The 72,089-nt window shown below is 36.7% G+C and overlaps 1 long non-coding RNA gene across 1 annotated transcript; it reads right to left on the reverse strand.

The window, feature by feature from the left end:
* Positions 1–6,110: 6,110 nt before the first annotated feature.
* LOC137036159 (uncharacterized) lies at positions 6,111–8,299 on the reverse strand. Its single transcript, XR_010897144.1, has 4 exons — positions 8,130–8,299; positions 7,929–7,980; positions 7,785–7,822; positions 6,111–6,926 (listed from the first exon to the last, which is right to left on the reverse strand). It is a non-coding gene; the product is annotated as an uncharacterized lncRNA (long non-coding RNA).
* Between the last annotated feature and the right edge of the window lie 63,790 nt (positions 8,300–72,089).

Consider the following 72,089-nt stretch of genomic DNA (forward strand, 5'->3'; position numbering starts at 1 on the left):
CTCCATTGTTTCATAATGAACCGAAAATTTAAAACATACATAGCCTAAATGGTCTGTAACGTTGTATTTTGCCAACGAACTAAAATCGGAACCGTTATAAGGCTTTGTGCCTTTAAAACAGCAAAATACAGTGATTAAGTATACAATCTGTTTGTGCTGCGTGTTTTACAGAGAAGTGCGCACATTTGCTCGAGATCAACTGGTGATCTGGTGATCAAAATAAAAGCGCAAGGATTTAATTACTATAAAAGTAGGCTATTGTAATTTACCTATACTGTTGTGTAAAGTAACTTTTGTGTAAAATAATTTTTGTGTACTGTTGTGTAAAGTGATGTTTTATTTTTGAATTTAATTTAGAGTGCATAGGCTATGTTACAATATGTGGATATAACTGTCATATGAATAATTATATAGGCCTAAAACACTATTATATTATTTTTTTTTATATTATTGTAATAATTGTTTGGCATCCTAAACCACAATGTAGACTGAGACAATATCACAACTAAAAAGATGTTTGAACCCTCTTTCATGTCCAGGTACAATGCTGTTTCTTTGGTCAGTTTGCATACTGTACATGGGTTGAAGCTCTTAATTTTGAGCTCTCAAAGTGCACCAGATTGATGCATTTAACTAGCCTGACGTGGTCATACTCAATTCTAGTCAGAATATGAGTCTGATACTGCTCCATTGGGCTTTGATTATGGGGGCGTATTTCAACCGATCCAGGAAAGACCTCAATTGGATAGACCTACAACCAATCAGAGCTACAGAGTAAGTGACGTATGTTGAGCTACGCATAGTTGTCAACAGAACTCTTCTTAGCGACCATCGGGGCCAGCTGATAAATCAAACTTTTGCCGAATCCCGTAGGAAGGACGGCAAAGACATCTTTCCCATCGACAAATGCCTTGATCGCGGTCCTCTGTTCCTCTTTTAAAATTAATGCGCTGTCGATATCTTCTATAACTGACGCGATGGCGGAATCTACACATCTCAGTTCTTCAACAGCCATCATTGTTGTAAACTAATTGACCTTTTGCAAAGACTCGTCCCCCTTAGTTACTGTTGCTTTGTCCGACAAGCCGTGGCGCTGTCACGCCACACAGAGTGGAAAATACATCGCGGAGCAGGTTACTTGATATTAAACAAAGTCCCAGCTTTCAAACTGTGTAGTTATTAAAAAAATTCAAACAATAAAAACCGTTTTGTGGCTCTTTAATGTGTTGTGACCATGATCGTGACAGATTGCTGTAGCGCCTCAGCTCAAGAGGCTCGTGAACCGATCATCTCTTCCTACTAGTCCATTTATAGCATCAAATAAACATGAATGAACATGAGAATGAATGTTGTTTCAAACGCGGAAAGACGTCAATATGCACAATTTTTCAAGTTTAACTCCACCGATGTTAATCTTCTAACTCCTGACTGCTTTGTTGGACAAAATGGCGGATGCGGCGTTCTGATTGGTTAGATCGCTTGTCAATCAAACTCCCCAAGCGCTCTTTGAAGACGTGGATGGTTACGTAACTGCAGATAGCCTCTCCATCATCGATTAAAGCCCGCCCTGGCAATTTGATTGGCTCGGCCTTCTGGAAGCCGAGCATAATTACTCCACAATGGATCGAGTCCAGACCGAACTTCCCGTCCAAAAAATGTTGTGGGCGGGGTTCGGGCTGGCACCCAGGCTAGCATTTAACCTTAAAATGTACAAAATTTTCTTCTGGGGGGGCATGCCCCCAGACCCCCCTAGAGGAGGTACACCAAACATAGTTTTACAAATTATTATGGGAAATAATTTTAGGAACTTTACTCAACAATACTACAACAAACCTCCTTTCATTTAAAGCTGTTAACAGAAAATTAAAATGTCATTGGGCAAAATATTTGGGCTAAGCCCCGAATGTTCACAACGTCTGGCTCCGCCCCTGGTTGACTCTATAGCTATGTGATTGCTAAATTAATTTAGTCACGTTAGCCAATAAGGACACGTATTAGAACTATGGATTAGTAGAAAAGTAAGAATTCAAATTAATCCAGTGTTATGAACATACGTCTATGAGAATGTATGGGCTACACAAATTTAACCTCAATAAATGTTAGCCTGGAATGAATGAAAATTTCCATGATAAACCTCTGGGATTTTGGAGCACCAACTTGTAACAGTAGGTCAACATAACTATTGCGTTCTTTATTGAATTATCTGTCTTATTCTGCCCTCTAGTGGCTAACATCGAAAGAGAACATGCTGCTAACCCTACCCAATAAATACTTTTAATGTTATTAAACACTCGTTATTTCCACTTTTAGAACATTATTTTCATTTTTATTGAAAATAAATGCCTTTCTGATATGTCATGGGAAAATAGCGTTACTGCTGCGCCACTGAAAACTTTGAATGATTTGCGACTTTTATTATACTTGATATACAATAACGAGATATTATGTCGTTAACCATTTATTATTTTGAAATAACGACTTAATATTTCGAAATAACAATTTTCGGTTAAATACATTTTCGTTTTTTTTCCCTCCCCACCAAATTTTTTTTCTTTTCTTGTATTGTTATAGAAAGAACAATTAAAAATGCTATCTTTCATAAGTTTGCATACAAGAACTAAATTATTCCGTTGTGCTTTGAAGAGATGTTACATAGCACTTCACACAAGACCAAACTTACCCCATTTTGCATTGAAGAATATAAGCTGTAACTGTTTCTTTGCATTGTATATAAGAACTAACCTATTCCGTTGTACATTGAGGGATAACATTTTATGCTCTGTTTCATTGCAATGCATACATGAACTAACTCATTTTGTTGTGCAATGAAGAGATAACACATTCATGTCAAATGGACTACTATCAAGAACTGTGCATTGTGTACAGTTGTGCATTAAAGCTAAAGTTGAATCGCATACATGATCTAACTTGTGCCTTGCGCATTGAAGACTTAACACATATTTGGGGTTGCATTGCATTTTACACAATCTAAATTAACCCATTATGCATTGAAGAATAGCACTTAAAATTGCATACTAACTTTTTACATTGTACATTGAAGAGATAACGAAATATTGTGTGAAAGCATTGCATTGCATACAAGAACTCATCCCATTGTGCATTGAAGTAACATACAGCTCTGGAAATGAATTAAGAGACCACTGCAAAATTAGCAGTTTTTCTGGCATTATTCCTTACATATGTATCTGTTTTTCAATAGTCCATATTTGACCTACTGAACATATTTCTTACCCAGGTGTACTCAATCATGAACTTTCTATACATACTCACTGCCTCACTCTGATGTTATTTCAAACATACATGAGCCCACATTTGACCTACTGAACATATTTCTGCCAAATCATGAACATTTCATACAAACTCATTGACTCCTTCTGATGAAACGTCAGCAATAGAGTATTGCATATTTGACCTAATGAACATATTTTTGGCCCAAAAGTACTCAAATTTGAACTTTCATACTCATTGATTCACTCTGATCTTATTTCAGTCATATATGAACCCATGTTGACCTACTGAACATATTTCTGCCAAATTAGTCCTCTATGATGAACTTTTTATACTTATTGACTCCTACTGATGATACGTCAGCCATAGAGTATTGCATATTTCACCTAATGAACATATTTCTGGCAAATTAGTACTCAATTTTGAACTTCCAGTACATACTCATTGACTCATTCTGAAGTTACTTCAGCCATATATGAAACCATTTTTGACCTACTGAACAAATTTCTGTCAAATTACTCCTTGATGATGAAATTTCTATACAGACTCATTGACTCCTTCTGGTGTTACATCAGACAGACAGTAGTCCATATTTGACCTAAGGAACATATTTCTGGCCAAAGAGCGCTTGATCTTGAACTTTCTATAGATAGTCATTGACTCCTGATTTTATTTCAGCCATACAAAAGACCATTTTAGATCTACTTAAACATTTTTTTGTCCTCGAATTTTGTATACATACTCTTTGCCTCACTCTGATGTTTCTTCAGCCATACATGAGCCCATGTTTGACCTACATCTCTGGCAAATTAGTCCTTGCTTATACATTTTTTATATCTACTCTTGGACTCATCCGAGTATGTCAGCCATACAGTATTGCATATTTGACCTTATGGACATATTTCTGGCAAAAGAGTCCTTGATCTTGAACTTTTCATACATTACTATTGACTCCTTCTGATGTTAGATAAGCCAGACAGTAGTCCATATTTGACTGACTGAACATATTTCTGGCCAAAGAATATTCAACACTGTTTTTATATACATTTATTGACGCCTTCTGATGTCACATAAGCATACATAATAATGTATTATTAAATGTTGAAATTACATTAAATGACATTAATAAATGACAAGATTAATGAATGGTGTATAATTGCAGTTCATTTTTTTCCTCATTAATGTACACACAGCACCCCATATAGACAGAAAAACACAGAATTGTTGACATTTTTGCAGATTTATTAAAAAAGAAAAACTGAAATATCACATGGTCCTAAGGGTCTATTCAGACCCTTTGCTGTGACACTCATATATTTAACTCAGGTGCTGTCAATTTCTTCTGATCATCCTTGAGATTGTTCTACACCTTCATTTGAGTCCAGCTGTGTTTGATTATACTGATTGGAATTGGACAGCCACACACCTGTCTATATAAGACCTTACAGCTCACAGTGCATGTCAGAGCAAATGAGAAACATGAGGTCAAAGGAACTGCCTGAAGAGCTCAGAGACAGAATTGTGGCAAGGCACAGATCTGGCCAAGGTTACAAAAAAATTCTGCTGCACTTAAGGTTCCTAAGAGCACAGTGCCTCCATAATCCTTAAATGGAAGACTTTGGGATGACCAGAACCCTTCCTAGAGCTGGCCGTCCAGCCAAACTGAGCTATCGGGGGAGAAGAGCATTGGTGAGAGAGGTAAAGAAGAACCCAAAATCACTGTGGCTGAGCTCCAGAGATGCAGTCGGGAGATGGGAGAAAGTTGTAGAAAGTCAACCATCACTGCAGCCCTCCACCAGTCGGGGCTTTATGGCAGAGTGGCCCGATGGAAGCCTCTCCTCAGTGCAAGACACATGAAAGCCTGCATGGAGTTTGCTAAAAAACACTTGAAGGACTCCAAGATGGTGAGAAATAAGATTCTCTGGTCTGATGAGACCAAGATAGACCTTTTTGGCCTTAATTCTAAGCGGTATGTGTGGAGAAAACCAGGCACTGTTCATCACCTGTCCAATACAGTCCCAACAGTGAAGCATGGTGGTGGCAGCATCATGTTGTGGGGGTGTTTTTCTGGTTGCAATCAAGGGAAAGATGAATGCGGCCAAGTACAGGGATATCCTGGACGAAAACCTTCTCCAGAGTGCTTAGGACCTCAGACTGGGTCAAAGGTTTACCTTCCAACAAAACAATGACCCTAAGCACACAGCTAAAATAACGAAGGAGTGGCTTCACAAAAACTCTGTGACTGTTCTTGAATGTCCCAGCCAGAGCCCTGACTTAAACCCAATTGAGCATCTCTGGAGAGACCTAAAAATGGCTGTCCACCAACATTTGCCATCCAACCTGTCAGAACTGGGGAGGATCTGTGAGGAATGGTAGAGGATCCCCACATCCAGGTGTGAAAAACTTGTTGCACCTTTCCCAAAAAGACTCATGGCTGTTTCAGATCAAAAGGGTACTTCTACTTAAAACTGAGCAAAGGGTCTGAATACTTAGGACCATGTGATATTTCAGTTTTTCTTTTTTAATAAATCTGCAAAAATGTCAACAATGTCAACAATTCTGTTTTTCTGCCAATATGGGGTGCTGTGTGTACATTAATGAGGAAAAAAAATAACTTAAATGATTTTTAGCAAATGGCTACAATATAAAAAAAAAAAAAAAAGAGTAAAAAATTTAAGGGGGTCTGAATACTTACTGTACCCACTGTACATGCCTTATATACATGCCTTTATACACAGTCTTTAAATACAACTCTGATGTTACTTCAGACATGAGATAGGACTAACTGCAGAACCACAGAACCATACGTCATGACAGTCTGAGGACGACAGTGCCAGACTAACAGCCTGAGGGCGGAAGTGGGCGGAGCCAATTTATCTCCGTAGGCATCGCTCCATTTGGAGCATTTTAAAGTTTAAAACCATGTTAATGTGAAATATTGTATTAAAACGATCTAACTGAAATTATAGATATAGATTCACATTGTGTTAATAGCTTAATCATATACACAATCACGTTAAGATATATATATATAGCCTATGTGTGTATTAAAATCCCCTTGTAACCTTTTAATATTTTAAAAGTTCATAAATTTGTTTTATGTCTTAAATGATTAACTGAATATAAATTGAACACAACAAAGCTTAAACACTAAAATCGATAAACATTTATTAATTTGTCATAAAATATTTTACTTAAGCATTTCAGAATGAATCATTGTTTTTCATAATATATAATACGCATTACACGGTTGTACACTAGAATGCATGAATTAAACACATTCAGATCCATCAAACCCAAAAACAAAAGATATTTATTTAATTTTAATAAAATGTACTAAAATGTAAGAGCAAAAGCATTATATAGCCACTAGCTGTGCTTTGCTCTAAAAAAATACAAAATCAAACTAAATTGAGTGTAGATTGAACAGCAGGTACATGATGACAAATTAAATCTAAAAAAATAAACTTTTTTTGTAAAATGTCCATATCATCCTTAATTTGAAAGCAAAACACTAAAGGCTCTTTGGCCAGTTGTCTGTCATCATCTGTTTCAGCCTGTGAAAGTTCTTGTTCCTGGTCTTTTTCTTTCAATATCAGAAAGCACAGCTCTTCCACTAAACCCGTAAAGACCTTTGATTGTTGTGCAGCGCAGAAGTCTTCTGTGATCCGTGGTTCCTTCATGAGAGAAGGGTATAAACAAATGGGATGAGATGTTAAAAGTGTATTTAACAACACTTTGTGTTGTAGTCAGGATGCAGCACAGCATGTATAATAAAGTTTTGACATTCTGTTTTTCTCATGTTTATATATTGAAGACTTAAATCATACTCTGTCACCAATGAAATTAATCAGTTATGTTCAGTATAATTTTTTTTTTTTTTTTTTTAAAAGGCAAGCAATTCACATGGCTTTTCACGCTACATTTAACCCCGGGTTATCGTCGTCCTAAACACCACTTTTAACCGTGGGTAAAGTAACGCTCCACATATTGCTTGTATATTTACATGCTTTTGACAGTCACAGAAACACTGTGCATTGTATATAAATAGAAAATTCAGCATTGGAAAGAAAAAAAAAACAAATGCTGACAGAAAATGCAACAATTGCAGAGCAGAAAATACTGTTTAATTCTTTTATAGTCTGAAATGTTCATTCAGGATAAACTTGATCTATATGTAATGAGGAAGTTGACTATATGTAATGAGGATGTGCAATGCCTAAGCATTTATGAAAACATATTGTGTGCTTTGTTCATCCAATCAGTGACACTGACACTGCAAATAAGGATGTTAACCAGGGTTTAGTAATGTACAGTGCATATGAATACTCAGGATTAATTGTTAACCTCAGGTAAATGATGATCAGTGTGAAACGTGAATCAAGATAACCCAGGATTCTGTTTACCTGGGGTTAACAATCACCCAGGGTTAACTATTTAAAGTATGAAAAGCCCTCATATATGTTTTTCATTCTAATGAAAAGAGAAGTTCATACATTTTTAAAAACTTTTAACTTTTCCTTTTTTTTGCTTACCATTAACATGAAGATCCCACACAGCCGGTCAACTGTTTCTAAAACAATAGAATATTATTAAGTTATTCCTGAAAAGATGTGACAGATATAACACACCATCTGTATAAGTAGCTTATGTGTTTATGAAAGTCTTATAAAACTAACCTTGTTTTTGATCAGCTTCTCTTGTTCTGGGGTGATTCTGCTTGTCAATTTACTGCATTGCAAAATCAAAGAAAAACTTAGATATATAACCATAAAAATTGCATAAAAGAAACAAGTTTCATTCTTCTAAAGTCAAAATTACTACTTACTTCATTGCAAAAACAACATTTTAAATTCAGAATACAAAAGAAACGTTCATACCTCCATGAACGACAGTTTTTTTTAAGTGAATTTGAAGCTGTGCATTCAACCTGTGCCGTCTGGTCGGTTTAAGAGCACTGGGCAGTGGAAGTTGTTGCAGCACGTTTTGCATCGCTGTAAATGAAGTAAAGCGGAGCATCTCCCGATACTAATATGCCTCTAAAATCCACAAAAACACTGAAATCTCTCTTTTCATTAGAATGAAAAACATATATGAGGGCTTTTCATACTTTAAATAGTTAACCCTGGGTGATTGTTAACCCCAGGTAAACAGAATCCTGGGTTATCTTGATTCACGTTTCACACTGATCATCATTTACCTGAGGTTAACAATTAATCCTGAGTATTCATATGCACTGTACATTACTAAACCCTGGTTAACATCCTTATTTGCAGTGTCAGTGTCACTGATTGGATGAACAAAGCACACAATATGTTTTCATAAATGCTTAGGCATTGCACATCCTCATTACATAGGCCCACTTCCGCCCTCAGGCTGTTAGTCTGGCGCTGTCGTCCTCAGACTGTCATGACGTATGGTTCTGCGGTTCTGCAGTTGGTTATTATTGTCAGACATAGCGCATATTGCATATTTGCTCTAATTGACATATTTCTGGCAAATTAGTCCTCGATCATGAACTTTCTATAAATACTTATTGACTCCTCATTGATGCCATGGAATATTGCATATTTGAACTAATGGACATATTTCTGGCCAAAGAGCGCTCGATTTTGAACTTGTATTCATTATCATTGATTCCTTCTCAGGTTACTTCACAGATACAGAAGTCCATATTTGACCTACTGAATATATTTCTGCCAAATTAGTCCTTGAAAAAAGTTCATGATCAAAGGTCTCTTTTGCCATATTATTCAGATGTCAGTTTTGGATTACTGTCTAGCTGATGTAACATTAAAATGAGTCAATAAGTGTGTATAGAAATTTAAAGAAAGACCTCTTTTTGGCCATAAATATGTTCATTATGTTCTGTATGTATAAAGGTTTGCAATCTCTTTGGCCAGAAATATGTCCATCAAGTCAAATATGCCGTGCTCTATGGCTGACATAGACATAGAAGCAGTCAATGTGTATGTATAAAAAGTTCATGATTGAGGACTAATTTCCCAGGAATATGTTCAGTAGGTCAGTGGCTCAAACTTTTTCAGCGCGAGGACCCCTTTGAGTAGCATGCGTCCTTTTGGGGCCCCCCAAAGAAAATTCATGACACAAAACTGTTGGGAAAATACACTCTTACCAGAATAATTATGTTTTTTCAGCTTGTGTAAATTTTGTTAAAGATATCAAAAGTTATGAAGCTGTCTCATGTGAATTCTTCCTTTAAGTTCTTTAAGATTACCACTAGGTGGGGCCCTAAGTATATGTTTTGTATTCTGGTTCTTTTACAGAAGAAGAGACGTACATGTTGTTTTGCAGTAAAAAAAAAAACACGCAGTAAAAAGTGATAACAAATAGGCCTAACATTTGCATTGCATTGCATTAACTTAATCCGTTGTGCAGTGAAGATAACTCATGACAGGTGCTTGCTGCACTGCATTGCATAGAACGCTTTCTTTTGTGCACTGAAGTGAAAACAAATCGCATATGCTGTTGGATTGCAATGCATACAGGAAGTGTTTCATTAGTACATAAGTTAATTACATACAAGTAATTAACTTATGCTGTGCATATAAGAAATTAATATAACAAATGTGTTGTTGCATTGCAATGCATACAAACACTAACATGCACTGTTTTAGTAGGTAACATTGTATACAAAAACTAACTTATTCCTTATGCATTGACGATAACACGGCGTTGACATATAACACATAATATACATTACATTGCAGTAAGTTATTCCGTTTTGCAGTGAAGATATAACACGACAGGTGCATGTTGAACTGCGTTGCATATAAGAACTAAAGTATTCCTCATCCATTGAAGGAGATAACACAAAACACTTTGTGTTGTGATGAATGAACAAACTCATCCCTATATATTGAAGAGATTACACAACATTCGCATTGCATTGCAGTAACTTAATCCGTTGCGCAGTGATGAACTAACATATGACAGGTGCTTGTTGCACTTTCTAGGCTTTCGAAAACGAGCTGAAGAGAAATCAAATCGCATATGACAAAACGACAATACAAGAACTGTTTCATTGCATTACATACAATAATTAACTTATGTTGTGCATAGAATAAATTAATTTAACGTATGTGTCGTTGCATTGCCAAATGTAAGTTATGCACAGTTTCCTAGCATTGTATACAATAACCATCGTATTCCTCATGCATTGAAGAGATAACACATAAAATTTGCATTGCATTGCAGTAACTTAATCCGTTGCGCAATGATGAGCTAACATATGACGCTTGTTGCACTGCGTTGTATACAAGAACTAGGCTAACTCTTATGTTTGTACATTGAAGAGAAAACAAATCACATATGCTGTTGCACTGCAATAAATAAATGAACTATCTGTTTCATTGCATTGCATACGAATAATTAAATTATTTTGTTGTGCTTAGAAGAAATTAATATATGTAAAACACGTTGTGTTACAATAAATTAAATAACTCTTCCGTTATGCACTGAAGAGATAACACATAACATGTGCATTGCATTGCAACTTAATCCGTAAGGCAGTGAAGAGATAACATAACAGCTGCTTGTTGCACTGCATTCCTTACAAGAGCGAACACTTTCCTTTGTGCAATGAAGAGAATACGAATCAAATGTGCTGTTGCATTGTAATACATCAATAGTGAACGCATTACGCCTTGCATAGAAGAAATTAATATAACATGTATGATTTTTACTATGTCATAGCATTGTATACAACTAACGTATTCCTCATGCATTGAAAGAGATAACACACAACTCGATATGAATGAACTATCTCATCCGTTTTGCTTTGAGAGATAACACATAACATTGCAGTGTTATTCCGTTTTGCAGAGAGGAGGTAACATGACAGGTGCTTGTAGCACTGAGTTGGATACAAAAACTGTTTTCTTCAACACTATTACGCTGTGCATAGAAGAAATTAATATAACATGTGTGCTGTTTGCATTGCAATATGTTTGTTCTGCACTGTTTCCCTGCATTGTATACAATAACTATCTTATTCCGCATGCCTTTATATGAATATGAAGAAATAACAAACTTCATTGCAGTAACTTAATCCTGTGGAGAGATAACTCCTGACAGCTTGTTGCAGTGTATTGCTTACAAGAACGAACTCTTTCCATTGTGCATTGAAGACAAAACAAAAACATATGCTGTTGCATTTCAAAGCATCAAGAAATAACTTTTTCATTGCATTGCGTACAATAGTTAACTTATTACGCTGTGCATAGAAGAAATTAATGTAACATATGTGCCGTTGCATTGCAATGCATACAAGATAACAGGTGCTTGGTGCACTGCATTCCTCACAAGTACGAACTCATTCCTTTGTGCACTGAACAGAAAACAAATCACATATGCCGTTCCATTGCAATAAATACAAGAACTAACAACGCTATTGAATACAATATTTTACTTGTGTTATGCATAGAAGAAAATGAAAAAAATGAAAATAAAAGAAATGTGCTTGTTGCATTGCAATGCATACAAAAACTAACACGTATGTACTGTTTCCTTGCACTGTATACAAAATTAACTTGTTCCTCATTCATGGAAAAGAAAACAAATTATATATGTTTGTTGCATTGGAACGCATCAAGCACTGTATCAGTGCACTGAATACCGTAGTTATCTTTAATTAAAAAATTTAACTAGTTAATTTCTCTGTGCAGAGAAATTAATATAACATACTTGCTTTTGCATTGCCACAGGTAAGTTATGCATGTAAGTTATGTTTCCTTGCATCGTATTGGTTGCATTGTAACTTAGTCCTCATCCATTGAATAGATAACATAAATCACGTTGCCCTGCGATGAAAGAACTAACTCAACCATTATGCATTGAGGAGATTAACACATAACATGTGCATTGCATTGCAGTTGTTGCATTGTAATACATCAAACAACTGTTTCAATGCATGGCATACAATAGTGAACTTATTACGCAGTGCATAGATGAAAAAATATAACGTGCGATTTGTACTATTTCATCGCATTGTACAAGAACTAACGTATTCCTCATGCACTGAAGAGATAACACACAACTAACTTACTCTGTTTTGCAGATAAGAGATAACACGACAGGTGCTTGTAGTACTGAGTTGGATACAAAAAATAACTCTTTCCTCTGTGCATTCAAGAGAAAACGAATTACATGTGCTGTTGCATTGTAATACAACAAGAACTGTTTAATTGCATTGCTTACAATAATTTAACTTATGATGTGCATACAAGAAATGAATATAACAAAAATGAGCTGTTGCATTGCAATGCATACAAAAACTAACATGTATGCACTGTTTCCTTGCATTGTATAAAAGAACGTATTCCTCATCCATTGAAGAGATAACACAAAACACGTTGAACAAACTCATAAATGCATAAAACCCGTTATGCATTGAAGAGATAACATACAAGCATTGCATTAATTTAGTCCGTTGATGCATTTGAAAAGAGATTACATACGTACATTGCATTTCATACACAATCTAGCCTTAATCCATTATGCGGTAAAGAGATAACACAACATATTCTGTTGCATTGCATTCAAAATGTAACTGTTTTCTTTGTGCATTGAAGAGAAAACAAGTCACATATGCTGTTGCATTGCAATGCATCAACACTATTACGCTGTGCATAGAATAAATTAATATAACATATGTGCTGTTTGCATTGCAACATGTTAGTTATGCACTGTTTCACTGCATTGTAACTTACGCTGTGCATAAGTTAAGTAAACTATTAATGTAACATATGTACCGTTGCATTGCAATGCATACAAAAACAAACATGTTGTGCATTTTATACAAAAACTAAAGTATTCTTCATCTATTGAAGAGATAACATATAACAGGTGCTTTTTGCACTGTATTCCTTACAAGAACGAACTCTTTGTGCACTGAACAGAAAACAAATCACATATGCCGTTGCATTGCAATAAATACAAGAACTAACTTTTTCATTGCATTGTATGCAATGTTTTACTTGTGTTATGCATAGAAGAAATTTAATATAAGAAATGTGCTTGTTGCATTGCAATGAATACAAAAACTAACAAAAACTGAAAGAACTAACTCATCCGTTACGCAGTGAAGAGATTAACACATAACATGCGCATTGCATTGCAGTAACTTAATCCGTTACGCAGTGAAGAGATAACATTAGATAACAAAGCTGCTTGTTGCACTGCATTCCTTACAAGAACGAACACTTTCCTTTGAGCACTGAAGAGAACACAAATCAAACAACTGTTTCCCTGCACTGTATACAAAAAGTAATTTACTCCTTATGCATGGAAACGAAAACACATAAACTTTTTGCATCAAAAACTGTATCAGTGCATTGAATACAATAGTAAATTTTAATTTAAATAGATTAGTTAATTTCGCTGTGTACAGAAGAAATTAATATAACGTGTCGTTGCATTGCTTCATGTAAGTTATACACTGGTTCCTTGCATTGTATACAAGAACTAACATATTCCTCATGCACTGAAAAGATAACACAGGTGCTTGTGGCACTGCAATGCATACAATAACTAATTCTTTCCTTTTGTATCATAAGGAGATAACATGTATCACATATGCTGTTGCATTGTAAATACAATCAAGAACTGTTTCCAATGCATTTCATACAATAGTTATCCTATTGCATAGAAGAAATTAATATAACACATGTGCTGTTGCAATGCCACATGTAAGTTGTTTCCTTGCATTGTATACAAGAACGTATTCTTCATCCATTGAATAAATACCATAAAACACGTTGTGTTACAATAAGTTAAATAACTATTCCGTTATGCATTGAAGAGATAACACATAACATGTGCATTGCATTGCAACTTAATCCGTTAGGCAGTGAAGAGATAAACATAACCGCTGCTTGTTGAACTGCATTCCGTACAAGAACGAACACTTTCCTTTGTGTGCAATGAAGAGAATACGAGTCAAATGTGCTGTTGTTTTGTAATACATCAAATAACTGTTTCAATGCATTGCATACAATAGTGAACTTATTTCGCCTTGTATAGAAGAAATTAATAAAACATGTAAGATTTGCACTATTTCATAGCATTTTATACAACTAACGTATTCCTCATGCACTGAAAGAGATAACACACAACTCGATATGTTGCAATGAATGAACTAACTCATCCGTTTTGCTTTGAGAGATAACACATATAACATGTGTATTACATTGCAGTGTTATTCCGTTTTGCAGAGAAGAAGCAACATGACAGGTGCTTGTAGCACTGAGTTGGATACAAAAACTAACTGTTTTCTTTGTGCATTGAAGAGAAAACAAGTCGCATGCTGTTGCATTGCAATGCATCAACACTATTACGATGTGCATAGAAGAAATTAATATAACATATGTGCTGTTTGCATTGCAACATGTTAGTTATGCACTGTTTCACTGCATTGTAACTTACGCTTTGCGTAAGTTAAGTATTGTAAACTATTAATGTAACATATGTACCGTTGCGTTGCAATGCATACAAAAACAAACATGTTGTGCATTGTATACAAAAACTAACGTATATTCTTCATCTATTGAAGAGATAACATATAACAGGTGCTTTTTGCACTGTATTCCTTACAAGAACGAACTCTTTGTGCACTGAACAGAAAACAAATCACATATGCCGTTGCATTGCAATAAATACAAGAACTAACTTTTTCATTGCATTGTATGCAATGTTTTACTTGTGTTATGCATAGAAGAAATTTAATATAAGAAATGTGCTTGTTGCATTGCAATGAATACAAAAACTAACAAAAGCTGAAAGAACTAACTCATCCGTTATGCATTGAAGAGATTAACACATAACATGCGCATTGCATTGCAGTAACTTAATCCGTTACGCAGTGAAGAGATAACATAACAGCTGCTTGTTGCACTGCATTCCTTACAAGAACGAACACTTTCCTTTGAGCACTGAAGAGAACACAAATCAAACAACTGTTTCCTTGCACTGTATACAAAAAATAACTTATTCCTCATGCATGGAAAAGAAAACAAATCATACACGCGTGTTGCATTGCAATGCATCAAGAACTGTATCAGTGCACTGATAACAGTAATTAACTTGAATTTAAAAAGTTAACTATTTAATTTAGCTGGGCAAAGAAATTAATATAACATACTTGCTGTTGCATTGAAACATGTAAGTTAAAACGTGTTCCTCATTCCTTATCTCAAAAGAGATAACATTAAACACGTTGTCCTGCAATGAATGAACTAACTCATCCGTTATGCATTGAAGAGATAACACCATAAAATGTGCATTGCATTGCGGTTGTTGCATTGTAATACATTAAACTGTTTCAATGCATTTCGTACAATAGTGAACTTATTACGCAGTGCATTGATGAAATTAATATATCGGCATTGAAGAGATAACACACAACTGGATGTGTTGCGATGATTGAACTAACTTATTCTGTTTTGCAGATAAGAGATAACACGACAGGTGCTTGTAGCACTGAGTTGGATACAAAAAATAACTCGAAAAAACGAATTACATGTGCTGTTGCATTGTAATACAACAAGAACTGTTTCATTGCATTGCTTACAATAATGTAAGTTATGTTGTGCATACAAGAAATTAATATAACAAAAATGAGCTGTTGCATTGCAATGCATAAAAAACTAACATGCAAGTTATGCACTGTTCCCTGGCATTGTTTAAAAGAATGTATTCCTCATCCATCGAAGAGATAACTTAATACGTTGTTGCATTTGAAGAGATTACATAAGTGCATTGCATTTCATACACAATCTAACCTTAATCCATTATGCGGTGAAGAGATAACATAACATATATTCTTTTCCACTGCATTGCATTCAAAATCCTAACTAATAGACTTGTTTAGTTATGCAATAAATAGTAACGCATATGTGCTGTTACATTGCAATGCTTAAAAGAATACACATAAGATATGCGCTTTTTCATTGCATTGTACACAAGAACTAACTGATTCCGTTGTGTATTCAATTAGATAACACATAAGATATGTGGTTTTGCATTGCATTGTAAACAAGAACTTATCCGTTTTGCAATAAAGACAGAGACAACACATAACATTGTCGCTGTTGCATTGCAATGCATCTAAGAACTAACCCATTTCTTGTACAATATGTGCATTGCATCACAACATTTAAGTTTCATTGCATTACATAAGAGAACAGGTTTACTCCGTTATGCATGAAAGACATACTGTTGAACTGCAATTAATACAATAACAGGAAAACAAGAATTAAGGCATATTCCATTGAACATTAAAGAGATGACGCATAATATTTTTGCGGTTGCATTGCATTTAGGTCAAATATGCAATACTGTACGACTGACGTGTCATCAGAAGGAGTAAATGAGCTTATATTAAAAGATCATGCCTGAGGACCTATTTGACAGAAATTTGTTCAGTAGGTCAAAATGGGTTCAATATGCCTGAAGTAAGATCAGAGTGAATCAATGAGTATGTATTGAAAGTTCAAGATCAAGTACCCTTGGACCAGAAATATGTTCAATAGGTCAAATATGTAGTACTGTATGGCTGATGTGACATCAGAACGTGTCAGTATGTATTTATAAAAACTTCAAGATTAAGTACTTTTAGGCCAGAAACATGTCCATGATGACAAATATTCAATAATCTATAGTGGACGTTTCATCAGAAGGTGTCAATGAGTCAGTATAGAAGGTTCTTGATCAAGGACTGATTTGCCAGAAATATGTTCTGTCTGACCACTGTCTGGCAGACGTAACATCAGATAAATCAATGAGTATATAGAAAGCTCATGATCAAGTACTCTTGGACCAAAAATATAATCGATTCAATTTGGTTCAAATTGAACTACTGTCTGTCTGAGTTAACATCAGAAGGAGTCAATGAGTCTGTAGAGAAAATTCATGATCGAGAACTAATCTGTCAGAAATATGTTCAGTAGGTCTAAATGTGAACTTCTGTACAGCTGATGAGAAAAGCTTTAATGTGTATATATAAAAAGCTCAAGAATGAGTACTCTTTGGCCAGAAATATGTCATTTAGGTCAAATATGCAATACTGTACGGCTGACGTGTCTTCAGAAGGATTCTATGAGCTTATATTAAAAGTTAATGTCTGAGGACAAATTTGCCAGAAATTTGTTCAGTAGGTCAAAATGGGTTAATATATGGCTTGAAGGAAGATCAGAGTGAATCAACGACTATGTATTGAAAGTTCAAGGTCGAGTAGCTTTGGGCCAAAAATATATTCAATAGGTCAAATATGTACTACAGTATGGCTGGTGTGACATCAGAAGCTGTCAGTATCTATTTATAAAAACTTCAAGATTGAGTACTTTTAGGCTGGAAACATGTCCATTATGTCAAATATTCAATACTCTATAGTTGACATTTCATCCACAGGTGTCAATGAGTCAGTATAGAAGGTTCTTGATCGAGGACTAATTTGCCAGAAATATGTTCTGTAGGTCAAACATGGGCTCATGTATGGCTGAATTAACTTCAGAAGGAGTCAATAGTAATGTATGAAAAGTTCAAGATCGAGTACTCTTTGACCAGAAATATGTTCTTTAGGTCAAATATGCAATACTGTAAGGCTGACGTCATCAGAAGGAGTCAGTGAGCTTATATTCATGTCTGAGGACAAACTTGCCAGAAATTTGTTCAGTAGGTCAAAATGGGTTCATATATGCCTGAAGTAAGATCAGAGTGAATCAATGAGTATGTAATGAAAGTTCAAGATTGCGTACCCTTTGACCAGAAATATGTCCATTAGGTCAAATATTCAATAATCTATAGTTGAAGTTTCATCAGAAGTTGTCAATGAGTCAGTATAGAAGGTTCTTGATCGAGGACTAATTTGCCAGAAATATGTTCTGTAGGTCAAACATGGGCTCATGTATGGCTGAAGTAACATCAGAGTGAAGCAACGAGTATGTATAGAAAATTCATGATCGAGCACTCTGGGGACAAAAAAAAATGTTTAAAAGGTCTAATATGGACTTATTTTATGGCTGAAATAAAATCAGGAGGAGTCAATAAGTATGTATGTAAAGTTAATGCTCATGGACTAATTTGCCAGAAATATGTTCAGTAGGTCTAATATGTGCTCATGAATGGCTGAAGTAACATCAGAAGGAGTAAATGAGCTTCTATACAAAGTTCATTCCTGAGGACAAATTTGCCAGAACTATGATCAGTAGGTCAAACATGGGCTCAGTTATGGCTGAAGTAACATCAGAAGGAGTCAATAGTACTATATGAAAAGTTCAAGATCGAGTACTCTTTGACCAGAAATATGTCCTGTAGGTCAAATATGCAATACTGTAAGGCTGACATGTCATCAGAAGGAGTCAGTGAGCTTATATTCATGACTGAGGACAAACTTGCCATAAATTTGTTCAGTAGGTCAAAATGGGTTCATATATGCCTGAAGTAAGATCAGAGTGACTCAAGGACTATGTGTTAAAAGTTCAAGATGGAGTACCCTTGGACCAGAAATATGTCCATTTGGTCAAATATTCAATAATCTATAGTTGACATTTCATCAGAAGGTGTCAATGAGTCAGTATAGAAGGTTCTTGATCAAGGACTGATTTGCCAGAAATATGTTCTGTCTGACCACTGTCTGGCAGACGTAACATCAGATAAATCAATGAGTATGTATAGAAAGCTCATGATCAAGTACTCTTGGACCAAAAATATATTGTTTGGTTCAAATTGGACTACTGTCTGTCTGAATTAACATCAGAAGGAGTCAATGAGTCAGTAGAGAAAATTCATGATCGAGAACTAATCTGCCAGAAATATGTTCAGTAGGTCTAATGTGAACTTCTGTACAGCTGATGAGGAAAGCTTTAATGTGTATGTATAAAAAGTTCAAGAATGAGTACTCTTTGGCCAGAAATATGTCCTTTAGGTCAAATATGCAATACTGTATGGCTGGCGTGTCATCAGAAGGATTCTATGAGCTTATATTAAAAGTTCATGTCTGAGGACAAATTTGCCAAAAATTTGTTCAGTAGGTCAAAATGGGTTAATATATGGCTTGAAGGAAGATCAGAGTGAATCAACGAGTATGTATTGAAAGTTCAAGATCGAGTAGCTTTGGGCCAAAAATATATTCAATAGGTCAAATATGTACTCTAGTATGGCTGGTGTGACATCAGAAGCTGTCAGTATCTATTTATAAAAACTTCAAGATTGAGTACTTTTAGGCTGGAAACATGTCCATTATGTCAAATATTCAATACTCTATAGTTGACATTTCATCCAAAGGTGTCAATGAGTCAGTATAGAAGGTTCTTGATCGAGGACTAATTTGCCAGAAATATGTTCTGTAGGTCAAACATGGGCTCATGTATGGCTGAAGTAACATCAGAAGGAGTCAATGAGCTTCTATACAAAGTTCATTCCTGAGGACAAATTTGCCAGAGATATGTTCAGTAGGTCAAACATTGGCTCAGGTATGGCTGAAGTAACATCAGAAGGAGTCAATAGTAATGAATGAAAAGTTCAAGATCGAGTACTCTTTGACCAGAAATATGTCCTTTAGGTCAAATATGCAATACTGTAAGGCTGACGTCATCAGAAGGAGTCAGTGAGCTTATATTCATGTCTGAGGACAAAGTTGCCAGAAATTTGTTCAGTAGGTCAAAATGGGTTCATATATGCCTGAAGTAAGATCAGAGTGAATCAATGAGTATGTAATGAAAGTTCTAGATTGCGTACCCTTGGACCAGAAATATGTCCATTAGGTCAAATATTCAATAATCTATAGTTGAAGTTTCATCAGAAGTTGTCAATGAGTCAGTATAGAAGGTTCTTGATCGAGGACTAATTTGCCAGAAATATGTTCTGTAGGTCAAACATGGGCTCATGTATGGCTGAAGTAACATCAGAGTGAAGCAACGAGTATGTATAGAAAATTCATGATCGAGCACTCTGAGGACAAAAAAAAATGTTTAAAAGGTCTAATATGGACTTATTTTATGGCTGAAATAAAATCAGGAGGAGTCAATAAGTATGTATGTAAAGTTAATGATCATGGACTAATTTGCCAGAAATATGTTCTGTAGGTCAAACATGGGCTCATGTATGGCTGAAGTAACATCAGAAGGAGTCAATGAGCTTCTATACAAAGTTCATTCCTGAGGACAAATTTGCCAGAGATATGTTCAGTAGGTCAAACATTGGCTCAGGTATGGCTGAAGTAACATCAGAAGGAGTCAATAGTAATGTATGAAAAGTTCAAGATCGAGTACTCTTTGACCAGAAATATGTCCTTTAGGTCAAATATGCAATACTGTAAGGCTGACGTCATCAGAAGGAGTCAGTGAGCTTATATTCATGTCTGAGGACAAACTTGCCAGAAATTTGTTCAGTAGGTCAAAATGGGTTCATATATGCCCGAAGTAAGATCAGAGTGAATCAAGGAGTATGTGTTAAAAGTTCAAGATCGAGTACCCTTGGAACAGAAATATGTCCATTTGGTCAAATATTCAATAATCTATAGCTGACATTTCATCAGAAGGTGTCAATGAGTTAGTATAGAAGGTTCTTGATCAAGGACTGATTTGCCAGAAATATGTTCTGTCTGACCACTGTCTGGCAGACGTAACATCCGATAAAATCAATGAGTATGTATAGAAAGCTCATGATCAAGTACTCTTGGACCAAAAATATATTGTTTGGTTCAAATTGGACTACTGTCTGTCTGAATTAACATCAGAAGGAGTCAATGAGTCAGTAGAGAAAATTCATGATCGAGAACTAATCTGCCAGAAATATGTTCAGTAGGTCTAATGTGAACTTCTGTACAGCTGATGAGGAAAGCTTTAATGTGTATGTATAAAAAGTTCAAGAATGAGTACTCTTTGGCCAGAAATATGTCCTTTAGGTCAAATATGCAATACTGTATGGCTGACGTGTCATCAGAAGGATTCTATGAGCTTATATTAAAAGTTCATGTCTGAGGACAAATTTGCCAGTAATTTGTTCAGTAGGTCAAAATGGGTTAATATATGGCTTGAAGGAAGATCAGAGTGAATCAACGACTATGTATTGAAAGTTCAAGGTCGAGTAGCTTTGGGCCAAAAATATATTCAATAGGTCAAATATTCAATAATCTATAGTTGACATTTCATCAGAAGTTGTCAATGAGTCAGTATAGAAGGTTCTTGATTGAGGACTAATTTGCCAGAAATATGTTCTGTAGGTCAAACATGGGCTCATGTATGGGTGAAGTAACATCAGAGTGAAGCAACGAGTATGTATAGAAAATTCATGATCGAGGACTCTCGGGACAAAAAAAATTTTAAAAGGTCTAATATGGACTTATTTTATGGCTGAAATAAAATCAGGAGGAGTCAATAAGTATGTATGTAAAGTTAATGATCATGGACTAATTTGCCAGAAATATGTTCAGTAGGTCTAATGTGCTCATGAATGCCTGAAGTAACATCAGAAGGAGTCAATGAGCTTCTATACAAAGTTCATTCCTGAGGACAAATTTGCCAGAACTATGTTCAGTAGGTCAAACATGGGTTCATATATGCCTGAAGTAAGATCAGAGTGAATCAAGGAGTATGTGTTAAAAATTCAAGATTGAGTACCCTTGGACCAGAAATATGTCCATTTGGTCAAATATTCAATAATCTATAGTTGACATTTCATCAGAAGGTGTCAATGAGTCAGTATAGAAGGTTCTTGATCGAGGACTAATTTGCCAGAAATATGTTCTGTAGGTCAAACATGGGCTCAGTTATGGCTGAAATAACATCAGAAGGAGTCAATAGTAATATATGAAAAGTTCAAGATCGAGTACTCTTTGACCAGAAATATGTCCTTTAGGTCAAATATGCAATACTGTAAGGCTGACATGTCAACAGAAGGAGTCAGTGAGCTTATATTCATGCCTGAGGACAAACTTGCCAGATATTTGTTCAGTAGGTCAAAATGGGTTCATATATGCCTGAAGTAAGATCAGAGTGAATCAAGGAGTATGTATTGAAAGTTCAAGATCGAGTACCCTTGGACCAGATATTTCATCAGAAGGTGTCAATGAGTCAGTATGGAAGGTTCTTGATCGAAGACTAATTTGCCAGAAATATGTTCTGTAGGTCAAACATGGGCTCATGTATGGCTGAAGTAACATCAGAGTGAAGCAAAGAGTATGTATAGAAAATTCATGATCGAGGACTCTGGGGACAAAAAAAATGTTTAAAAGGTCTAATACGGACTTATTTTATGGCTGAAATAAAATCAGGAGGAGTCAATAAGTATGTATGTAAAGTTATTGATCATGGACTAATTTGCCAGAAATATGTTCAGTAGGTCAAACATGGGCTCAGTTATGGCCGAAGTAACATCAGAAGGAGTCAATAGTACTATATGAAAAGTTCAAGATCGAGTACTCTTTGACCAGAAATATGTCCTTTAGGTCAAATATACAATAGTTTAAGGCTGACATGTCATCAGAAGGAGTCAATGAGCTTATATTAAAAGTTCATGCCTGAGGACAGATGTGCCATAAATTTGTTCAGTAGGTCAAAATGGGTTCATATATGCCTGAAGTAAGATCAGAGTGAATCAAGGAGTATGTGTTAAAAGTTCAAGATCGAGTACCCTTGGACCAGATATTTCATCAGAAGGTGTCAATGAGTCAGTATGGAAGGTTCTTGATCGAAGACTAATTTGCCAGAAATATGTTCTGTAGGTCAAACATGGGCTCATGTATGGCTGAAGTAACATCAGAGTGAAGCAAAGAGTATGTATAGAAAATTCATGATCGAGGACTCTGGGGACAAAAAAAAAATGTTTAAAAGGTCTAATATGAACTTATTTTATGGCTGAAATAAAATCAGGAGGAGTCAATAAGTATGTATGTAAAGCTATTGATCATGGACTAATTTGCCAGAAATATGTTCAGTAGGTCTAATATGTGCTCATGAATGGCTGAAGTAACATCAGAAGGAGTCAATGAGCTTCTATACAAAGTTCATTCCTGAGGACTAATTTGCCAGAAATATGTTCTGTAGGTCAAACATGGGCTCATGTATGGCTGAAGTAACATCAGAGTGAAGCAACGAGTATGTATAGAAAATTCATGATCGAGGACTCTGGGGAAAAAAAAAAATGTTTAAAAGGTCTAATATGGACTTATTTTATGGCTGAAATAAAATCAGGAGGAGTCAATAAGTATGTATGTAAAGTTAATGATCATGGACTAATTTGGCCAGAAATATGTTCAGTAGGTCTAATATGTGCTCATGAATGGCTGAAGTAACATCAGAAGGAGTGAATGAGCTTCTACAAAGTTAATTCCTGAGGACAAATTTGCCAGAACTATGTTCAGTAGGTCAAACATGGGCTCAGTTATGGCTGAAGTAACATCAGAAGGAGTCAATAGTACTATATGAAAAGTTCAAGCTCGAGTAGGGGCTACTGACTTAATCCGTTAGGCAGTGAAGAGATAAACATAACCGCTGCTTTCTGAACTGCATTCCGTACAAGAACGAACACTTTCCTTTGTGTGCAATGAAGAGAATACGAGTCAAATGTGCTGTTGCTTTGTAATACATCAAATAACTGTTTCAATGCATTGCATACAATAGTGAACTTATTACGCCTTGTATAGAAGAAATTAATAAAACATGTAAGATTTGCACTATTTCATAGCATTGTACACAACTAACGTGTTCCTCATGCATTGAAAGAGATAACACACAACTCGATATGTTGCGATGAATGAACTAACTCATCCGTTTTGCTTTGAGAGATAACACATATAACATGTGCATTACATTGCAGTGTTATTCCGTTTTGCAGAGAAGAGGTAACATGACAGGTGCCTGTAGCACTGAGTTGGATACAAAAACTAACTGTTTTCTTTGTGCTTTGAAGAGAAAACAAGTCACATATGCTGTTGTATTGCAATGCATCAACACTATTACGCTGTGCATAGAAGAAATTAATATAACATATGTGCTGTTTGCATTGCAACATGTTAGTTATGCACTGTTTAACTGCATTGTAACACGCTGTGCGTAAGTTAAGTATTGTAAACTATTAATGTAACATATGTACCGTTGCATTGCAATGCATACAAAAACAAACATGTTGTGCATTTTATACAAAAACTAACGTGTTCTTCATATATTGAAGAGATAACATATAACAGGTGCTTTTTGCAATGTATTCCTTACAAGAACGAAAATAGTATGCATACAATAGTGAACTTATTACGCCTTGTATAGAAGAAATTAATAAAACATGTAAGATTTGCACTATTATATAGCATTTACACAACTAACGTATTCCTCATGCACTGAAAGAGATAACACACAGCTCGATTATGTTGCGATGAATGAACTAACTCATCCGTTTTGCTTTGAGAGATAACACATATAACATGTGCATTACATTGCAGTGTTATTCCGTTTTGCAGAGAAGAGGTAACATGACAGGTGCCTGTAGCACTGAGTTGGATACAAAAGCTAACTGTTTTCTTTGTGCATTGAAGAGAAAACAAGTCACATATGCTGTTGCATTGCAATGCATCAACGCTATTACGCTGTGCATAGAAGAAATTAATATAACATATGTGCTGTTTGCATTGCAACATGTTAGTTATGCACTGTTTCACTGCATTGTAACACGCTGTGCATAAGTTAAGTATTGTAAACTATTAATGTAACATATGTACCGTTGCATTGCAATGCATACAAAAACAAACATGTTGTGCATTCAACCCGATCTCACGGCAATTCGTACGTATTTTACGAGGTGGCTAAATCGTATGAATTCATACGACCTCACTCGTACTAATTCATACGTTTTTTGCTAAATCGTATGTATTTTACGAGTTGACAAATTCGTATGAATTCATACGAATGACCTACCCCAAACCCCGCCCCTAAACCTAACCGTCACTGGGGTTTAGACAAATCGTACGAATTCGCACGAGTGAGGTCGTATGAATTTATACGAAATAGCCACCTCGTAGAATAAGTACGAATTGGTCGTGAGATAGCGTTGGCGTAACGGATTAAGTTACTGCAATGCAATGCGCATGTTATGTGTTAATCTCTTCAACTCATGTTAGTTCTTTCAGTTTTTGTTAGTTTTTGTATTCATTGCAATGCAATAAGCACATTTCTTATATTAAATTTCTTCTATGCATAACACCAGTAAAACATTGCATACAATGCAATGAAAAAGTTAGTTCTTGTATTTATTGAAATGCAACGGCATATGTGATTTGTTTTCTGTTCAGTGCACAAAGAGTTCGTTCTTATAAGGAATACAGTGCAAAAAGCACCTGTTATATGTTATCTCTTCAATAGATGAAGAACACGTTAGTTTTTGTATCCAACTCATTGCTACAGCACCTGTCATGTTACCTCTTCTCTGCAAAACGGAATAACACTGCAATGTAATGCACATGTTATATGTGTTATCTCTCAAAGCAAAACGGATGAGTTAGTTCATTCATCGCAACATATCGAGTTGTGTGTTATCTCTTTCAGTGCATGAGGAATACGTTAGTTGTGTACAATGCTATGAAATCGTGCAAATCTTACATGTTTTATTAATTTCTTCTATACAAGGCGTAATAAGTTCACTATTGTATGCAATGCATTGAAACAGTTATTTGATGTATTACAAAGCAACAGCACATTTGACTCGTATTCTCTTCATTGCACACAAAGGAAAGTGTTCGTTCTTGTACGGAATGCAGTTCAACAAGCAGCGGTTGTTTATCTCTTCACTGCCTAACGGATTACAGTTTTTTCCAATTGCTAACACACTAAAATGACATGCACAGCACAATTATTTAAACTGACACACAGAGAGCAAAACTTCTTCTCAAGTCTCCAAAAGTCTAAACACCTTTTCTGTTTTACACACATTTTGCATTTCAAAATAGCACTTTTTAAATTCACTAAATACAGTTCTCTGCATAAGACACAACAATCTGACATAAAGTCACATGTTTGCCATTTCAAAACACTGCCATTCAAAATGACACTACATGAGCTAATTGGCCAGTTACATGTGCCACCTGGCCAAACACCTCAGTGGTTAATTGTTAACACTTCAATCAGGATGTAAGCACTATGAAAAGACCACAGGTGAGAACCTTTTTTTTTTTACAACAACAATGGAAGACATTGCAGAGAGAGGAAGAGGAAGAGGGAGGTTGAGAATAAGAGGGGGAGGAAGAGTGAGAGGTAGGGGTAGAGCAGGTAGAGGAGTTCATGGCCAAAGAAGACAAACACTTTCAAATGAAATCAGAGCAACCTTAGTAGATCATGTCATCAACCATGGGTTGACAATGCGTGAGGCTGGACAGAGAGTGCAGCCAAACTTGAGCCGTTTTACTGTCGCCTCTGTCATCCGGACCTTTAGACTGGAGAACAGGTATGTAACCAAAATTTCATGTAGTACACATGTAGTATACCCCATGTCATAGTGTATCAGTTGGGTGACACCTGTTTACTTAGTGTATGACATCAGCCATTCATGAACTGTACAAGTTTCCTGTACAATGTACTCTACTGTGGGGGAAAATATTTAGGCTGCATTGTCCAAGCCCTATATATTGTTTTATTTTTTCTAAAGGACTGAGAGACGACACCATGGTGGAGGAAGGGGCCAAATGTTCACCGGGGTACAGGAAGCTGCCATTGTAAACTTGGTTTTGGAAAATAATGAAATCAGATTACGAGAAATTCAAAGCCACATCATCCAAGACAACACCTTATTCAACAACATTCAACGAGTTAGTCTGTCCACATTGGCTCGCATTCTCAAGCGAAACCAAATCAGAATGAAACAACTTTATAAGGTGCCGTTTGAGAGAAACTCTCAAAGAAACAAAGAGTTCAGACGAGCATATGTGGATGTAAGTACTATATTGACTTCAGTACACTACACACAACATTGTTTCCCAGTGTACTGGATAACACCATATTGAGTGATTTTTGTTCTTCGTTTTCAGGGAGTACTGGAAATGGATGCTCATGCAATCCCACATGAGTTCATCTTTATAGATGAGGCTGGGTTCAACCTAGCAAAGACCAGAAGAAGAGGGAGAAACCTCATTGGCCACAGAGCCATTATAGATGTTCCTGGCCAACGTGGTGGGAACATCACAATGTGCGCTGCCATCTCCAATATGCATGGTGTCCTCCACCGTCATGCCAAACTTGGACCATACAACACAGCCCATATTCTCACATTTCTGGACAGACTTCACAACATTCTCATACCACCAGAGCGTATGAATGATGCAGACCATCAAAGAAACCGGTACGTTGTAGTATGGGACAACGTGAGCTTTCATCGTGCAGCCCCAGTCCAAAACTGGTTTGCTGACCACCCAACATTTCTCGTGCAATACCTCCCACCATACTCACCATTTCTGAACCCCATAGAAGAATTCTTTTCGGCATGGCGGTGGAAGTTATATGACCGGCAGCCCTTTGTGCAGGCCATGGAAGAGGCATGTGATGAGATTGATGTGGGTGCAATTCAGGGATGGATAAGGCACTCAAGGCGCTTCTTCCCTCGATGTCTGGCAAGGGAAGATATTGCCTGTGATGTTGACGAGGCGTTGTGGCCAGACCCGGCTGTGCGGCAAGATGCTGCCTAATTATTTTTCTTGCCTTTTTTTTTTTTTTTGTTTTTTTTTTACTGTAATATTTTTTTTTTCAGAAATTTTCTTTTTCAGTTTACTTTTTTTGTAAGAATATTTTTCAGTCCCATGTAAATATATCTGCTGTGCTTATGTTGTACTGACTTGTTTACTGTAGTGAAGGAAAAAAAATAAAAATGTTGCAACAGCATGTGTGTGTATCTGCAAATATTTCTGTGCATGTGAACAATCTGATACATATTTTAGTATTATGGCAAAGCATACTAAAGATGGGGGTGCTTTTCATTATGCCCAACAGTGTGTAGGTGGTTAGGCAAAAATCTGGTAATATGAATGAAGTGTGTGCCATTTCATGCAAAAGTTTGATTTTGATAATGCTCTGTGTAGTTTCGGTTGCAGTGCTTCATTTTGCAGGATATATGAGGTATTTTGCAGTTTGGGTGTGTGGTTTTGTGAATTGTGTTAAGTGTTTTGATAAAACCATACTAGTTTGAAAAATTGTGTGTTAGCAATTGGAAAAAACTGTAAGTTGCAATGCAATGCACATGTTATGTGTTATCTCTTCAATGCATAACGGAAAAGTTATTTAACTTATTGTAACACAACGTGTTTTATGTTATCTATTCAATGGATGAAGAATACGTTCTTGTATACAATGCAAGGAAACAACTTACATGTGGCATTGCAACAGCACATGTGTTATATTATTTTTTTCTATGCAATAGGATAACTATTGTATGAAATGCATTGGAAAGAGTTCTTGATGTATTTACAATGCAACAGCATATGTGATACATGTTATCTCCTTATGGCACAAAAGGAAATAATTAGTTATTGTATGCATTGCAGTGCCACAAGCACCTGTGTTATCTTTTCAGTGCATGAGGAATATGTTAGTTCTTGTATACAATGCAAGGAACCAGTGTATAACTTACATGAAGCAACGCAACGGCACGTTATATTAATTTCTTCTGTGCACAGCGAAATTAACTAATCTATTTAAATTAAAATTTACTATTGTATTCAATGCACTGATACAGTTTTTGATGCAAAAAGTTTATGTGTTTTCTTTTCCATGCATAAGGAGTAAGTTACTTTTTGTATACAGTACAAGGAAACAGTTGTATGATTTGTATTCTCTTCAGTGTTCAAAGGAAAGTGTTCGTTCTTGTAAGGAATGCAGTGCAACTAGTAGCTGTTATGTTATCTCTTCACTGCGTAACGGATGAGTTAGTTCTTTCAGTTTTTGTTAGTTTTTGTATTCATTGCAATGCAATAAGCACATTTCTTATATTAAATTTCTTCTATGAATAACACAAGTAAAACATTGCATACAATGCAATGAAAAAGTTAGTTCTTGTATTTATTGCAATGCAACGGCATATGTGATTTGTTTTCTGTTCAGTGCACAAAGAGTTCGTTCTTGTAAGGAATACAGTGCAAAAAGCACCTGTTATATGTTATCTCTTCAATAGATGAAGAACACGTTAGTTTGTGTATAAAATGCACAACATGTTTGTTTTTGTATGCATTGCAATGCAACGGTACATATGTTACATTAATAGTTTACAATACTTAACTTACGCACAAGCGTAAGTTACAATGCAGTGAAAGAGTGCATAACTAACATGTTGCAATGCAAACAGCACATATGTTATATTAATTTCTTCTATGCACAGCGTAATAGTATTGATGCATTGCAATGCAACAGCATACGTGACTTGTTTTCTCTTCAATGCACAAAGAAAACAGTTAGTTTTTGTATCCAACTCAGTGCTACAAGCACCTGCCATGTTACCTCTTCTCTGCAAAACGGAATAACACTGCAATGTAATGCACATGTTATATGTGTTATCTCTCAAAGCAAAACGGATGAGTTAGATCATTCATAGCAACATATCGAGTTGTGTGTTATCTCGTTGAGTGCATGAGGAATACGTTAATTGTATACAATGCTATGAAGTAGTGCAAATCTTACATGTTTTATTAATTTCTTCTATACAAGGCGTAATAAGTTCACTATTGTATGCAATGCATTGAAACAGTTATTTGATGTATTACAAAGCAACTACATTTGACTCGTATTCTCTTCATTGCACACAAAGGAAAGTGTTCGTTCTTGTACGGAATGCAGTTCAACAAACAGGCGGTTGTTTATCTATTCACTGCCTAACGGGTTAAGTCAGTAGCGCCTACTCAATCTTGAACTTTTCATATAGTACTTTTGACTCCTTCTGATGTTACTTTAGCCATAACTGAGCCCATGTTTGACCTACTGAACATAGTTCTGGCAAATTAGTCCTCGATTTTGAACTTTTAATACATAACTAAGTGCTTCTGAAGTTACTTGACCTAATGGACATATTTCTGGTCCAAGGGTACGCAATCTTGAACATTCATTACATACTCATTGATTCACTCTGATCTTACTTCAGGCATATATGAACCCATTTTGACCTACTGAACAAATTTCTGGCAAGTTTGTCCTCAGGCATGAATATAAGCTCACTGACTCCTTCTGATGACATGTCAGCCTTACAGTATTGCATATTTGACCTAAAGGACATATTTCTGGTCAAAGAGTACTCGATCTTGAACTTTTCATATAGTACTATTGACTCCTTCTGATGTTATTTCAGCCATAACTGAGCCCATGTTTGACCTACTGAACATAGTTCTGGCAAATTTGTCCTCAGGAATGAACTTTGTATAGAAGCTCATTGACTCCTTCTGATGTTACTTCAGCCATTCATGAGCACATATTAGACCTACTGAACATATTTCTGGCAAATTAGTCCATGATCAATAACTTTACATACATACTTATTGACTCCTCCTGATTTTATTTCAGCCATAAAATAAGTCCATATTAGACCTTTTAAACATTTTTTTTGTCCCCAGAGTCCTCGATCATGAATTTTCTATACATACTCTTTGTTTCACTTTGATGTTACTTCAGCCATACATGAGCCCATGTTTGACCTACAGAACATATTTCTGGCAAATTAGACCTCGATCAAGAACCTTCTATACTGACTCACTGAAACCTTCTGATGAAATGTCAACTATAGATTATTGAATATTTGACCAAATGGACATATTTCTGGTCCAAGGGTACTCGATCTTGAACTTTTAACACATACTCCTTGATTCACTCTGATCTTACTTCAGGCATATATCAACCCATTTTGACCTACTGAACAAATTTATGGCAAATCTGTCCTCAGGCATGATCTTTTAATATAAGCTCATTGACTCCTTCTGATGACATGTCAGCCTTAAAGTATTGTATATTTGACCTAAAGGACATATTTCTGGTCAAAGAGTACTCGATCTTGAACTTTTCATATAGTACTATTGACTCCTTCTGATGTTACTTCAGCCATACATGAGCCCATGTTTGACCTACTGAACATAGTTCTGGCAAATTAGTCCTCGATTTTGAACTTTTAATACATAACTAAGTGCTTCTGAAGTTACTTGACCTAATGGACATATTTCTGGTCCAAGGGTACGCAATCTTGAACTTTCATTACATACTCATTGATTCACTCTGATCTTACTTCAGGCATATATGAACCCATTTTGACCTACTGAACAAATATCTGGCAAGTTTGTCCTCAGGCATGAATATAAGCTCACTGACTCCTTCTGATGACATGTCAGTCTTACAGTATTGCATATTTGACCGAAAGGACATATTTCTGGTCAAAGAGTACTCGATCTTGAACTTTTCATATAGTACTATTGACTCCTTCTGATGTTACTTCAGCCCTAACTGAGCCCATGTTTGACCTACTGAACATAGTTCTGGCAAATTTGTCCTCAGGAATGAACTTTGTATAGAAGCTCATTGACTCCTTCTGATGTTACTTCAGCCATTCATGAGCACATATTAGACCTACTGTACATATTTCTGGCAAATTAGTCCATGATCATTAACTTTACATACATACTTATTGATTCCTCCTGATTTTATTTCAGCCATAAAATAAGTCCATATTAGACCTTTTAAACATTTTTTTGTCCCCAGAGTCCTCATTCATGAATTTTCTATACATACTCGTTGCTTCAGCCATACATGAGCCCATGTTTGACCTACAGAACATATTTCTGGCACATTAGTCCTCGATCAAGAACCTTCTATACTGACCCACTGACACCTTCTGATGAAATGTCAACTATACATTATTGAATATTTGACCAAATGGACATATTTCTGGTCCTAGGGTACTCGATCTTGAACTTTTAATACATACTCCTTGATTCGCTCTGATCTTACTTCAGGCATATATGAACCCATTTTGACCTACTGAACAAATTTATGGCAAGTTTGTCCTCAGGCATGATCTTTTAATATAAACGCATTAACTCCTTCTGATGACATGTCATCATTATAGTATTAAATATTTGACCCTAAAGGACATAATTTCTGGTCAAAGAGTACTCGATCTTAAACTTTTCATACATTACTATTGACTCCTTCTGATGTTACTTCAGCCATACCTGAGCCCATGTTTGACCTACTGAACATATTTCTGGCAAATTAGTCCTCGATTTTGAACTTTTAATACATAACTAAGTGCTTCTGAAGTTACTTGACCTAATGGACATATTTGAACCCATTTTGACCTACTGAACAAATTTCTGGCAAGTTTGTCCTCAGGCATGAATATAAGCTCACTGACTCCTTCTGATGTTACTTCAGCCATTCATGAGCCCATGTTTGACCTACTGAACATAGTTCTTGCAAATTTGTCCTCAGGAATGAACTTTGTATAGAAGCTCATTGACTCCTTCTGATGTTACTTCAGCCATTCATGAGCACATATTAGACCTACTGAACATATTTCTGGCCAAATTAGTCCATGATCATTAACTTTACATACATACTTATTGACTCCTCCTGATTTTATTTCAGCCATAAAACAAGTCCATATTAGACCTTTTAAACATTTTTTTTGTCCCCAGAGTACTCGATCATGAATTTTCTATACATACTCGTTGCTTCACTCTGATGTTACTTCAGCCATACATGAGCCCATGTTTGACCTACAGAACATATTTCTGGCCAATTATTCCTCGATCAAGAACCTTCTATACTGACTCATTGACAACTTCTGATGAAACGTCAACTATAGATTATTTAATATTTGACCTAATGGACATATTTCTGGTCCAAGGGTACCCGATCTTGAACTTTTAACACATACTCATTGATTCACTCTGATCTTACTTCAGGCATATATGAACCCATTTTGACCTACTGAACAAATTCCTTTCAAATTTGTCCTCAGGCATGATCTTTTAATATAAACGCATTAACTCCTTCTGATGACATGTCAGCATTACAGTATTGAATATTTGACCTAAAGGACATATTTCTGGTCAAAGAGTACTCGATCTTGAACTTTTCATACATTACTATTGACTCCTTCTGATGTTACTTCAGCCATAACTGAGCCCATGTTTGACCTACAGAACATATTTCTGGCAAATTAGTCCTCGATCAAGAACCTTTTATACTGACTCATTGACACCTTCTGATGAAATGTCAACTATAGATTATTGAATATTTGACCAAATGGACATATTTCTGGTCCAAGGGTACTCGATCTTGAACTTTTAACACATACTCCTTGATTCACTCTGATCTTACTTCAGGCATATATGAACTCATTTTGACCTACTGAACAAATTTCTGGCAAATCTGTCCTCAGGCATGAACTTTTAATATAAGCTCATTGACTCCTTCTGATGACATGTCAGCCTTAAAGTATTGTATATTTGACCTAAAGGACATATTTCTGGTCAAAGAGTACTCGATCTTGAACTTTTCATACATTACTATTGACTCCTTCTGATGTTACTTCAGCCATAACTGAGCCCATGTTTGACCTACAGAACATATTTCTGGCAAATTAGTCCTCGATCAAGAACCTTCTATACTGACTCATTGACACCTTCTGATGAAATGTCAACTATAGATTATTGAATATTTGACCAAATGGACATATTTCTGGTCCAAGGGTACCCGATCTTGAACTTTTAACACATACTCCTTGATTCACTCTGATATTACTTCAGGCATATATGAACCCATTTTGACCTACTGAACAAATTCCTTTCAAATTTGTCCTCAGGCATGATCTTTTAATATAAACGCATTAACTCCTTCTGATGACATGTCAGCATTACAGTATTGAATATTTGACCTAAAGGACATATTTCTGGTCAAAGAGTACTCGATCTTGAACTTTTCATACATTACTATTGACTCCTTCTGTTGTTACTTCAGCCATACCTGAGCCCATGTTTGACCTACTGAACATATTTCTGGCAAATTAGTCCTCGATTTTTAACTTTTAATACATAACTAAGTGCTTCGGAAATTACTTCACCCATAGAGAAGTCCATATTAGATCTACTGAACATATTTCTGGAAAATTAGTCCTTGATCAAGAACCTTCTATACTGATCATTGACAACTTCTGATGAAACGTCAACTATAGAGTACTGAATATTAGACACAATGGGCATGTTTGTGTTCTAAAAGTACTCAATCTTGAAGTTTTTATAAATACATACAGACACCTTTTGATGTAACACCAGCCATACTGGTACATACAGTACATACAGCCATACAGTACATATTTGACCTATTGAACATATTTCTGGCCCAAAAATACTTAACATTGAACTTTCAATACATACTCATTGATTCACTCTGATCTTCCTTCAAGCCATATATGAACCCATTTTGACCTACTGAACAAATTTCTGGCAAATCTGTCCTCAGGCATGAACTTTTAATATAAGCTCATTGACTCCTTCTGATGACATGTCAGCCTTAAAGTATTGTATATTTGACCTAAAGGACATATTTCTGGTCAAAGAGTACTCGATCTTGAACTTTTCATACATTACTATTGACTCCTTCTGATGTTACTTCAGCCATACCTGAGCCCATGTTTGACCTACTGAACATATTTCTGGCAAATTAGTCCTCGATTTTAAACTTTTAATACATAACTAAGTGCTTCTGAAGTTACTTGACCTAATGGACAGATCTCTGGTCCAAGGGTACGCAATCTTGAACTTTCATTACATACTCATTGATTCACTCTGATCTTACTTCAGGCATATATGAACCCATTTTGACCTACTGAACAAATTTCTGGCAAGTTTGTCCTCAGGCATGAATATAAGCTCACTGACTCCTTCTGATGACATGTCAGCCTTACAGTATTGCATATTTGACCTAAAGGACATATTTCTGGTCAAAGAGTACTCGATCTTGAACTTTTCATATAGTACTATTGACTCCTTTTGATGTTACTTCAGCCATATCTGAGCCCATGTTTGACCTACTGAACATAGTTCTGGCAAATTTGTCCTCAGGAATGAACTTTGTATAGAAGCTCATTGACTCCTTCTGATGTTACTTCAGCCATTCATGAGCACATATTAGACCTACTGAACATATTTCTGGCAAATTAGTCCATGATCAATAACTTTACATACATACTTATTGACTCCACCTGATTTTATTTCAGCCATAAAATAAGTCCATATTAGACCTTTTAAACATTTTTTTTTGTCCCCAGAGTCCTCGATCATGAATTTTCTATACATACTCTTTGCTTCACCCTGATGTTACTTCAGCCATACATGAGCCCATGTTTGACCTACAGAACATATTTCTGGCAAATTAGTCCTCGATCAAGAACCTTCTATACTGACTCATTGACACCTTCTGATGAAATGTCAACTATAGATTATTGAATATTTGACCAAATGGACATATTTCTGGTCCAAGGGTACTCGATCTTGAACTATTAACACATACTCCTTGATTCACTCTGATCTTACTTCAGGCATATATGAACCCATTTTGACCTACTGAACAAATATCTGGCAATTTTGTCCTCAGGCATGAATATAAGCTCACTGACTCCTTCTGTTGACATGTCAGGCTTACAGTATTGCATATTTGACCTAAAGGACATATTTCTGGTCAAAGAGTACTCGATCTTGAACTTTTCATATATTACTATTGACTCCTTCTGATGTTACTTCAGCCATAACTGAGCCCATGTTTGACCTACAGAACATATTTCTGGCAAATTAGTCCTCGATCAAGAACCTTCTATACTGACTCATTGACACCTTCTGATGAAATGTCAACTATAGATTATTGAATATTTGACCAAATGGACATATTTCTGGTCCAAGTGTACCCGATCTTGAACTTTTAACACATACTCCTTGATTCACTCTGATATTACTTCAGGCATATATGAACCCATTTTGACCTACTGAGCAAATTCCTTTCAAATTTGTCCTCAGGCATGATCTTTTAATATAAACGCATTAACTCCTTCTGATGACATGTCAGCATTACAGTATTGAATATTTGACCTAAAGGACATATTTCTGGTCAAAGAGTACTCAATCTTGAACTTTTCATACATTACTATTGACTCCTTCTGATGTTACTTCAGCCATACCTGAGCCCATGTTTGACCTACTGAACATATTTCTGGCAAATTAGTCCTCGATTTTGAACTTTTAATACATAACTAAGTGCTTCTGAAATTACTTCACCCATAGAGAAGTCCATATTAGATCTACCGAACATATTTCTGGAAAATTAGTCCTTGATCAAGATCCTTCTATACTGATCATTGACAACTTCTGATGAAACGTCAACTATAGAGTACTGAATATTAGACATAATGGGCATGTTTGTGGCCTAAAAGTACTCAATCTTGAAGTTTTTATAAATACATACAGACACCTTTTGATGTAACACCAGCCATAGTGGTACATACAGTACATACAGCCATACAGTACATATTTGACCTATTGAACATATTTCTGGCCCAAAAATACTTAACAATGAACTTTCAATACATACTCATTGATTCACTCTGATCTTCCTTCAAGCCATATATGAACCCATTTTGACCTACTGAACAAATTTCTGGCAAATCTGTCCTCAGGCATGAACTTTTAATATAAGCTCATTGACTCCTTCTGATGACATGTCAGCCTTAAAGTATTGTATCTTTGACCTAAAGGACATATTTCTGGTCAAAGAGTACTCGATCTTGAACTTTTCATACATTACTATTGACTCCTTCTGATGTTACTTCAGCCACACCTGAGCCAATGTTCGACCTACTGAACATATCTCTGGCAAATTTGTCCTCAGGAATGCACTTTGTATAGAAGCTCATTGACTCCTTCTGATGTTACTTCAGCCATACATGAGCCCATGTTTGACCTACAGAACATATTTCTGGCAAATTAGTCCTCGATCAAGAACCTTCTATACTGACTCATTGACACCTTCTGATGAAATGTCAACTATAGATTATTGAATATTTGACCAAATGGACAAATTTCTGGTCCAAGGGTACTCGATCTTGAACTTTTAACACATACTCCTTGATTCACTCTGATATTACTTCAGGCATATATGAACCCATTTTGACCTACTGAACAAATTCCTGGCAAATTCTTCCTCAGGCATGATCTTTTAATATAAACGCATTAACTCCTTCTGATGACATGTCAGCATTACAGTATTGAATATTTGACCTAAAGGACATATTTCTGGTCAAAGAGTACTCGATCTTGAAATTTTCATACATTACTATTGACTCCTTCTGATGTTACTTCAGCCATACCTGAGCCCATGTTTGACCTACTGAACATATTTCTGGCAAATTAGTCCTCGATTTTGAACTTTTAATACATAACCAAGTGCTTCTGAAATTACTTCACCCATAGAGAAGTCCATATTAGATCTACTGAACATATTTCTGGAAAATTAGTCCTTGATCAAGAACCTTCTATACTGATCATTGACAACTTCTGATGAAACGTCAACTATAGAGTACTGAATATTAGACACAATGGGCATGTTTGTGGCCTAAAAGTACTCAATCTTGAAGTTTTTATAAATACATACAGTACATACAGCCATACAGTACATATTTGACCTATTGAACATATTTATGGCCCAAAACTACTTAACATTGAACTTTCAATACATACTCATTGATTCACTGTGATCTTCCTTCAAGCCATATATGAACCCATTTTGACCTACTGAACAAATTTCTGGCAAATCTGTCCTCAGGCATGAACTTTTAATATAAGCTCATTGACTCCTTCTGATGACATGTCAGCCTTAAAGTATTGTATATTTGACCTAAAGGACATATTTCTGGTCAAAGAGTACTCAATCTTGAACTTTTCATACATTACTATTGACTCCTTCTGATGTTACTTCAGCCATACCTGAGCCCATGTTTGACCTACTGAACATATTTCTGGCAGATTAGTTCTCGATCATTAATTTTCTGTACTGACTCATTGACTCCTTCTGATGTTAATTCAGACAGACAATAGTCCAATTTGAACCAAACAATATAATTTTGGTCCAAGAGTACTTGATCATGAGCTTTCTATACATACTCATTGATTTTATCTGATGTTACGTCTGCCAGACAGTGGTCAGACAGAACATATTTCTGGCAAATCAGTCCTTGATCAAGAACCGTCTATACTGACTCATCGACACCTTCTGATGAAATGTCAACTATAGATTATTGAATATTTGACCAAATGGACATATTTCTGGTCCAAGGGTACTCGATCTTGAACTTTTAACACATACTCCTTGATTCACTCTGATCTTACTTCAGGCATATATGAACCCATTTTGACCTACTGAACAAATATCTGGCAAGTTTGTCCTCAGGCATGAATACAAGCTCACTGACTCCTTCTGTTGACATGTCAGCCTTACAGTATTCCATATTTGACCTAAAGGACATATTTCTGGTCAAAGAGTACTCGATCTTGAACTTTTCATATATTACTATTGACTCCTTCTGATGTTACTTCAGCCATAACTGAGCCCATGTTTGATCTACAGAACATATTTCTGGCAAATTAGTCCTCGATCAAGAACCTTCTATACTGACTCATTGACACCTTCTGATGAAATGTCAACTATAGATTATTGAATATTTGACCAAATAGACATATTTCTGGTCCAAGGGTACCCGATCTTGAACTTTTAACACATACTCCTTGATTCACTCTGATATTACTTCAGGCATATATGAACCCATTTTGACCTACTGAACAAATTCCTTTCAAATTTGTCCTCAGGCATGATCTTTTAATATAAACGCATTAACTCCTTCTGATGACATGTCAGCATTACAGTATTGAATATTTGACCTAAAGGACATATTTCTGGTAAAAGAGTACTCGATCTTGAACTTTTCATACATTACTATTGACTCCTTCTGATGTTACTTCAGCCATACCTGAGCCCATGTTTGACCTACTGAACATATTTCTGGCAAATTAGTCCTCGATTTTGAACTTTTAATACATAACTAAGTGCTTCTGAAATTACTTCACCCATAGAGAAGTCCATATTAGATCTACTGAACATATTTCTGGAAAATTAGTCCTTGATCAAGAACCTTCTATACTGATCATTGACAACTTCTGATGAAACGTCAACTATAGAGTACTGAATATTAGACACAATGGGCATGTTTGTGTTCTAAAAGTACTCAATCTTGAAGTTTTTATAAATACATACAGACACCTTTTAATGTAACACCAGCCATACTGGTACATACAGTACATACAGCCATACAGTACATATTTGACCTATTGAACATATTTCTGGCCCAAAAATACTTAACATTGAACTTTCAATACATACTCATTGATTCACTCTGATCTTCCTTCAAGCCATATATGAACCCATTTTGACCTACTGAAAAAATTTCTGGCAAATCTGTCCTCAGGCATGAACTTTTAATATAAGCTCATTGACTCCTTCTGATGACATGTCAGCCTTAAAGTATTGTATATTTGACCTAAAGGACATATTTCTGGTCAAAGAGTACTCGATCTTGAACTTTTCATACATTACTATTGACTCCTTCTGATGTTACTTCAGCCATACCTGAGCCCATGTTTGACCTACTGAACATATTTCTGGCAAATTAGTCCTCGATTTTAAACTTTTAATACATAACTAAGTGCTTCTGAAGTTACTTGACCTAATGGACATATCTCTGGTCCAAGGGTACACAATCTTGAACTTTAATTACATACTCATTGATTCACTCTGATCTTACTTCAGGCATATATGAACCCATTTTGACCTACTGAACAAATTTCTGGCAAGTTTGTCCTCAGGCATGAATATAAGCTCACTGACTCCTTCTGATGACATGTCAGCCTTACAGTATTGCATATTTGACCTAAAGGACATATTTCTGGTCAAAGAATACTCGATCTTGAACTTTTCATATAGTACTATTGACTCCTTCTGATGTTACTTCAGCCATATCTGAGCCCATGTTTGACCTACTGAACATAGTTCTGGCAAATTTGTCCTCAGGAATGAACTTTGTATAGAAGCTCATTGACTCCTTCTGATGTTACTTCAGCCATTCATGAGCACATATTAGACCTACTGAACATATTTCTGGCAAATTAGTCCATGATCAATAACTTTACATACATACTTATTGACTCCTCCTGATTTTATTTCAGCCATAAAATAAGTCCATTTTAGACCTTTTAAACATTTTTTTTGTCCCCAGAGTCCTCGATCATGAATTTTCTATACATACTCTTTGCTTCACTCTGATGTTACTTCAGCCATACATGAGCCCATGTTTGACCTACAGAACATATTTCTGGCAAATTAGTCCTCGATCAAGAACCTTCTATACTGACTCATTGACACCTTCTGATGAAATGTCAACTATAGATTATTGAATATTTGACCAAATGGACATATTTCTGGTCCAAGGGTACCCGATCTTGAACTTTTAACACATACTCCTTGATTCACTCTGATATTACTTCAGGCATATATGAACCCATTTTGACCTACTGAACAAATTCCTTTCAAATTTGTCCTCAGGCATGATCTTTTAATATAAACGCATTAACTCCTTCTGATGACATGTCAGCATTACAGTATTGAATATTTGACCTAAAGGACATATTTCTGGTCAAAGAGTACTCAATCTTGAACTTTTCATACATTACTATTGACTCCTTCTGATGTTACTTCAGCCATACCTGAGCCCATGTTTGACCTACTGAACATATTTCTGGCAAATTAGTCCTCGATTTTGAACTTTTAATACATAACTAAGTGCTTCTGAAATTACTTCACCCATAGAGAAGTCCATATTAGATCTACCGAACATATTTCTGGAAAATTAGTCCTTGATCAAGATCCTTCTATACTGATCATTGACAACTTCTGATGAAACGTCAACTATAGAGTACTGAATATTAGACATAATGGGCATGTTTGTGGCCTAAAAGTACTCAATCTTGAAGTTTTTATAAATACAGACACCTTTTGATGTAACACCAGCCATACTGGTACATACAGTACATACAGCCATACAGTACATATTTGACCTATTGAACATATTTCTGGCCCAAAAATACTTAACATTGAACTTTCAATACATACTCATTGATTCACTCTGATCTTCCTTCAAGCCATATATGAACCCATTTTGACCTACTGAACAAATTTCTGGCAAATCTGTCCTCAGGCATGAACTTTTAATATAAACGCATTAACTCCTTCTGATGACATGTCAGCATTACAGTATTGAATATTTGACCTAAAGGACATATTTCTGGTCAAAGAGTACTCGATCTTGAACTTTTCATACATTACTATTGACTCCTTCTGATGTTACTTCAGCCATAACTGAGCCCATGTTTGACCTACAGAACATATTTCTGGCAAATTAGTCCTCGATCAAGAACCTTCTATACTGAGTCATTGACACCTTCTGATGAAATGTCAACTATAGATTATTGAATATTTGACCAAATGGACATATTTCTGGTCCAAGGGTACCCGATCTTGAACTTTTAACACATAGTCCTTGATTCACTCTGATATTACTTCAGGCATATACGAACCCATTTTGACCTACTGAACAAATTCCTTTCAAATTTGTCCTCAGGCATGATCTTTTAATATAAACGCATTAACTCCTTCTGATGACATGTCAGCATTACAGTATTGAATATTTGACCTAAAGGACATATTTCTGGTCAAAGAGTACTCGATCTTGAACTTTTCATACATTACTATTGACTCCTTCTGATGTTACTTCAGCCATAACTGAGCCCATGTTTGACCTACAGAACATATTTCTGGCAAATTAGTCCTCGATCAAGAACCTTCTATACTGACTCATTGACACCTTCTGATGAAATGTCAACTATAGATTATTGAATATTTGACCAAATGGACATATTTCTGGTCCAAGTGTACCCGATCTTGAACTTTTAACACATACTCCTTGATTCACTCTGATATTACTTCAGGCATATATGAACCCATTTTGACCTACTGAACAAATTCCTTTCAAATTTGTCCTCAGGCATGATCTTTTAATATAAACGCATTAACTCCTTCTGATGACATGCCAGCATTACAGTATTGAATATTTGACCTAAAGGACATATTTCTGGTCAAAGAGTACTCGATCTTGAACTTTTCATACATTACTATTGACTCCTTCTGATGTTACTTCAGCCATACCTGAGCCCATGTTTGACCTACTGAACATATTTCTGGCAAATTAGTCCTCGATTTTGAACTTTTAATACATAACTAAGTGCTTCTGAAATTACTTCACCCATAGAGAAGTCCATATTAGATCTACTGAACATATTTCTGGAAAATTAGTCCTTGATCAAGAACCTTCTATACTGATCATTGACAACTTCTGATGAAACGTCAACTATAGAGTACTGAATCTTAGACACAATGGGCATGTTTGTGTTCTAAAAGTACTCAATCTTGAAGTTTTTATAAATACATACAGACACCTTTTGATGTAACACCAGCCATACTGGTACATACAGTACATACAGCCATACAGTACATATTTGACCTATTGAACATATTTCTGACCCAAAAATACTTAACATTGAACTTTCAATACATACTCATTGATTCACTCTGATCTTCCTTCAAGCCATATATGAACCCATTTTGACCTACTGAACAAATTTCTGGCAAATCTGTCCTCAGGCATGAACTTTTAATATAAGCTCATTGACTCCTTCTGATGACATGTCAGCCTTAAAGTATTGTATATTTGACCTAAAGGACATATTTCTGGTCAAAGAGTACTCGATCTTGAACTTTTCATACATTACTATTTACTCCTTCTGATGTTACTTCAGCCATACCTGAGCCCATGTTTGACCTACTGAACATATTTCTGGCAAATTAGTCCTCGATTTTGAACTTTTAATACATAACTAAGTGCTTCTGAAGTTACTTGACCTAATGGACAGATCTCTGGTCCAAGGGTACGCAATCTTGAACTTTCATTACATACTCATTGATTCACTCTGATCTTACTTCAGGCATATATGAACCCATTTTGACCTACTGAACAAATTTCTGGCAAGTTTGTCCTCAGGCATGAATATAAGCTCACTGACTGCTTCTGATGACATGTCAGCCTTACAGTATTGCATATTTGACCTAAAGGACATATTTCTGGTCAAAGAATACTCGATCTTGAACTTTTCATATAGTACTATTGACTCCTTCTGATGTTACTTCAGCCATACCTGAGCCCATGTTTGACCTACTGAACATTTCCCTTTCGAGGGAACTCGCGCTGCGTCCGATAGGAACGCTTTGGGAACGCCTCCAGCGTGATAGCGTCTGATGCACTACTGTCAACTAGTCCAATGGCGAGAGTGAACGTCACGGGCGGGTGACGTCACGACCAGGAAAGGATAAATACACATCCGGTGCAACCGGCTTCAGCTTTTCTGCCTCAGCAAAAGCGCTCTTTGTGAAACTGTCTTTGTCTATTTATTGTTGTCTGTCTCTTTATCATACAGCACAATATATATCAGTAACATGGCGAACACACAAGCATTTAGACCGTGTGCTCCTCCCTGCCCTCGTTTTCTCTCGGGTGGGGATACACACGATTTGTGCGTTATGTGTTTGGGAGCGGAGCATGCTCTTTCAGCCTTCGAGGGGGCTGAATGCGAGCATTGTGAAAAACTTCCCCTGAGAACGCTCCGCTCCCGCCTCGCACTTTTCGAGGAAAGTGCGCAGGCAAGCGTTCCTCACGGCTCTGGACCCGCTGCTGCCGAGGCAGCGCGGAGAAAGATGTCGTGGGGCTCGCAGATGGATCTGTCAGCGGGGTTTGAGACGAGCACGAGTGCTTTTTCTCAGCCTTCACCTGGCAGATCCCGCGCCCCTCTCTGGTGTCGGAAGCCCGCCCCGCGGCTTCTTCCGCCCAGGGAGAGGGCTCGTCGCATCAGCACTCTAGTTCTGAGGAATTAGACGTGCTGAGCGTCGATATGGGGGAAGATGACTCGCCATCACTTTCCCCTGAGTACGAGGAGCTGGTGGATGTGCTTTCTCGTGCTGTGTCAAAATTAAACATCGAGTGGCCAGCCGAGAATCTTGGCGCTCGTCCAAAAAGCAAACTGGACGAGCGGTTTCTGTCATCAAACAAAGCACTTCCACCACGGGGCCTTCCCTTTTTCCCTGATTTGCATGATGAGATATCTAAAACTTGGAAAAAGCCATACTCATCACGTCTTTTCAGCCCTCATGTGAAACACTACTCTAATATAAGAGGGCTGAAAGAGCATGGTTATGGGGCGATGCCCCGGGTTGAACAGACGCTTGCGAGTTATCTGTCCCCGGGTTCAGCATCGTCCCTGAAGGCCCCCACGCTTCCCACTAAACCACTAAAAGCTACATCAGGGTTAGTGGGGAAAGCGTATACGGCAGCAGGTCAGGCTGGTGCGTGCTTGCATACTATGGCTGTGTTGCAAGCGTACCAAGCAGACCTGTTGAAGGATTTGGATGGTGGGGAGGGGATTGGCTCGGACGCTGTTCGAGAACTTCGTCGAGCCACAGATCTGTCTCTAAGAGCCACAAAGGAGACCGCCAGAGCTGTTGGGCGGTCTATGGCAGCCTTGGTGGCGACAGAGAGGCACCTGTGGCTTAATCTGTCTGAATTGAAGGATAAAGACAGGGCCTTTCTCCTCGACACTCCGCTTGCACCATCTGGCCTGTTCGGCGACGCAGTCACATCTGTTGTCGACAGGTTCCAGGAAGCTAAGAAGCAGGCGGAGGCGTTTAAAAAGTATCTTCCACGCCGCCATCCACCTTCTGGGGCTGCTGGGCGTGAGCAGTCCCAGCCGTACAGCTCCTCGTACCGAGCGCAGCAGAAAGAGAGTGTCGCCTCTCGAGCTCCACCCCAAAGACACGGTGGGCCGGGACGGCACTCTCAGCCCAAGCCTTCCAAGCCGAAGACAGACCTGAGGGTTTTGCTTCAGGCGAAGAAGGCTGGGCAGAAGAAGTCCTGACGCCAGTGGCGTCAGATTTCTGAGGGCAGCCCCACACGTGGTGGTGCGGTACACACCTCAGTATACGGTGCCCGTTCCACCTCGTGGCCCTCAGGGGGCCGTTCTGCCAACCCCGCCACCCTTGGTGCTTCGGGGCGCAGCGGTTCCCACCGAATTAGTGACGCAGTGTTCAGAACATCAACACGACACCGCGTCACATCCTCTGAGGAGGATAAATTTACATCAAAAATGTGCTGTGAACAAAACACCAGAGGCCAGCCTCGAGAGGCTGGTTCCCTTAGTAGATTTTCTGGTAGAGTGGGAATCTCTTCAAAATATCTCACGTTGGGTCCTGCAAATTATAGAGAAAGGTTACAAAATCCAGTTTTGGTGCCGTCCACCTCTATTCAAAGGAGTGCTGCATACGTCAGTGCTTCCTCAGCAGGCTTTGGTGTTGGAGCAAGAAATAAAAACCTTATTAGCAAAGGAGGCTATAGAGAGGGTTCCGGTTACCGACAGGGAGTCGGGGTTTTACAGCCGGTATTTCTTGGTTCCAAAAAAGGATGGGGGATTGCGCCCTATTTTAGATCTACGTCATCTGAATCGAGCAGTTCAAAAGCTAAAATTCAAGATGCTGACGTTAAGTCAAATCGTGACTCAAATCAAATCCGAGGATTGGTTTGTCACAATAGATCTCAAGGACGCATACTTCCATATCTCCATCCTTCCACAGCACAGGAAGTTCCTGAGGTTCGCTTTCGGGGGCGAAGCGTACCAATTTCGGGTTCTTCCGTTCGGCCTAGCTCTCTCACCCCGTACATTCACAAAATGTGTAGATGCAGCGCTGGCCCCGCTCAGGCTGCAGGGCATACGCATCCTGAATTATATCGACGACTGGTTGATTTTGGCACAGTCAGAGGAGATGGCGGTTCGGCATCGAGATGTCGTTCTCGCACACATTCGGAAATTGGGGTTGAGACTGAATGCCAAGAAAAGCGTACTTACTCCACAACAGAGGACCACTTTTCTTGGTGTGGTTTGGGATTCGGCGACAATGCGAGCATGTCTCTCTCCAGCTCGCATCACTGCTATCCTATCAGCCGTAAAAGAATTGAAGCTAGGCCAGTCACGCACTGTAAGGCAGTTTCAGAGACTGTTGGGTCTGATGGCAGCAGCGTCCAACGTGATACCTTTTGGCCTGCTGTACATGAGGCCCTTACAGTGGTGGCTCAGGACCAAAGGGTTTTCCCCGAGGGGCAACCCACTTCGCATGATCAAGATCACGCGGCGCTGTCTCCACGCCTTGATCATATGGAAGAAGAATTGGTTCCTGTCCCAGGGCCCTGTGTTAGGAGCTCGATGTCGTCGTGTCACTTTGACAACGGACGCTTCTCTCACAGGCTGGGGAGCGGTAATGGAAGGCCGCTCAGCTCAGGGTCTGTGGAAGAGTCATCAGCTCTCGTGGCACATAAATTGCCTGGAGATGATGGCAGTTTTCAATGCATTGAAGTTCTTCCTTCCAGACCTGAGGGGCCATCATGTGCTAGTCAGAACAGACAACACATCGGTGGTCTCCTATATAAATCGGCAGGGGTCTGCGGTCGCGCCCATTATACAAACTGGCGCAACAGATCCTCCTGTGGTCTCTGGGGAAGATGCTCTCCTTGAGAGCTATCTATATTCCAGGGATTCAGAATATTGGAGCAGACACTCTGTCGAGGCAGGGGCTGAGGCCAGGGGAATGGAGACTTCACCCGGAGGTGGTGAAGCTCATATGGGAGATTTATGGCCAAGCGGAAGTGGATCTGTTCGCGTCTCAGGATACGACGCACTGTCCACTTTGGTTCTCCCTCACACTTCCAGCTCCTCTGGGGCTGGACGCCATGGTACAGACGTGGCCGAGGCTGCGTCTGTATGCTTTTCCCCCAGTTGTTTTGCTCCCGGGAGTTCTGGAGAAAGTTCGCCAGGAAGGGATAACTCTATTGCTAGTAGCACCTCACTGGCCGAGCCGAATATGGTTCTCGGACCTGATAGCTCTTCTCGATGGCTCACCTTGGAAGATTCCGATCAGGAGGGACCTCCTGTCTCAGGCGGGGGGCACGATTCTGCATCCCCGTCCAGAAATGTGGAATCTGTGGGTTTGGCCTCTGAGGGGGCCAAGCTCATAGAAGCTGGTCTCTCAACTGAGGTTGTAGAGACCATTCTTCAGTCCAGAGCTCCTTCCACGAGGAAACTGTATGCCCTGAAGTGGAAACTGTTCACTTCCTGGTGTCAAGAACGACAGTTGGATCCAGTCTACTGCCAGATTGGTTCAGTACTTGAGTTCCTACAGTGCCGTTTCTCGTCTGGGTTAACCCCATCTACACTTAAAGTTTATGTGTCGACTATATCTGCTTACCATGCCCATGTGGATGGTACTACTGTTGGGAAGAACCCATTAGTCATTCGTTTCCTCCGTGGCACCCAGAGGCTGAGGCCTGCGATGCGCACGAGGGTCCCTGCTTGGGATTTGGCTATTGTGTTAGAAGGCTATCTACAGCTCCATTTGAGCCTATTGAGTCAGTCTCAGATAAGTTCCTGACACTTAAGACTGTCTTCCTTCTCGCCGTATCATCCCTTAAAAGAGTAGGAGACCTTCAGGCCCTTTCAGTGTCCCCGACCTGTCTTGAGTTTGCTCCGGGGATGGTCAAAGCCTTCCTTTACCCCAAACCTGGATATATTCCGAAGGTTTTGACTAATGTTCCAAGGCCTATTGTGCTGCAAGCCTTTTATCCTCCTCCATTCATTACACCAGACCAGGAGAAGTCGAATCTACTGTGTCCAGTGCGAGCATTGGACACATATGTCCACAGAACTGCCCTGTGGAGGAAAGCAGATCAGTTATTTGTGTGCTTTGGACCACATAACAGAGGTCGTCCAGCATCTAAACACACGGTAAGCAAGTGGATAGTCGAGGCTATTTCACTTGCTTACGAGGTCTCTGGCCAGCAGTGTCCATTAGCTGTCAGAGCACATTCGACTAGGAGTATGGCGGCCTCCAAGGCCTTAATCTCGGGGGTTTCCCTCAAAGAGATCTGCGATGCGGCCGGTTGGTCCTCGCCACTCACCTTTGTAAGGTATTATGACCTTGACCTGGACGCAGCTCCAGGATCATCGGTTTTGCTGTCTTAAGTGTGCCAGAGTTTCACACAGACAGGTATTTGTGATTATGGCGTTTTGGTATATCGTTCCCAAAGCGTTCCTATCGGACGCAGCGCGAGTTCCCTCGAAAGGGAACGTCTCAGGTTACGTATGTAACCATAGTTCCCTGAGATAGGGAACGAGACGCTGCGTCGCGTTGCCATACTCCCTGCATCCCTGTGATCGTTTTGCCTCGGCAGTATTTAGCTGAAGCCGGTTGCACCGGATGTGTATTTATCCTTTCCTGGTCGTGACGTCACCCGCCCGTGACGTTCACTCTCGCCATTGGACTAGTTGACAGTCGTGCATCAGACGCTATCACGCTGGAGGCGTTCCCAAAGCGTTCCTATCGGACGCAGCGTCTCGTTCCCTATCTCAGGGAACTATGGTTACATACGTAACCTGAGACGATTTCTGGCAAATTAGTCCTCGATTTTGAACTTTTAATACATAACTAAGTGCTTCTGAAGTTACTTGACCTAATGGACAGATCTCTGGTCCAAGGGTACGCAATCTTGAACTTTCATTACATACTCATTGATTCACTCTGATCTTACTTCAGGCATATATGAACCCATTTTGACCTACTGAACAAATTTCTGGCAAGTTTGTCCTCAGGCATGAATATAAGCTCACTGACTGCTTCTGATGACATGTCAGCCTTACAGTATTGCATATTTGACCTAAAGGACATATTTCTGGTCAAAGAATACTCGATCTTGAACTTTTCATATAGTACTATTGACTCCTTCTGATGTTACTTCAGCCATATCTGAGCCCATGTTTGACCTACTGAACATAGTTCTGGCAAATTTGTCCTCAGGAATGAACTTTGTATAGAAGCTCATTGACTCCTTCTGATGTTACTTCAGCCATTCATGAGCACATATTAGACCTACTGAACATATTTCTGGCAAATTAGTCCATGATCAATAACTTTACATACATACTTATTGACTCCTCCTGATTTTATTTCAGCCATAAAATAAGTCCATATTAGACCTTTTAAACATTTTTTTTGTCCCCAGAGTCCTCGATCATGAATTTTCTATACATACTCTTTGCTTCACTCTGATGTTACTTCAGCCATACATGAGCCCATGTTTGACCTACAGAACATATTTCTGGCAAATTAGTCCTCGATCAAGAACCTTCTATACTGACTCATTGACACCTTCTGATGAAATGTCAACTATAGATTATTGAATATTTGACCAAATGGACATATTTCTGGTCCAAGGGTACCCGATCTTGAACTTTTAACACATACTCCTTGATTCACTCTGATCTTACTTCAGGCATATATGAACCCATTTTGACCTACTGAACAAATTCCTGGCAAGTTTGTCCTCAGGCAAGAATACAAGCTCACTGACTCCTTCTGTTGACATGTCAGCCTTACAGTATTGCATATTTGACATAAAGGACATATTTCTGGTCAAAGAGTACTCGATCTTGAACTTTTCATATATTATTATTGACTCCTTCTGATGTTACTTCAGCCATAACTGAGCCCATGTTTGACCTACAGAACATATTTCTGGCAAATTAGTCCTCGATCAAGAACCTTCTATACTGACTCATTGATACCTTCTGATGAAATGTCAACTATAGATTATTGAATATTTGACCAAATGGACATATTTCTGGTCCAAGGGTACCCGATCTTGAACTTTTAACACATACTCCTTGATTCACTCTGATATTACTTCAGGCATATATGAACCCATTTTGACCTACTGAACAAATTCCTTTCAAATTTGTCCTCAGGCATGATCTTTTAATATAAACGCATTAACTCCTTCTGATGACATGTCAGCATTACAGTATTGAATATTTGACCTAAAGGACATATTTCTGGTCAAAGAGTACTCAATCTTGAACTTTTCATACATTACTATTGACTCCTTCTGATGTTACTTCAGCCATACCTGAGCCCATGTTTGACCTACTGAACATATTTCTGGCAAATTAGTCCTCGATTTTGAACTTTTAATACATAACTAAGTGCTTCTGAAATTACTTCACCCATAGAGAAGTCCATATTAGATCTACCGAACATATTTCTGGAAAATTAGTCCTTGATCAAGATCCTTCTATACTGATCATTGACAACTTCTGATGAAACGTCAACTATAGAGTACTGAATATTAGACATAATGGGCATGTTTGTGGCCTAAAAGTACTCAATCTTGAAGTTTTTATAAATACAGACACCTTTTGATGTAACACCAGCCATACTGGTACATACAGTACATACAGCCATACAGTACATATTTGACCTATTGAACATATTTCTGGCCCAAAAATACTTAACATTGAACTTTCAATACATACTCATTGATTCACTCTGATCTTCCTTCAAGCCATATATGAACCCATTTTGACCTACTGAACAAATTTCTGGCAAATCTGTCCTCAGGCATGAACTTTTAATATAAACGCATTAACTCCTTCTGATGACATGTCAGCATTACAGTATTGAATATTTGACCTAAAGGACATATTTCTGGTCAAAGAGTACTCGATCTTGAACTTTTCATACATTACTATTGACTCCTTCTGATGTTACTTCAGCCATAACTGAGCCCATGTTTGACCTACAGAACATATTTCTGGCAAATTAGTCCTCGATCAAGAACCTTCTATACTGAGTCATTGACACCTTCTGATGAAATGTCAACTATAGATTATTGAATATTTGACCAAATGGACATATTTCTGGTCCAAGGGTACCCGATCTTGAACTTTTAACACATAGTCCTTGATTCACTCTGATATTACTTCAGGCATATACGAACCCATTTTGACCTACTGAACAAATTCCTTTCAAATTTGTCCTCAGGCATGATCTTTTAATATAAACGCATTAACTCCTTCTGATGACATGTCAGCATTACAGTATTGAATATTTGACCTAAAGGACATATTTCTGGTCAAAGAGTACTCGATCTTGAACTTTTCATACATTACTATTGACTCCTTCTGATGTTACTTCAGCCATAACTGAGCCCATGTTTGACCTACAGAACATATTTCTGGCAAATTAGTCCTCGATCAAGAACCTTCTATACTGACTCATTGACACCTTCTGATGAAATGTCAACTATAGATTATTGAATATTTGACCAAATGGACATATTTCTGGTCCAAGTGTACCCGATCTTGAACTTTTAACACATACTCCTTGATTCACTCTGATATTACTTCAGGCATATATGAACCCATTTTGACCTACTGAACAAATTCCTTTCAAATTTGTCCTCAGGCATGATCTTTTAATATAAACGCATTAACTCCTTCTGATGACATGTCAGCATTACAGTATTGAATATTTGACCTAAAGGACATATTTCTGGTCAAAGAGTACTCGATCTTGAACTTTTCATACATTACTATTGACTCCTTCTGATGTTACTTCAGCCATACCTGAGCCCATGTTTGACCTACTGAACATATTTCTGGCAAATTAGTCCTCGATTTTGAACTTTTAATACATAACTAAGTGCTTCTGAAATTACTTCACCCATAGAGAAGTCCATATTAGATCTACTGAACATATTTCTGGAAAATTAGTCCTTGATCAAGAACCTTCTATACTGATCATTGACAACTTCTGATGAAACGTCAACTATAGAGTACTGAATCTTAGACACAATGGGCATGTTTGTGTTCTAAAAGTACTCAATCTTGAAGTTTTTATAAATACATACAGACACCTTTTGATGTAACACCAGCCATACTGGTACATACAGTACATACAGCCATACAGTACATATTTGACCTATTGAACATATTTCTGACCCAAAAATACTTAACATTGAACTTTCAATACATACTCATTGATTCACTCTGATCTTCCTTCAAGCCATATATGAACCCATTTTGACCTACTGAACAAATTTCTGGCAAATCTGTCCTCAGGCATGAACTTTTAATATAAGCTCATTGACTCCTTCTGATGACATGTCAGCCTTAAAGTATTGTATATTTGACCTAAAGGACATATTTCTGGTCAAAGAGTACTCGATCTTGAACTTTTCATACATTACTATTTACTCCTTCTGATGTTACTTCAGCCATACCTGAGCCCATGTTTGACCTACTGAACATATTTCTGGCAAATTAGTCCTCGATTTTGAACTTTTAATACATAACTAAGTGCTTCTGAAGTTACTTGACCTAATGGACAGATCTCTGGTCCAAGGGTACGCAATCTTGAACTTTCATTACATACTCATTGATTCACTCTGATCTTACTTCAGGCATATATGAACCCATTTTGACCTACTGAACAAATTTCTGGCAAGTTTGTCCTCAGGCATGAATATAAGCTCACTGACTGCTTCTGATGACATGTCAGCCTTACAGTATTGCATATTTGACCTAAAGGACATATTTCTGGTCAAAGAATACTCGATCTTGAACTTTTCATATAGTACTATTGACTCCTTCTGATGTTACTTCAGCCATATCTGAGCCCATGTTTGACCTACTGAACATAGTTCGGTAACACTTTATTTTATAGTGCCGTAGTTACACATTACTACATGTACTTACTATAGTAATAACAGTAAATTATGCATAATTACAAGTAACTAACCATAAACCAAACCCTAACCCTAACTGTAACTCTATAGTAAGTACATGTAGTTAACTACTAACACTCAGTACTTATTGGAGTAATTACAATGTAACTACGGCACTGTAAAATAAAGTGTAACCCATAGTTCTGGCAAATTTGTCCTCAGGAATGAACTTTGTATAGAAGCTCATTGACTCCTTCTGATGTTACTTCAGCCATTCATGAGCACATATTAGACCTACTGAACATATTTCTGGCAAATTAGTCCATGATCAATAACTTTACATACATACTTATTGACTCCTCCTGATTTTATTTCAGCCATAAAATAAGTCCATATTAGACCTTTTAAACAATTTTTTTGTCCCCAGAGTCCTCGATCATGAATTTTCTATACATACTCTTTGCTTCACCCTGATGTTACTTCAGCCATACATGAGCCCATGTTTGACCTACAGAACATATTTCTGGCAAATTAGTCCTCGATCAAGAACCTTCTATACTGACTCATTGACACCTTCTGATGAAATGTCAACTATAGATTATTGAATATTTGACCAAATGGACATATTTCTGGTCCAAGGGTACCCGATCTTGAACTTTTAACACATACTCCTTGATTCACTCTGATCTTACTTCAGGCATATATGAACCCATTTTGACCTACTGAACAAATTCCTGGCAAGTTTGTCCTCAGGCAAGAATACCAGCTCACTGACTCCTTCTGTTGACATGTCAGCCTTACAGTATTGCATATTTGACCTAAAGGACATATTTCTGGTCAAAGAGTACTCGATCTTGAACTTTTCATATATTATTATTGACTCCTGATGTTACTTCAGCCATAACTGAGCCCATGTTTGACCTACAGAACATATTTCTGGCAAATTAGTCCTCGATCAAGAACCTTCTATACTGACTCATTGACACCTTCTGATGAAATGTCAACTATAGATTATTGAATATTTGACCAAATGGACATATTTCTGGTCCAAGGGTACCCGATCTTGAACTTTTAACACATACTCCTTGATTCACTCTGATATTACTTCAGGCATATATGAACCCATTTTGACCTACTGAACAAATTCCTTTCAAATTTGTCCTCAGGCATGATCTTTTAATATAAACGCATTAACTCCTTCTGATGACATGTCAGCATTACAGTATTGAATATTTGACCTAAAGGACATATTTCTGGTCAAAGAGTACTCGATCTTGAACTTTTCATACATTACTATTGACTCCTTCTGATGTTACTTCAGCCATACCTGAGCCCATGTTTGACCTACTGAACATATTTCTGGCAAATTAGTCCTCGATTTTGAACTTTTAATACATAACTAAGTGCTTCTGAAATTACTTCACCCATAGAGAAGTCCATATTAGATCTACTGAACATATTTCTGGAAAATTAGTCCTTGATCAAGAACCTTCTATACTGATCATTGACAACTTCTGATGAAACGTCAACTATAGAGTACTGAATCTTAGACACAATGGGCATGTTTGTGTTCTAAAAGTACTCAATCTTGAAGTTTTTATAAATACATACAGACACCTTTTGATGTAACACCAGCCATACTGGTACATACAGTACATACAGCCATACAGTACATATTTGACCTATTGAACATATTTCTGACCCAAAAATACTTAACATTGAACTTTCAATACATACTCATTGATTCACTCTGATCTTCCTTCAAGCCATATATGAACCCATTTTGACCTACTGAACAAATTTCTGGCAAATCTGTCCTCAGGCATGAACTTTTAATATAAGCTCATTGACTCCTTCTGATGACATGTCAGCCTTAAAGTATTGTATATTTGACCTAAAGGACATATTTCTGGTCAAAGAGTACTCGATCTTGAACTTTTCATACATTACTATTTACTCCTTCTGATGTTACTTCAGCCATACCTGAGCCCATGTTTGACCTACTGAACATATTTCTGGCAAATTAGTCCTCGATTTTGAACTTTTAATACATAACTAAGTGCTTCTGAAGTTACTTGACCTAATGGACAGATCTCTGGTCCAAGGGTATGCAATCTTGAACTTTCATTACATACTCATTGATTCACTCTGATCTTACTTCAGGCATATATGAACCCATTTTGACCTACTGAACAAATTTCTGGCAAGTTTGTCCTCAGGCATGAATATAAGCTCACTGACTGCTTCTGATGACATGTCAGCCTTACAGTATTGCATATTTGACCTAAAGGACATATTTCTGGTCAAAGAATACTCGATCTTGAACTTTTCATATAGTACTATTGACTCCTTCTGATGTTACTTCAGCCATATCTGAGCCCATGTTTGACCTACTGAACATAGTTCTGGCAAATTTGTCCTCAGGAATGAACTTTGTATAGAAGCTCATTGACTCCTTCTGATGTTACTTCAGCCATTCATGAGCACATATTAGACCTACTGAACATATTTCTGGCAAATTAGTCCATGATCAATAACTTTACATACATACTTATTGACTCCTCCTGATTTTATTTCAGCCATAAAATAAGTCCATATTAGACCTTTTAAACATTTTTTTTGTCCCCAGAGTCCTCGATCATGAATTTTCTATACATACTCTTTGCTTCACCCTGATGTTACTTCAGCCATACATGAGCCCATGTTTGACCTACAGAACATATTTCTGGCAAATTATTCCTCGATCAAGAACCTTCTATACTGACTCATTGACACCTTCTGATGAAATGTCAACTATAGATTATTGAATATTTGACCAAATGGACATATTTCTGGTCCAAGGGTACCCGATCTTGAACTTTTAACACATACTCCTTGATTCACTCTGATCTTACTTCAGGCATATATGAACCCATTTTGACCTACTGAACAAATTCCTGGCAAGTTTGTCCTCAGGCAAGAATACCAGCTCACTGACTCCTTCTGTTGACATGTCAGCCTTACAGTATTGCATATTTGACCTAAAGGACATATTTCTGGTCAAAGAGTACTCGATCTTGAACTTTTCATATATTATTATTGACTCCTGATGTTACTTCAGCCATAACTGAGCCCATGTTTGACCTACAGAACATATTTCTGGCAAATTAGTCCTCGATCAAGAACCTTCTATACTGACTCATTGACACCTTCTGATGAAATGTCAACTATAGATTATTGAATATTTGACCAAATGGACATATTTCTGGTCCAAGGGTACCCGATCTTGAACTTTTAACACATACTCCTTGATTCACTCTGATATTACTTCAGGCATATATGAACCCATTTTGACCTACTGAACAAATTCCTTTCAAATTTGTCCTCAGGCATGATCTTTTAATATAAACGCATTAACTCCTTCTGATGACATGTCAGCATTACAGTATTGAATATTTGACCTAAAGGACATATTTCTGGTCAAAGAGTACTCGATCTTGAACTTTTCATACATTACTATTGACTCCTTCTGATGTTACTTCAGCCATACCTGAGCCCATGTTTGACCTACTGAACATATTTCTGGCAAATTAGTCCTCGATTTTGAACTTTTAATACATAACTAAGTGCTTCTGAAATTACTTCACCCATAGAGAAGTCCATATTAGATCTACTGAACATATTTCTGGAAAATTAGTCCTTGATCAAGAACCTTCTATACTGATCATTGACAACTTCTGATGAAACGTCAACTATAGAGTACTGAATCTTAGACACAATGGGCATGTTTGTGTTCTAAAAGTACTCAATCTTGAAGTTTTTATAAATACATACAGACACCTTTTGATGTAACACCAGCCATACTGGTACATACAGTACATACAGCCATACAGTACATATTTGACCTATTGAACATATTTCTGACCCAAAAATACTTAACATTGAACTTTCAATACATACTCATTGATTCACTCTGATCTTCCTTCAAGCCATATATGAACCCATTTTGACCTACTGAACAAATTTCTGGCAAATCTGTCCTCAGGCATGAACTTTTAATATAAGCTCATTGACTCCTTCTGATGACATGTCAGCCTTAAAGTATTGTATATTTGACCTAAAGGACATATTTCTGGTCAAAGAGTACTCGATCTTGAACTTTTCATACATTACTATTTACTCCTTCTGATGTTACTTCAGCCATACCTGAGCCCATGTTTGACCTACTGAACATATTTCTGGCAAATTAGTCCTCGATTTTGAACTTTTAATACATAACTAAGTGCTTCTGAAGTTACTTGACCTAATGGACAGATCTCTGGTCCAAGGGTATGCAATCTTGAACTTTCATTACATACTCATTGATTCACTCTGATCTTACTTCAGGCATATATGAACCCATTTTGACCTACTGAACAAATTTCTGGCAAGTTTGTCCTCAGGCATGAATATAAGCTCACTGACTGCTTCTGATGACATGTCAGCCTTACAGTATTGCATATTTGACCTAAAGGACATATTTCTGGTCAAAGAATACTCGATCTTGAACTTTTCATATAGTACTATTGACTCCTTCTGATGTTACTTCAGCCATATCTGAGCCCATGTTTGACCTACTGAACATAGTTCTGGCAAATTTGTCCTCAGGAATGAACTTTGTATAGAAGCTCATTGACTCCTTCTGATGTTACTTCAGCCATTCATGAGCACATATTAGACCTACTGAACATATTTCTGGCAAATTAGTCCATGATCAATAACTTTACATACATACTTATTGACTCCTCCTGATTTTATTTCAGCCATAAAATAAGTCCATATTAGACCTTTTAAACATTTTTTTTGTCCCCAGAGTCCTCGATCATGAATTTTCTATACATACTCTTTGCTTCACCCTGATGTTACTTCAGCCATACATGAGCCCATGTTTGACCTACAGAACATATTTCTGGCAAATTAGTCCTCGATCAAGAACCTTCTATACTGACTCATTGACACCTTCTGATGAAATGTCAACTATAGATTATTGAATATTTGACCAAATGGACATATTTCTGGTCCAAGGGTACCCGATCTTGAACTTTTAACACATACTCCTTGATTCACTCTGATCTTACTTCAGGCATATATGAACCCATTTTGACCTACTGAACAAATTCCTGGCAAGTTTGTCCTCAGGCAAGAATACCAGCTCACTGACTCCTTCTGTTGACATGTCAGCCTTACAGTATTGCATATTTGACCTAAAGGACATATTTCTGGTCAAAGAGTACTCGATCTTGAACTTTTCATATATTATTATTGACTCCTGATTTTACTTCAGCCATAACTGAGCCCATGTTTGACCTACAGAACATATTTCTGGCAAATTAGTCCTCGATCAAGAATCTTCTATACTGACTCATTGACACCTTCTGATGAAATGTCAACTATAGATTATTGAATATTTGACCAAATGGACATATTTCTGGTCCAAGGGTACCCGATCTTGAACTTTTAACACATACTCCTTGATTCACTCTGATATTACTTCAGGCATATATGAACCCATTTTGACCTACTGAACAAATTCCTTTCAAATTTGTCCTCAGGCATGATCTTTTAATATAAACGCATTAACTCCTTCTGATGACATGTCAGCATTACAGTATTGAATATTTGACCTAAAGGACATATTTCTGGTCAAAGAGTACTCGATCTTGAACTTTTCATACATTACTATTGACTCCTTCTGATGTTACTTCAGCCATACCTGAGCCCATGTTTGACCTACTGAACATATTTCTGGCAAATTAGTCCTCGATTTTGAACTTTTAATACATAACTAAGTGCTTCTGAAATTACTTCACCCATAGAGAAGCCCATATTAGATCTACTGAACATATTTCTGGAAAATTAGTCCTTGATCAAGAACCTTCTATACTGATCATTGACAACTTCTGATGAAACGTCAACTATAAAGTACTGAATATTAGACACAATGGGCATGTTTGTGTTCTAAAAGTACTCAATCTTGAAGTTTTTATAAATACATACAGACACCTTTTGATGTAACACCAGCCATACTGGTACATACAGTACATACAGCCATACAGTACATATTTGACCTATTGAACATATTTCTGGCCCAAAAATACTTAACATTGAACTTTCAATACATACTCATTGATTCACTCTGATCTTCCTTCAAGCCATATATGAACCCATTTTGACCTACTGAACAAATTTCTGGCAAATCTGTCCTCAGGCATGAACTTTTAATATAAGTTCATTGACTCCTTCTGATGACATGTCAGCCTTAAAGTATTGTATATTTGACCTAAAAGACATATTTCTGGTCAAAGAGTACTCGATCTTGAACTTTTCATACATTAATATTGACTCCTTCTGATGTTACTTCAGGCATACCTGAGCCCATGTTTGACCTACTGAACATATTTCTGGCAAATTAGTCCTCGATTTTAAACTTTTAATACATAACTAAGTGCTTCTGAAGTTACTTTACCTAATAGACATATCTCTGGTCCAAGGGTACACAATCTTGAACTTTCATTACACACTTATTGATTCACTCTGATCTTACTTCAGGCATATATGAACCCATTTTGACCTACTGAACAAATTTCTGGCAAGTTTGTCCTCAGGCATGAATATAAGCTCACAGACTCCTTCTGATGACATGTCAGCCTTAAAGTATTGTATATTTGACCTAAAGGACATATTTCTGGTCAAAGAGTACTCGATCTTGAACTTTTCATACATTACTATTGACTCCTTCTGATGTTACTTCAGCCATACCTGACCCAATGTTTGACCAACTGAACATATCTCTGGCAAATTTTTCCTCAGGAATGAACTTTGTATATAAGCTCATTGACTCCTTCTGACTTTACTTCACCCTTACATGAGCCCATGTTTGACCTACAGAACATATTTCTGGCAAATTAGTCCTCGATCAAGAACCTTCTATACTGACTCTTTGACACCTTTGGATGAAATGTCAACTATAGAGTATTGAATATTTGACATAATGGACATGTTTCCAGCCTAAAAGTACTCAATCTTGAAGTTTTTATAAATAGATAATGACAGCTTCTGATGTCACACCAGCCATACTGTAGTACATATTTGACCTATTGAACATATTTTTGGCCCAAAACTACTCGACCTTGAACTTTCAATACATACTCGTTGATTCACTCTGATCTTCCTTCAAGCCATATATTAACCCATTTTGACCTACTGAACAAATTCCTGGCAAATTTGTCCTCAGACATGAACTTTTAATATAAGCTCATAGAATCCTTCTGATGACACGTCAGCCATATAGTATTGCATATTTGATCTAAAGGACATATTTCTGGCCAAAGAGTACTAATTCTTGAACTTTTTATATATACACATTAAAGCTTTCCTCATCAGCTGTACAGAAGTTCACATTAGACCTACTGAACATATTTCTGGCAGATTAGTTCTCGATCATGAATTTTCTGTACTGACTCATTGACTCCTTCTGATGTTAATTCAGACAGACAATAGTCCAATTTGAACCAAACGATATATTTTTGGTCCAAGAGTACTTGATCATGAGCTTTCTATACATACTCATTGATTTTATCTGATGTTACATCTGCCAGACAGTGGTCAGACAGAACATATTTCTGGCAAATCAGTCCTTGATCAAGAACCTTCTATACTGACTCATTGACACCTTCTGATGAAATGTCAACTATAGATTATTGAATATTTGACCAAATGGACATATTTCTGGTCCAAGGGTACTCGATCTTGAACTTTTAACACATACTCCTTGATTCACTCTGATATTACTTCAGGCATATATGAACCCATTTTGACCTACTGAACAAATTCCTGGCAAATTTGTCCTCAGGCATGAACTTTTAATATAAACGCATTAACTCCTTCTGATGACATGTCAGCATTACAGTATTGAATATTTGACCTAAAGGACATATTTCTGGTCAAAGAGTACTCGATCTTGAACTTTTCATACATTACTATTGACTCCTTCTGATGTTACTTCAGCCATACATGAGCCCATGTTTGACCTACTGAACATATTTCTGGAAAATTAGTCCTTGATCAAGAACTTTCTATACTGATCATTGACAACTTTTGATGAAACGTCAACTATAGAGTACTGAATATTAGACATAATGGGCATGTTTTTGGCCTAAAAGTACTCAATCTTGAAGTTTTTATAAATACATACAGACACCTTTTGATGTAACACCAGCCATACTGGTACATACAGTACATACAGCCATACAGTACATATTTGACCTATTGAACATATTTATGGGCCAAAAATACTTAACATTGATCTTTCAATACATACTCATTGATTCACTCAGATCTTCCTTCAAGCCATATATGAACCCATTTTGACCTACTGAACAAATTTCTGGCAAATCTGTCCTCAGGCATGAACTTTTAATATAAGCTTATTGACTCCTTCTGATGACATGTCAGACTTAAAGTATTGTATATTTGACCTAAAGGACATATTTCTGGTCAAAGAGTACTCGATCTTGAACCTTTCATACATTACTATTGACTCCTTCAGATGTTACTTCAGCCATAACTGAGCCCATGTTTGACCTACAGAACATATTTCTGGCAAATTAGTCCTCGATAAAGAACCTTCTATACTGACTCATTGACACCTTCTGATGAAATGTCAACTATGGATTATTGAATATTTGACCAAATGGACATATTTCTGGTCCAAGGGTACTCGATCTTGAACTTTTAACACATACTCCTTGATTCACTCTGATATTACTTCAGGCATATATGAACCCATTTTGACCTACTGAACAAATTCCTGGCAAATTTGTCCTCAGGCATGATCTTTTAATATAAACGCATTAACTCCTTCTGATGACATGTCAGCATTACAGTATTGAATATTTGACCTAAAGGACATATTTCTGGTCAAAGAGTACTCGATCTTGAACTTTTCATACATTACTATTGACTCCTTCTGATGTTACTTCAGCCATACCTGAGCCCATGTTTGACCTACTGAACATATTTCTGGCAAATTAGTCCTCGATTTTGAACTTTTAATACATAACTAAGTGCTTCTGAAATTACTTCACCCATAGAGAAGACCATATTAGATCTACTGAACATATTTCTGGAAAATTAGTCCTTGATCAAGAACCTTCTATACTGATCATTGACAACTTCTGATGAAACATCAACTATAGAGTACTGAATATTAGACATAATGGGCATGTTTCTGGCCTAAAAGTACTCAATCTTGAAGTTTTTATAAATACATACAGACACCTTTTGATGTAACACCAGCCATACTGGTACATACAGTACATACAGCCATACAGTACATATTTGACCTATTGAACATATTTCTGGCCCAAAAATACTTAACATTGAACTTTCAATACATACTCATTGATTCACTCTGATCTTCCTTCAAGCCATATATGAACCCATTTTGACCTACTGAACAAATTTCTGGCAAATCTGTCCTCAGAAATGAACTTTTAATATAAGCTCATTGACTCCTTCTGATGAAATGTCAGCTTTAAAGTATTGTATATTTGACCTAAAGGACATATTTCTGGTCAAAGAGTACTCGATCTTGAACTTTTCATACATTACTATTGACTCCTTCTGATGTTACTTCAGCCATACCTGACCCAATGTTTGACCTACTGAACATATCTCTGGCAAATTTTTCCTCAGGAATGAACTTTGTATATAAGCTCATTGACTCCTTCTGATTTTACTTCAGCCATACATGAGCCCATGTTTGACCTACAGAACATATTTCTGGCAAATTAGTCCTCCATCAAGAACCTTCTATACTGACTCTTTGACACCTTTGGATGAAATGTCAACTATAGAGTATTGAATATTTGACATAATGGACATGTTTCCAGCCTAAAAGTACTCAATCTTGAAGTTTTTATAAATAGATAATGACAGCTTCTGATGTCACACCAGCCATACTGTAGTACATATTTGACCTATTGAACATATTTTTGGCCCAAAACTACTCGACCTTGAACTTTCAATACATACTCGTTGATTCACTCTGATCTTCCTTCAAGCCATACATTAACCCATTTTGACCTACTGAACAAATTTCTGGCAAATTTGTCCTCAGACATGAACTTTTAATATAAGCTCATAGAATCCTTCTGATGACACGTCAGCCATACAGTATTGCATATTTCACTTAAAGGACATATTTCTGGCCAAAGAGTACTCATTCTTGAACTTTTTATATATACACATTAAAGCTTTCCTCATCAGCTGTACAGAAGTTCACATTAGACCTACTGAACATATTTCTGGCAGATTAGTTCTCCATCATGAATTTTCTGTACCGACTCATTGACTCCTTCTGATGTTAATTCCGACAGACAGTAGTCCAATTTGAACCAAATAATATATTATTGGTCCAAGAGTACTTGATCATGAGCTTTCTATACAAACTCATTGATTTTATCTGATGTTACGTCTGCCAGACAGTGGTCAGACAGAACATATTTCTGGCAAATCAGTCCTTGATCAAGAACCTTCTATACTGACTCATTGACACCTTCTGATGAAATGTCAACTATAGATTATTGAATATTTGACCAAATGGACATATTTCTGGTCCAAGGGTACTCGATCTTGTACTTTTAACACATACTCCTTGATTCACTCTGATATTACTTCAGGCATATATGAACCCATTTTGACCTACTGAACAAATTCCTGGCAAATTTGTCCTCAGGCATGATCTTTTAATATAAACGCATTAACTCCTTCTGATGACATGTCAGCATTACAGTATTGAATATTTGACCTAAAGGACATATTTCTGGTCAAAGAGTACTCGATCTTGAACTTTTCATATAGTACTATTGACTCTTTCTGATGTTACTTCAGCCATAACTGAGCCCATGTTTGACCTACTGAACATAGTTCTGGCAAATTTGTCCTCAGGAATGAACTTTGTATAGAAGCTCATTTACTCCTTCTGATGTTACTTCAGCTATTCATGAGCACATATTAGAACTACTGAACATATTCCTGGCAAATTAGTATATGATCATTAACTTTACATACATACTTATTGACTCCTCCTGTTTTTATTTCAGCCATAAAATAAGTCCATATTAGACCTATTAAACTCCTTTTAAAGTCCTCGATCATGAATTTTCTATACATACTTGTTGCTTCACTCTGATGTTACTTCAGCCATACATGAGCGCATGTTTGACCTACAGAACATATTTTTGGCAAATTAGTCCTCGATCAAGAACCTTCTATACTGACTCATTGACACCTTCTGTTGAAATGTCAACTATAGATTATTGACATATTTCTAGTCCAAGGGTACTCGATCTTGAACTTTTAACACATACTCCTTGATTCAGTCTGATCTTACTTCAGGCATATATGAGCCCATGTTTGACCTACTGAATATATTTCTGGCAAATTAGTCCTCGATCTTGAACTTTTCATACATAACTATTGAGTGCTTCTGATGTTACTTCTCCCATAGAAAAGTCCATATTAGACCTACTGAACATGTTTCTGGCAAATTAGTCATCGATCATTAACTTTATATAAATACTTATTGACTCCTGAATTTATATCAGCCATAAAAAAGTCTATTTTTTGTCCGAAGAGTCATCGATTATACATTTTTAATACAAACTCTCTCTCTCTCTCTCTCTCATATATATATATATATATATATATATATATATATATATATATATATATATATATATATATATATATATATATATATATATATATATGATCTTACTTCAGGCATATGAACCCATTTTGACCAACTGAACAAATTCCTGGCAAATTTGTCCTCAGGCATGATCTTTTAATATAAACGCATTAACTCCTTCTGATGACATGTCAGTCGTACAGTATTGCATATTTGACCTAAATGCAAAACAACCGCAAAAATATTATGCGTCATCTCTTTAATGTTCAACGGAATATGCCTTAATTCTTGTTTTCCTGTTGTTGTATTAATTGCAGTTCAACAGTATGTCTTTCATGCATAACGGAGTAAACCTGTTCTCTTATGCAATGCAATGAAACTTAAATAATGTGTATTTCTGCACTGTATAGCGGATTCGTGGTATGTGATGCAATGCACATATTGTACAAGAAATGGGTTAGTTCTTAGATGCATTGCAATGCAACAGCGACAATGTTGTGTTGTCTCTGTCTTTATCGCATAACGGAAAAGTTCTTGTTTACAATGCAATGCAAAAGCACATATCTTATGTGTTATCTGAATACACAACGGAATAAGTTACTCCTTGTATACAATGCAATGAAAAAGCGCATATCTTATATGTATTCTTTTAAGCATTGCAATGTAACAGCACATATACGTTACCTATTTATTGCATAACTAAACAAGATTATAGTGTTAAATTAATTTCTTTGCCCAGCGAAATTAAATAGTTAACTTTTTAAATTCAAGTTAATTATTGTACTCAATGCACTGATACAGTTCATGATGCATTGCAATGCAACACGCGTGTAATGTGTTTTGTGTATTGTTTTCTTTTCCATGCATGAGGAATAAGTTACTTTTTGTATACAGAGCAAGGAAACAGTTGTTTGATTTGTGTTCTCTTCAGTGCTCAAAGGAAAGTGTCCGTTCTTGTAAGGAATGCAGTGCAACAAGCAGTTGTTATGTTATATCTTCACTGCGTAACGGATTAAGTTACTGCAATGCAATGCACATGTTATGTGTTAATCTCTTCAATGCATAACGGATGAGTTAGTTCTTTCAGTTTTTGTTAGTTTTTGTATTCATTGCAATGCAATAAGCACATTTCTTATATTAAATTTCTTCTATAAATAACACAAGTAAAACATTGCATACAATGCAATGAAAAAGTTAGTTCTTGTATTTATTGCAATGCAACGGCATATGTGATTTGTTTTCTGTTCAGTGCACAAAGACGTCGTTCTTGTAAGGAATACAGTGCAAAAAGCACCTGTTATATGTTATCTCTTCAATAGATGAAGAATACGTTAGTTTTTGTATAAAATGCACAACATGTTTGTTTTTGTATGCATTGCAATGCAACGGTACATATGTTACATTAATAGTTTACAATACTTAACTTACGCACAGCGTAAGTTACAATGCAGTGAAACAGTGCATAACTAACATGTTGCAATGCAAACAGCACATATGTTATATTAATTTCTTCTATGCACAGCGTAATAGTGTTGATGCATCGCAATGCAACAGCATACGTGACTTGTTTTCTCTTCAATGCACAAAGAAAACAGTTAGTTTTTGTATCCAACTCAGTGCTACAGGCACCTGTCATGTTACCTCTTCTCTGCAAAACGGAATAACACTGCAATGTAATGCACATGTTATATGTGTTATCTCTCAAAGCAAAACGGATGAGTTAGTTCATTCAACGCAACATATCGAGTTGTGTGTTATCTCTTTCAGTGCATGAGGAATACGTTAGTTGTGTACAATGCTATGAAATAGTGCAAATCTTACATGTTTTATTAATTTCTTCTATACAAGGCGTAATAAGTTCACTATTGCATGCAATGCATTGAAACAGTTATTTGATGTATTACAAAGCAACAGCACATTTGACTCGTATTCTCTTCATTGCACACAAAGAAAAGTGTTCGTTCTTGTACGGAATGCAGTTCAACAAGCAGCGGTTGTTTATCTCTTCACTGCCTAACGGATTAAGTTGCAATGCAATGCACATGTTATGTGTTATCTCTTCAATGCATAACGGAATAGTTATTTAACTTATTGTAAGACAACGTGTTTTATGTTATCTATTCAATGGATGAAGAATACGTTCTTGTATACAATGCAAGGAAACAACTTACATGTGGCATTGCAACAGCACATGTGTTATATTAATTTCTTTTAAGCAATAGGATAACTATTGTATGAAATGCATTGGAAAGAGTTCTTGATGTATTTACAATGCAACAGCATATGTGATACATGTTATCTCCTTATGGCACAAAAGGAAAGAATTAGTTATTGTATGCATTGCAGTGCCACAAGCACCTGTGTTATATTTTCAGTGCATGAGGAATATGTTAGTTCTTGTATACAATGCAAGGAACCAGTGTATAACTTACACGAAGCAACGCAACGGCAAGTTATATTAATTTCTTCTGTGCACAGCGAAATTAACTAATCTATTTAAATTTAAATTTATTATTGTATTAAATGCACTGATACAGTTTTTGATGCAAAAAGTTTATGTGTTTTCTTTCCCATGCATAAGGAGTAAGTTACTTTTTGTATACAGTTCAAGGAAACAGTTGTTTGATTTGTGTTCTCTGCAGTGCTCAAAGGAAAGTGTTCGTTCTTGTAAGGAATGCAGTGCAACAAGTAGCTGTTATGTTATCTCTTCACTGCGTAACGGATGAGTTAGTTTTTGTTAGTTTTTGTATTCATTGCAATGCAACAAGCACATTTCTTATATTAAATTTCTTCTATGCATAACACAAGTAAAACATTGTATACAATGCAATGAAAAAGTTAGTTCTTGTATTTATTGAAATGCAACGGCATATGTGATTTGTTTTCTGTTCAGTGCACAAAGAGTTCGTTCTTGTAAGGAATACAGTGCAAAAAGCACCTGTTATATGTTATCTCTTCAATAGATGAAGAACACGTTAGTTTATGTATAAAATGCACAACATGTTTGTTTTTGTATGCATTGCAATGCAACGGTACATATGTTACATTAATAGTTTACAATACTTAACTTACGCACAGCGTAAGTTACAATGCAGTTAAACAGTGCATAACTAACATGTTGCAATGCAAACAGCACATATGTTATATTAATTTCTTCTATGCACAGCGTAATAGTGTTGATGCATTGCAATGCAACAGCATACGTGACTTGTTTTCTCTTCAATGCACAAAGAAAACAGTTAGTTTTTGTATCCAACTCAGTGCTACAGCACCTGTCATGTTACCTCTTCTCTGCAAAACGGAATAACACTGCAATGTAATGCACATGTTATATGTGTTATCTCTCAAAGCAAAACGGATGAGTTAGTTCATTCATCGCAACATAATCGAGTTGTGTGTTATCTCTTTCAGTGCATGAGGAATACGTTAGTTGTGTACAATGCTATGAAATAGTGCAAATCTTACATGTTTTATTAATTTCTTCTATACAAGGCGTAATAAGTTCACTATTGTATGCAATGCATTGAAACAGTTATTTGATGTATTACAAAGCAACAGCACATTTGACTCGTATTCTCTTCATTGCACACAAAGGAAAGTGTTCGTTCTTGTACGGAATATGCAGTTCAACAAGCAGCGGTTGTTTATCTCTTCACTGCCTAACGGATTAAGTTGCAATGCAATGCACATGTTATGTGTTATCTCTTCAATGCATAACGGAATAGTTATTTAACTTGTTGTAAGACAACGTGTTTTATGTTATCTATTCAATGGATGAAGAATACGTTCTTGTATACAATGCAAGGAAACAACTTACATGTGGCATTGCAACAGCACATGTGTTATATTAATTTCTTTTATGCAATAGGATAACTATTGTATGAAATGCATTGGAAAGAGTTCTTGATGTATTTACAATGCAACAGCATATGTGATACATGTTATCTCCTTATGGCACAAAAGGAAAGAATTAGTTATTGTATGCATTGCAGTGCCACAAGCACCTGTGTTATCTTTTCAGTGCATGAGGAATATGTTAGTTCTTGTATACAATGCAAGGAACCAGTGTATAACTTACACGAAGCAACGCAACGGCACGTTATATTAATTTCTTCTGTGCACAGCGAAATTAACTAATCTATTTAAATTTAAATTTATTATTGTATTAAATGCACTGATACAGTTTTTAATGCAAAAAGTTTATGTGTTTTCTTTCCCATGCATAAGGAGTAAGTTACTTTTTGTATACAGTTCAAGGAAACAGTTGTTTGATTTGTGTTCTCTGCAGTGCTCAAAGGAAAGTGTTCGTTCTTGTAAAGAATGCAGTGCAACAAGTAGCTGTTATGTTATCTCTTCACTGCGTAACGGATGAGATATTTATCCTATTGCATAGAGGAAATTAATATAACACATGTGCTGTTGCAATGTCACATGTAAGTTGTTTCCTTGCATTGTATACAAGAACGTATTCTTCATCCATTGAATAGATAACATAAAACACGTTGTGTTACAATAAGTTAAATAACTATTCCGTTATGCATTGAAGAGATAATACATAACATGTGCATTGCATTGCAACTTAATCCGTTAGGCAGTGAAGAGATAAACAACCGCTGCTTGTTGAACTGCATATTCCGTACAAGAACGAACACTTTCCTTTGTGTGCAATGAAGAGAATACGAGTCAAATGTGCTTGTTGCTTTGTAATACATCAAATAATTGTTTCAATGCATTGCATACAATAGTGAACTTTTTACGCCTTGTATAGAAGAAATTAAAAAAACATGTAAGATTTGCACTATTTCATAGCATTGTACACAACTAACGTATTCCTCATGCACTGAAAGAGATAACACACAACTCGATATGTTGCGTTGAATGAACTAACTCATCCGTTTTGCTTTGAGAGATAACACATATAACATGTGCATTACATTGCAGTGTTATTCCGTTTTGCAGAGAAGAGGTAACATGACAGGTGCCTGTAGCACTGAGTTGGATACAAAAACTAACTGTTTTCTTTGTGCATTGAAGAGAAAACAAGTCACGTATGCTGTTGCATTGCAATGCATCAATACTATTACGCTGTGCATAGAAGAAATTAATATAACATATGTGCTGTTTGCATTGCAACATGTTAGTTATGCACTGTTTAACTGCATTGTAACTTACGCTGTGCGTAAGTGAAGTATTGTAAACTATTAATGTAACATATGTACCGTTGCAGTGCAATGCATACAAAAACAAACATGTTGTGCATTTTATACATAAACTAACGTGTTCTTCATCTATTGAAGAGATAACATATAACAGGTGCTTTTTGCACTGTATTCCTTACAAGAACGAACTCTTTGTGCACTGAACAGAAAACAAATCACATATGCCGTTGCATTTCAATAAATACAAGAACTAACTTTTTCATTGCATTGTATACAATGTTTTACTTGTGTTATGCATAGAAGAAATTTAATATAAGAAATGTGCTTGTTGCATTGCAATAAATACAAAAACTAACAAAAACTGAAAGAACTAACTCATCCGTTACGCAGTGAAGAGATAACATAACAGCTACTTGTTGCACTGCATTCCTTAAAAGAACGATCACTTTCCTTTGAGCACTGCAGAGAACACAAATCAAACAACTGTTTCCTTGAACTGTATACAAAAAGTAACTTACTCCTTATGCATGGGAAAGAAAACACATAAACTTTTTGCATCAAAAACTGTATCAGTGCATTTAATACAATAATAAATTTTAATTTAAATAGATTAGTTAATTTCGCTGTGCACAGAAGAAATTAATATAACGTGCCGTTGCGTTGCTTCGTGTAAGTTATACACTGGTTCCTTGCATTGTATACAAGAACTAACATATTCCTCATGCACTGAAAAGATAACACAGGTGCTTGTGTCACTGCAATGCATACAATAACTAATTCTTTCCTTTTGTGCCATAAGGAGATAACATGTATCACATATGCTGTTGCATTGTAAATACATCAAGAACTCTTTCCAATGCATTTCATACAATAGTTATCCTATTGCATAAAAGAAATTAATATAACACATGTGCTGTTGCAATGCCACATGTAAGTTGTTTCCTTGCATTGTATACAAGAACGTATTCTTCATCCATTGAATAGATAACATAAAACACGTTGTCTTACAATAAGTTAAATAACTATTCCGTTATGCATTGAAGAGATAACACATAACATGTGCATTGCATTGCAACTTAATCCATTAGGCAGTGAAGAGATAAACAACCGCTGCTTGTTGAACTGCATTCCGTACAAGAACGAACACTTTCCTTTGTGTGCAATGAAGAGAATACGAGTCAAATGTGCTGTTGCTTTGTAATACATCAAATAACTGTTTCAATGCATTGCATACAATAGTGAACTTATTACGCCTTGTATAGAAGAAATTAATAAAACATGTAAGATTTGCACTATTTCATAGCATTGTACACAACTAACGTGTTCCTCATACACTGAAAGAGATAACACACAACTCGATATGTTGCGATGAATGAACTAACTCATCCGTTTTGCTTTGAGAGATAACACATATAACATGTGCATTACATTGCAGTGTTATTCCGTTTTGCAGAGAAGAGGTAACATGGCAGGTGCTTGTAGCACTGAGTTGGATACAAAAACTAACTGTTTTCTTTGTGCATTGAAGAGAAAACAAGTCACGTATGCTGTTGCATTGCAATGCATCAACACTATTACGCTGTGCATAGAAGACATTAATATAACATATGTGCTGTTTGCATTGCAACATGTTAGTTATGCACTGTTTCACTGCATTGTAACTTACGCTGTGCGTAAATTAAGTATTGTAAACTATTAATGTAACATATGTACCGTTGCATTGCAATGCATACAAAAACAAACATGTTGTGCATTTTATACAAAAACTAACGTATTCTTCATCTATTGAAGAGATAACATATAACAGGTGCTTTTTGCACTGTATTCCTTACAAGAACGAACTCTTTGTGCACTGAACAGAAAACAAATCACATATGCCGTTGCATTGCAATAAATACAAGAACTAACTTTTTCATTGCATTGTATGCAATGTTTTACTTGTGTTATTTATAGAAGAAATTTAATATAAGAAATGTGCTTATTGCATTGCAATGAATACAAAAACTAACAAAAACTGAAAGAACTAACTCATCCGTTATGCATTGATAACACATAACATGCGCATTGCATTGCAGTAACTTAATCCGTTACGCAGTGAAGATATAACATAACAACTGCTTGTTGCACTGCATTCCTTACAA

The sequence above is a fragment of the Chanodichthys erythropterus genome, chromosome 14 (genome assembly GCF_024489055.1).
Source record: "Chanodichthys erythropterus isolate Z2021 chromosome 14, ASM2448905v1, whole genome shotgun sequence".
NCBI lineage: Eukaryota > Metazoa > Chordata > Actinopteri > Cypriniformes > Xenocyprididae > Chanodichthys > Chanodichthys erythropterus.